The following is a 72,089-nucleotide window of genomic DNA, read 5'->3' on the forward strand; positions in this document are numbered from 1 at the left end:
ATTTCTCAAAATACTTCCTAAGGCTTCCTTTCGAAAAAGAGAAAGGCTCTGGGTAGAGCACCTCCTGCCTTAGGCGTTCCTGTACCCCTTCTGACCAGAATTTTGCTAAAAACGCTTTCTCAAAATCGTCATAGGTCGAGCAAACAGACGTCATGTCCGAGGCCCAGATCGCCCCCGAACCTTGTATATACCCAGTAACGAAACTGATCTTCTGCCACTCCGACCAATTTCTGGGTAGCACTCCTTTAAAACTCCTGATAAAAACAATCGGATGGACCCCCCTTTTGTCAGTGTTAAAAATCTGAAATTGCCGATGCTTTATCATTTTTTCTTCGGCATGGCACAGGCTTTCGTAATCTCCGTCCGATAAAACTTCGCGCGAACAACTAGCTCGTGGCAATTTAATATTCGAGTTACTCACACAAGTCGGTATCGTGTGCGAATGTGCAGTTACTGGCTCTATAGTCGCTGGCAACTTCTGCTGCTGGCCGGTATTCATTTGTTCTGAGCCTTGTTGTGAAACGCGTATCGACTCTGCTATCGTTTGTTCCCATTGCTCAAAATCAGCACCTAACTGCTGTCGCACTTCCTCAAGTCCTTTCGCAAACAAATTCTCTTCCTGTTTGCCGCATAGACTCTGGAATGCTGCTTTAACATTTTGCTCAACGTTTTCACACATTAGCCTTTTGTTTTCTAATGTGATTTCGGATAGTTTACCTGTTAATACATTAATTTGGTGGTCTATAACGTCCTGACGTTCTGTCAGATTTTCCACACTTTCCTTTAAGTTCGTCTGCGTACGTGCCAATTCAGGAAGTTGCGAAATTGCACATGACATGGCATCTTGCTTCTGTACTAATTGCGGAACCATTTCCACCTGTTCCCGTACGGTGTCTATCTTAATAGCCACATACTCCTTCATTTCTACACGTACGCGGTGAGTAGATTCCTCACATTGAGCCTTAACCAATTCTATTTGTGCAGTTAATTTTCGTTCCGTCTCTTCGGCCTGATCTTTAAGTTCCTTTGTCTTCGCCTCTATCCGCTGCTCTAATTCGGAAAAACTGTCGTGTAACTGCTGCTTAATCTCAGCTTTCAGATTTTCCTGTCCCTCATTAACTGAGGCGAACTTCGCGTTAATGTCGATTTTCAGATTCTCTTGCCCCTCAGTAACTGAGGCTAGTTTCGTATTCATATTATTCATGGTCTCAGTTAACATTTGCATCTGCCTCATGATAATGACTAATGGATCTAATCCCTGTTGCTGACTTCCTGTTACATCTCCAGCCGTGTCTACCGGGCGTTCTATTACGCTATCTGTAGCGATCGGTTCTACCACACTTCTTACTACCTCACTATCATCCGTGCTCACAGCTGAAGGCTGTTGCGTGTTGCTCTGCTCTGCTTGACTCATCTTAAACATTGCCCTAGTTAAAACCATATAAATATTCTACAGTCAATATGTATATATCTCCTTTCACACAATAATACTTCTGTGTGGCTACTTTCTTATAGTACTTATTCAGGTAAATGCAACTAGGGCAGTTCAACCAATCTACATGTAGCATGCACACAATTCGTAAATGTTCAAATCTACGTCTACTTCCTCAATATTAGCAAGCTTTAATACAAAACTATAGATCTGGCCCTTTTTACTGCGCCCAGCGTGCTGCTTTTCTTTGAAGATCCAACTAATTCGCCTGCGAGTATCTCTTCTCTTTTCCAAGTTAAGTTGTCTCGTCGTAGTTCACATGAAACAGAGAACAAAATTATTTAACAACGTCCAAAAACGTGTCCTGTCACGGATTGGCCATTATAATTGAATTCTTTGTTTACTACTTTTGTAAATGATGAAAGTCTATATGTGGTGAATGCAGCTTGCCGCTAACTTGGTGTAATGTTTTGTCTGTACAGAAGTGTATCTGTCGCCTTTATCGCTCTTTCACTCTCACACAGAAATGTTCTTTATCTGTATACAGTTTAAACTATATTAATTACTTGAAATCAGCCTAGTAGAATCTCCGGTGGAGCCCTTCGTCTTAATATTCAGCGGCTGGCTTGCTAGAAAAGATCTTTGCATTGGTTATTATTATTAAGCGCTGCATTCAGTTGGGAAAATCGATCGTTTGAACCATTCGTTCAGTTTACGACAGATCTAAAATTTAAGATGTGGACGAAGCCTTTTTGGACGATTTCTAAACTCAGAGATTGCAGGCTCTCTTCGTCACAGCTGAAACTTCCCAATTAATTACAGGGCCCAGACAATCATTAATGATTCAGACAGAGAACTCATTCGTCATTCACTCTAGAATAAAATGGTCACAAACCTTATTTCAGAGGCTAAATTATATTGATTCATTTCCATACATGTTCCGTTTGGTGTTGGTTCCAAGTCTCTTGCAATTAGTTTGTACAGGATTATTTTTCTCTTTACTATCACGCTACGGCACAAACTATACTCTTTCCTAGTTCGCTTTAGCGCGAAGAAGAATAAATAAAACTCTTTTAGCAATCCGCTAATCTTCAAACGAATACTTCCAAAGCTGTTCCTCCCTCTCTCTATAACTACAATAACCATGGAGCATACATTTTCGTACCTCTGTTGTTCCAAGGAATAAACGTACTAGAAAAATACCTTGGCGTCGACGAGCTGTCGGCGCACATATTACTAGGAAATCTGATCAGATACTTTTCAAACGTAAATAAATGTGGATGATTTGATTGACCATTATTAATTATTGCGTGATAGAGGGTAATTTTTCAGTGGGTAGATTACATCATCCACATGGGTACTAAAAGAAATCCGATAAATTTTGGGTATACGATAAATCGCGCAAATCTAAGGGCTGTCAATTCGACTAAATGCCTAGGAAGTACAATTACGAGCAACCTAAATTGGAAAGACCACATAGATAATATTGTGGGGAAGGCGAAACAAAGACTGCGCTTTGTTGGCAGAACACTTAGAAGATGCGACAAACCAACTAAAGAGACAGCCTACGTTACACTTGTCCGTCCTCTGCTTGAATATTGCTGCGCGGTATGGGATCCTTACCAGGTAGGATTGTCGGAGGACATGGAAAAAGTGCAAAGAAGGGCAGCCCGTTTCGTGTTATCGCGCGATGGGGATGAGAGTGTCACTGATATGATATGCGAGTTGGGGTGGCAGTCACTGAACAAAGGCGGTTTTCTTTGCGGCGAGATCTATTTACGAAAATTTCAATCACCTACTTTCTCTTCCGAATGCGAAAATATGTTGTTGACACCCATCTACGTAGGGAGAAATGATCATCATAATAAAATAAGTGAAATCAGAGCTCGAACGGAAAGATTTGAGAGTGGAATGGTAGAGAAGTAGTATGAAAATGGTTCGATGAATCCTCTGCCAGGCACTTAAGTGTGAATTGCAGAGTAACCATGTAGATATAGATGTAGATGTAGCATGCGTTGCCATCCGTGATGATCATGCACCATATTAAGAACCATGTTCTGCATTTTGTAATATCCAGCGGCGACTTCAGTGTATTGTCTTTGAACAAAAATTTCCTTTTTGTCCATCTCACTGCGTAATTCTTGCAATTACCTTCTGTACTATACTGCAGCGGTCCTTGTTATGTACGGTCAAAGCTTCATCGAGCGACGTTACTTGGCAAGACACATCGTTCGAAAGTTACTTTCTTCCTTACGCTTTGGACACCAGTGTATTATATCTTTGTTATGTATACAATTTTTTCCGTTGATAAAAATTTTAAATATCTGTTCCGCTCCTGAGGAAAGACTGTTGTAAAGTCAGAAGCTTCCTTTCCAACCACACACTTATGGGGACGACAACGTCAACAACAGATACTGTATATCAAACATTGTTCAAAATGGTAGACAATGTGATGTGATTTGCCTACTCATCTAATACTAGAGACGAAGATACTGTGAAAGTGAATCTTCACAATACTTACAATTGCAATGCGCTGAAATTCGGATTTCTGTCATTTAAATTTACATTCGAAATTGTTACAGAAGAGACAGGCATGTTGTGGAGAGTATGGTGATGTCTTTGAAAAACACAGTAATCATTATGCAGTATCCTGTCTTATCTTCATTGAAAAGTTCATTGTGTTTCACTTTTCATCAATAATTTTCCGGAACAGTTCACAAACTAAGAAGTCTCGTGAGTTAAAGTTTTCTTATAATGTTCTTGTCTGTCTGAACATGCTGATCTACAAAGCTACTAGACGGGTTTTTATACGATTTACACTGGTAACTTCATCGTACAGGCTATATTTCATAGAATACGGATCACAAAAAAGGTATTCATACGTATCATAAAAGTGTATGTATTTTTGTTCCACATGTCCTCCGAAAGTACTGGACAAGTTTCAACAATACTTGGTATATATATCACTTACTGCTTGTAAAGAATCTCTGTGGATGCAGTAATCACCTAACCATGAAAGTGGTGGGGGTGAAAAATGAGAGTGGGCCACGAAGCGCGTATAACCAGATTTTATTCATCCAGAATTTTGAGAGCGAGAGCACTTACTGAGTTGCAACAAACTTTACGCACTGTTTCAGACCTTCACCAAACTTTTTCTCGCTGACAACCGCCTCAAAATACGACAAAAGTGGTTTGTTTCCTCCTACGTTTTCGCCATACATATAGTAGAAGATGCGCCAAGCGTGAACCAAGACCTTTAAATTTATCACTTTTTTGCTACTAACTCTATTCGTAACACCTTTAGCAGGCAGTAAACGCATATGCCGCTGAATGTACTTGCAGAATGATATCATCGTATGACATATAGCTCAGGAGGCATGGGAAAAGAGAGGGAGGAGGACAAGGACAGAGAAAGGGAAGAAGAGGAAATGGACATAGAAAGGAAAGAGGAAGAGCTGGACAAAGACAGGGGCAGGGCAGGGAGGGCGGAGTGGGGGGCGGGTTGAGGAGATGGAGCAGTGGGAGAAAGAGGACAGAAGGTGGCTGAGTAGATGGACAAATGTAACTGAAATAAATACATAGCAGGGCAACGCTGGGTACTCAGCTAGTTCAGTAATATGTACGGATAGTTGGTCACAGTAAATAATAGTCTTGAATACCTTACTGATTTCACTTCATTTGTTTCTGATAGGGCTCGTATCACAATTTTAACCTAGTGGTCTATAGCTCCTATATGAGGGACCCTTACACGTGGCGTTAATTCTCATGAAACGCTGTGTGGAAAAATGACAGTTACGGAAGGCGTACCACCTGGTTCCAACGAAAGTTGGATCGCAAGGAAATCTTTGATCAGACCGAACACAGGAGTGGGCAGACCGATAGAGGGAAACAGTTTTACAGATATAAAAACTAGCCTTTTTACCATTCCTTTCAGGAGAGACTTCCGCCAAGGCGTCTGGCTGACATTTTAGAAAGTGAGATGCTCCACCAGCCATCCGTCTTTGAGCGTCCAGTGGGGTGGGAGGTGGGGGTGGGGGGCGTTGATGGACGCTTTTCTGCCTCCTGCCTGAAAGCTTTCACAGAGATGAAACTTCCTCACTGTCTGCTTTAAGATGCGCCTGCCTTAAAAATGTAAAGCAAAGGCTACCAAGGAGACAGTATGTCTCCTGTTTCTTAGGCGTGAGTTAGACTTCTGAGGAATCATATAGCTAATAATTACTACAAAACAACTTCTGATAGCCTGTATACCAAGACTGCATTCTGCGTTAATCTCACTATGCCTAACTGTATTAACCTGTAACAAATTAAATTGGGTCCGCGTTTTTCCAGTAACAACAATTTTGTTATATTTAATCGCCAAACGTGTTTCAGCACAGTTGTGGAATCTTTAGTGTTTTTATTTTCTTTTATTGTTTCTGAAATGTATACAGACAAATACAGGATGTTTGAAAACGAATATCGGGGTTTTAACACTTTATAATATTTATTGTATTAAACTTACAGTTATAAATGATATGTCAAATGAAAGAGCAACTCAAACAGTTTTACCAAGAACCTTATAAATGTTCAATGTGAGCACCATTGGTCACACGGTACACATCAAGTCTATAGCCGAGTTCTTCCCAAACGCTGATAAGTGTGTCTTTCATGATTGTAGCAACAGCTGTTTCAATCTGCCATGCGATTTTTTCCTTTGGGGCTTCATCAAGGATCGTGTGTACGTGCCTCTGCTACCGCCAGACCTCCCTGAATTAAGAAACCGGATTGAAGCAGCTGTTGCTACAATCACTAAAGACAAACTTAACGTTTGGGAAGAACTCGGCTATAGACTTGATGTGTGCCATGTGACAAATGGTGCTCACATTGAACATTTGTAAGGTTCTTGGTAAAACTGTTTAAGTTGCTCTTTCAAAAGTGGTTCAAATGGCTCTGAGCACTATGGGACATAACTCTGGCTCGACCACCGCGGCCGGCAGTTGCTGTTTTATTTGACGTATCATTTATAACTGTAAGTTTAATGTAATAAATATTATAAAGCGTTAAAACCCCGATATTCATTTATAAACAACCTGTATTATAAACGTTAGGAATATGTTGACATTAGATTTTGTTGTTTTTTAGATTACATGTGTGTTTCACCTTTTTTACACTACACTCAGGTGAGAAAAAAGTGGGATAATGATATGCACACATACAGGTGGCTGTAGCATCGTGTGCAAAAGATATCAAAGGCAGTTGTACTCAGGTGAATCATGTTTCCGACGTGATTATGGTCGCATCACGAGAATTAACGGACTTTGAAAGTTGAATGGTAGTCGGATCTAGACGCATAGGACACTGCATTTCGGAAATCGTTAGCGAATTCAATACTCCGAGAACCAGAGCGACAAAAGTGTGCCGAGAACATCAGATTTCGGGCATTACCTCGCACCACGAGCTAAGCAGTGACCGACAGCCTTCACTTAACGAACGAGAGCAGCGACGTTTGCGTAGAGTTGTCAGTGCAAACAGACAAACGACAGTGCGTGAAATAACCGCGGAAACCAGTGTGGGACGTATGACGGATCTATCCGTTAGGACATTGCGGCGAAATTTGGCATTAATAGGCTGTGGAAATGAGCGTTTGGCGTCATTGGCCGGGAGGCCCCTTACGGGGCAGGACCGGCAGCCTTGGTGCAGGTTTTATTACATTCGACGCCACATTGGGCGACCTGTGCGGTGGGGATGAAATTTGATGAAGACAACACAACACCCAGTCCCTGAGCGGACAAAATCCCCGATCCAGCAGGGAATCGATTCCGGACCGCTTAGGAAGGCAGTCCGTCACGCTGATCATTCAGCTATCGAGTCTGTGTCAGCAGACGAGCAACGCGAGCGCTATTGCTAAGAGGACCACATCAACTGGAGCGCCTCTCCTGGGTTCGTGACCATATCGGTTGGACGCTAGACGACTGGAAAACCGTAGCCTGGCCGGGTGACTTCCGATTTCAGTTCATAAGATCTGATGGTAAGGTTCGGGCTTAGCGCAGACCTCAAGAAGGCAGTGTGCAACCTGTTGGTGGCTCCAAAATGGTGTGGACTGTGTTTACACGGAATGGACTGGGTCCTCTGTCCCAGCGGAACCGATCACTGACTGCCGATGGTATTGTTCGGCTTCCCGGAGATCGCTTGCAGCCTTTCATGGACTCCATATTCCCAAACAATGATGGGATTTTTATGGATGAAAATGCACCATGTCAGCGCCACAACTGTTCGCGATTGGTTTGAAGAATATGCTGGACAATTAGAGAGAACGATTTGGCAACCCAGATCGCCCGACATGAATCTAATAGAATCTTTCGCATTTATGTAGAGGTAGCGAGGCTGAGTGTTTCTGCAGGAGAGTTTCAAAGGCCTGTTGAGTCCATGCCGCGTCGAGTTGCTGCACTACGTCTAGCAAAAGCAAGGCCGAAACGATATTAGAAGATATCCCATGGCTTTTTTCACCTCAGTGTATATGTGCTCTATGGCTGCCAGCAGAAATTAGCCACAAGTCTACAGGGTGTAAATTTTAAGTTGACAAACCAGAATAACTCTAAAAATAAGCTTCACACGAAAAAATGTGTCTAATCCAAAGTTGGTTATTTTCGAGGGGCACATCTGCTGGTGTTAAAATTAGCCCGCCACCCCAGCCCCCTGAGGATGGGGCGGGAGCCAACTTTAAAATTCCAAATGGGAACCCCCATTTTTTATTGCAGAATCAGATTCTACATTAAAAAACTACAGACATTTTGTCTTAAACATTTGTTTTGATTCTTTATAGTAAGTGCTGTAATTCAAGAAAATCCATGTTCTCATTTTTGAGTGGAAAATGGTTACAGATAAATAAAAAAACTTATTTACTTCGTAAATTTTGATTCGCTTAAAGTAAAACTCTCCCTCTCTCCCAATAGGATGGGGTTTGAGAGAGAGGAATTAGAGTTCTTCAAATGTTGACTCAAATCAAGAAAGCACCCCAGTTGTGAGACTTCTCAACAAACAAGAGTGATTACTCCGAATCTAATAAAAAAATTAGGTTCGTGAGTCAGTTTTTTAGTTAATGAGCTCACTCGTCAGTAAGTAGGATGTTTGGTTAGTTAATTAGCTAGTCAGATGACTTGTTTGATAATTAAAAGTTGTGTGGCCTCATGACCACGAAACAATCAAAACTTATCCGTATCTGCGGAAAATACACTCCTGGAAATGGAAAAAAGAACACATTGACACCGGTGTGTCAGACCCACCATACTTGCTCCAGACACTGCGAGAGGGCTGTACAAGCAATGATCACACGCACGGCACAGCGGACACACCAGGAACCGCGGTGTTGGCCGTCGAATGGCGCTAGCTGCGCAGCATTTGTGCACCGCCGCCGTCAGTGTCAGCCAGTTTGCCGTGGCATACGGAGCTCCATCGCAGTCTTTAACACTGGTAACATGCCGCGACAGCGTGGACGTGAACCGTATGTGCAGTTGACGGACTTTGAGCGAGGGCGTATAGTGGGCATGCGGGAGGCCGGGTGGACGTACCGCCGAATTGCTCAACACGTGGGGCGTGAGGTCTCCACAGTACATCGATGTTGTCGCCAGTGGTCGGCGGAAGGTGCACGTGCCCGTCGACCTGGGACCGGACCGCAGCGACGCACGGATGCACGCCAAGACCGTAGGATCCTACGCAGTGCCGTAGGGGACCGCACCGCCACTTCCCAGCAAATTGGGGACACTGTTGCTCCTGGGGTATCGGCGAGGACCATTCGCAACCGTCTCCATGAAGCTGGGCTACGGTCCCGCACACCGTTAGGCCGTCTTCCACTCATGCCCCAACATCGTGCAGCCCGCCTCCAGTGGTGTCGCGACAGGCGTGAATGGAGGGACGAATGGAGACGTGTCGTCTTCAGCGATGAGAGTCGCTTCTGCCTTGGTGCCAATGATGGTCGTATGCGTGTTTGGCGCCGTGCAGGTGAGTGCCACAATCAGGACTGCATACGACCGAGGCACACAGGGCCAACACCCGGCATCATGGTGTGGGGGAGCGATCTCCTACACTGGCCGTACACCACTGGTGATCGTCGAGGGGACACTGAATAGTGCACGGTACATCCAAACCGTCATCGAACCCATCGTTCTACCATTCCTAGACCGGCGAGGGAACTTGCTGTTCCAACAGGACAATGCACGTCCGCATGTATCCCGTGCCACCCAACGTGCTCTAGAAGGTGTAAGTCAACTACCCTGGCCAGCAAGATCTCCGGATCTGTCCCCCATTGAGCATGTTTGGGACTGGATGAAGCGTCGTCTCACGCGGTCTGCACGTCCAGCACGAACGCTGGTCCAACTGAGGCGCCAGGTGGAAATGGCTTGGCAAGCCGTTCCACAGGACTACATCCAGCATCTCTACGATCGTCTCCATGGGAGAATAGCAGCCTGCATTGCTGCGAAAGGTGGATATACACTGTACTAGTGCCGACATTGTGCATGCTCTGTTGCCTGTGTCTATGTGCCTGTGGTTCTGTCAGTGTGATCATGTGATGTATCTGACCCCAGGAATGTGTCAATAAAGTTTCCCCTTCCTGGGACAATGAATTCACGGTGTTCTTATTTCAATTTCCAGGAGTGTATTAATATTTGGGTCAACATTTGTAGAACACTAATTCCTCTCTCTCAGACATGGACTGTGCGGCTGGTCCTGGCGGAGGTTCGAGTCCTCCCTCGGGCATGGGTGTTTGTGCTTGTCCTTAGGATAATTTAGGTTAAGTAGTGTGTAAGCTTAGGGACTGATGACCTTAGCAGTTAAGTCCCATAAGATTTCACACACATCTGAACATCATCCTCTCTCTCAGACCCCACCCTATGGGGAGAGAGGGAGAGTTTTACGAGGTGCATTCAAGTTCTAAGGCCTCCGATTTTTTTTCTAATTAACTACTCACCCGAAATCGACGAAACTGGCGTTACTTCTCGACGTAATCGCCCTGCAGACGTACACATTTTTCACAACGCTGACGCCATGATTCAATGGCAGCGGCGAAGGCTTCTTTAGGAGTCTGTTTTGACCACTGGAAAATCGCTGAGACAATAGCAGCACGGCTGGTGAATGTGCGGCCACGGAGAGTGTCTTTCATTGTTGGAAAAAGCCAAAAGTCACTAGGAGCCAGGTCAGGTGAGTAGGGAGCATCAGGAATCACTTCAAAGTTGTTATCATGAAAAACTGTTGCGTAACGTTAGCTCGATGTGCGGGTGCGTTGTCTTAGTGAAACAGCACACGCACAGCCCTTCCCGGACGTTTTTGTTGCAGTGCAGGAAGGAATGTGTTCTTCAAAACATTTTCGTAGGATGCACCTGTTACCGTAGTGCCCTTTGGAACGCAATGTGTAAGAATTACGCGCTGGCTGTCCCAGAACATGGACACCATCATTTTTTCAGCACTGGCGGATACCCGAAATATTTTTGGTGGCGGTGAATTTGTGTGCTTCCATTGAGCTGACTGGCGCTTTGTTTCTGGATTGAAAAATGGCATCCACGTCTCATCCATTGTTACAACCGACGAAAAGAAAGTCTCATTCATGCTGTCGTTGCGCGTCAACATTGCTTGGCAACATGCCACACAGGCAGCCATGTGGTCGTCCATCAGCATTCGTGGCACCCACCTGGATGACATTTTTCGCATTTTAAGGTCGTCATGCAGGATTGTGTGCACAGAACCCACAGAAATGCCAACTCTGGAGGCGATCCGTTCAACAGTCATTCGGCGATCCCCCAAAACAATTCTCTCCACTTTCTCGATCATGTCGTCAGACCGGCTTGTGCGAGCCCGAGGTTGTTTTGGTTTGTTGTCACACGATGTTCTGCCTTCATTGAACTGTCGCACCCACGAACGCAGTTTCGACCCATCCATAACTCCATCACCACGTGTCTCCTTCAACTGTCGATGAATTTCAATTGGTTTCACACCACGCAAATTCAGAAAACGAATGATTGCACGCTGTTCAAGTAAGAAAAACGTCGCCATTTTAAGTATTTAAAACAGTTCTCATTTTCGCTGCTGGCGGTAAAATTCCATCTGCCGTACGGTGCTGCCATCTCTGGGACGTATTGACAATGAATGCGGCCTCATTTTAAAACAATGCGCATGTTTCTATCTCTTTCCAGTCCGGAGGAAAAAAATCGGAGGCCTTAGAGCTTGAATGCACCTCGTACTTTTAGCGAATCAAAATTTACGAAGTAAATAAGTATTTTTTATTTATCCATTACTATTTTCCACGCAAAAATGAGAACATGGATTTTCTTGAATTACAGCGCCAACTACCAAGAATCGAAACAAATGTTTGACACAAAATGTACGTAGTTTTCTTTTGTGTAGAAACTGATTCTGCAATAAAACATTGGGTGTTCCCATTTGAAATTTTAAAGTTGCCTCCCGACCCACCCCTAGGGGGTTGGGGTGGCGGGTTAATTTTAGCACCAGCAGATGTTCCCCTCGAAAATAATCAACTTTGGATTCGACAAATTTTTTCGTGTGGAGCTTATTTTTCGAGTTATTCTGGTTTTTCAACTTATATTTACACCCTGTTTACTGATGTAGTATGTCAAATGGTTCAAATGGCTCTGAGCACTATGGGACTTAACTTCTGAGGTCATCAGTCCCCTAGAACTTAGAACTACTTAAACCTAACTAACCTAAGGACATCACACACATCCATGCCCGAGGCAGGATTCGAACCTGCGACCGTAGCGGTCGCGTGGTTCCAGACTGTAGCGCCTAGAACCGCTCGGCCACACCGGCCGGCTAGTATGTCACTTGCAACTCGGAGAAGTTAGGGAAACGTCTGAGTCAAACTTTTATTCAGAATACAACCTTCAACAGTTCATTCCGTTAAAACAGTGGCACGCACATCGTAACAAAATGAAAGTCCATCTGATCAGATTCAAAGTTCGAGCGGCTGCCAATCGAAAACAAAATAGTAAAATGAACGACAGTCAACAACGCATCTGAAACCAGCGATCTCTATACTAAACTGGAAAGTCTACTCCAAGATGTCATTGCATAGACAACCATGGCGGTGTTTCGCGGGTACGTCATTTTGGTGAGGTACATTCGGGATAGTACTGCTAGGGACTTTCAAGCGGTTCTTTTATTGAACTGTAAACTAAAACTTGACACTACCACGTAGTATCAGTAAAGAGTAATTTAATTTCTCATTTTTAGTCGAACGATTTGATAGCATGCCTCAACCTGTCGTAGCCGCTGTGACGTGTCACGTCACGACTCAGCTCCAAGGGATAGTCTCGGCAGTTTAGTAGTGAGCTTACTTTCTGAGATCTAGACTAAATGTGCGGTGAAAGTGCGTGTTAAGTCACCGCAACATAGAAATATCCAGAATTCGCAGTCAGCACGAGAAAAAGTAAATAAGCATTGTTATAAATACGCAACACTATCTGCGAATAACAAACCGCGTCCGACAGTTTTAGAAACTATTATGCCGATATCCACAGGTAATTCTGAACATAAAAACAATAACAACAATACATTTAACAGGCAAATAATAACAAAGTACAGTTCAGGGATGATCAACTATGGCAATGGTAAGTGTCAAAGAGGCGCTTGTGTCGCAATTTTACCGGAATATATATTTCAGAGATTATATTATAAACAAAATTTCAGTTCAGACTTTACCCTGAGATCAATGTGTTGCAGATAGCATACTATTTTAGTATAGATTTGTGGTTGATTTCTGTTGACAGCTACAAGGCACGCGCAAAGTAAAAGAAAAATTAAAAAGAAAGTAAATTACGTGTGTAAACTAAACAACAAGAAAATCTAATGTCGAAATATTCCTAACGTCAATATCTGTATGCACATATTTCAGAAACAATAAAAGAAAACAGTGTACTGAAGATGCCGAAACAATGATGAAACGTCTTTGAGGATTAAACGAAAAAGAAGCTGTGTTCGTGTAAGAAGGTGGAACCTCTTTAATACATTGTCATTTTGTAAATTATTATTTTGTGTAAGCTTGGCAACTGACCGTAAAATTCCGTCATGTATTCAGCCAATCTATACAGATACGAGCGACTACGTATCCATCTTCGCTGTGGTGGCACAGGACATTACAGTCGACCGTTAGAAACAAAAAAATATTGGCAGCAGCACTTCGCAGCCATGGCAGGAATTCATTGCGCACCGTTTCTGAGCAACACAGTGCGCCACCGCCCTTCTTCAAACTAGTGTGCGTGTGTATACCAGCTGCACTTTCATCTGATTTGTTCTGAAGTATTGCTCATTAGTTATATGTGGACGAAAAGAAAAAAAGAAAAGTCTTTCGTAGTTTCCAACATTTCGTAACTAAAACGGGATCCTTATAGGATCGCTTTGTTGCCCGTGTCCGTCTTATCTCTCTGTCAGACAGTTCAGAACACTTTGCCTCAGGAAAAGTTCAAATTTATGTCACATATTAAGGCCTAAGGTCTCTTGGAGGTTTAAAAATGTTAAGCTTCTAAGTCACTTCGCGCAAAAGATATGGCCTTTTATGTGACGTATTTTCATACTCGCAACCAATGGCGTGCTTTCCATTGACAAAAAAAAATCAGGAAATTTAGCAACAAGCAAGACTTCAAAGTAGAAATAAAGGGAAAAATCCGAAAATTATTAATTTATAATTATATCTCACGAAAAAATATTTTTTGTCTTATTTTTTATCCAACCATCTGACTTTTCGTCTGGAACAGTTCGGCATGTCAAGTCCAATGTTATGTAACATACTAAGGTCTACTGCCACTTGGCGGCGCTAAAAATTGTAATGTTCAAGTTAATGTAATGTCACATTTTGACATTCGAAAATTCACGCATAAAAACTTACAATATACTTTCCGCTGACTTATATTCATAAAATTCGGCAAGAAGCAAGGTTTCACAGTATAAGTACAGCACAAAATATGAAACTTGTTAAACTGTAATTACATGACATAAAAATATCGTTTGCCGTATGAACATTCATTGCGTTCATCATCCGTCAGAAGCATAATAGACGAACATTACTGCATGCAAACATAAAATGTAAATTGTAGTCATGTTTTAGTGAGTAAATATAAAAATATTTTCTCTCTACATATGTAAACTGAAGTCTCCTGCTTGCTTCTTTTTGTATGTTCGGGCTTTTCTGAGGAACAACTGTATAGATATTGATACGGTCTTGGAATTCCCAGGACCAATATCCCGCCAGTATTCATTCGGCAACAGACAAAAATCGTTGAGATTCTTGATTCTCAGGATGGATGGACCATGTATATACATAAATAAGTTTCTGCGGAACATTCAGTTCGCGGGTCTTCCTCGTACTTGGCCAATTATTTTGTAAATAATGGACATTAGATTCTGAAGTTTTGCTTTATTGCATTGGCATATTTTACATCTACAAGTGTTTGGCAGAGGGTGCATACTGCTATTTCTCAGACTACGTGTCTTCCATGTCAGTCTCGGATGTCCACCTCCGAAGCTGTGTTCAGCGGATGTGACTGTCATTCGGAGGACTCGGGTTCTGTTCCCGCTACTTCCAGGGATTTTTCCTTGGTGGGAAGACTGGAACAGAGTCCACTGAGCCACTTGATGCCAACTGAGAAGCTACTTGAATGAGAAGTAGCGGCTGCCCCGTCTGTAAAGCCGATAATGGCGGGAACAGCAGTGTGCTGCTCACATGCCCCTGCAGACCGCATCCACATGACGCCGTATGGCAGAGCATGTCACGGCGACCGGTTGGCAGGGCGCTGTCCTCTGGGCCTGTTCTCTGAGTTCCCTTTATCTAGTCCCGACTAGTACGGAGAAAAATGAACATTCAGAGTTTCAGTTCTGTTTTCCCTTATTTCATCACGATGGCTATTTCTTCTTAGGTAGGTGAGAGTTAAAAGAAATATTTTGTCATTCTGAGAAGATAGGTAGTGGTTGGAATTCGTAATAAGTTTTCCCTGCAACTAAAAATGCCTTCGCTTTAATGACTGCCTCCTCAACTCGCTTATCATACTCGTGGCATTGCCCCCCCCCCCCCCCCAATTTCGTGGTAATACAAAACAAGCTGCCCTTATTTGCAATTTTTCTAATTCGTCCCTCAAGCCTACCTGGTAAGGATCCTACAAAGCACAACAATATTCAGAAGACGGACAAGCATAATGGCTGTTGCTTCTTCTAAGTGTTCTACAAATAAAACGGAGTCTTTGATCCACCTTCCCCACAACATTGCTTACGTGTTGGTTCCAGTTACAGTTGTTCTTAATTGTAATCGCTAACAAGGAACTCCTTGACAGCGAGGTCGCAAGTTCAATCTTTATGAAGACTCCTTTGAAAGTGTTGTGTTAACAGTTACGACAGGAAAAATATTAGCTGATAATGAGTCACCATGTTTATCAGACGGGCTACATAAAATGTCTGTCCGGGGACATCGTCAACATTCAAGAAACATTCAAAACTTCCGCCATAACGCCGAATGAAAAATGTCGCGCGACAGTGGTAACAAAGGTGCGCGCCATCAAGATAGAAGGCGAACTCTCCTTCGGAGTTACATACTGTGCAGAACGTTCAGCTAGGAATTCTTTCTAGAAAAATGCATATAGAATCAAGTTGTTGTAACGGTGTGACGAGAACTGGCTAAAATGGCTCTGAGCACTATGGGACTCAACTGCTGAGGTCATTAGTCCCCTAGAACTTAGAACTAGTTAAACCTAACTAACCTAAGGACATCACGAACATCCATGCCCGAGGCAGGATTCGAACCTGCGACCGTAGCGGTCTTGCGGTTCCAGACTGCAGCGCCTTTAACCGCACGGCCACTTCGGCCGGCTGTGACGAGAACTGATGGAACGTGATGCAACTGAACGCAAAACAGCCTGTTGTGAAGCTCATCGTGAAACTTGCAGTCGTTCAACACATAGCTGCAGACAGTGAGATAACATGTCACATAGGCAAGGAAAAAGACATGCATCCAGAGGCTGAATTGGTTTAGTGGTTCCAGGTGGTATGAACTGTAGTGTCACACAATTTTCAGGAGGGATAGTTTGCTGTGAAGCAGCATAATTTTTATTCGCGACCAGGAATCAAGAAAACTTAAGTTTTCTTGGCCAAACGCAGTACTCATACCATATGTGTAGTTCACTTAAGCCCATTTTCCCACTCTTCCTTGCTGTTGTGGCGTTGTGGCCGAGCGGTTCTAGGCGCTTCAGTCCGGCCGCAGGTTCGAATCCTGCCTCGGGCATGGATGTAAGTGATAAGTGATGTTCTTAGGTTAGTTAGGTTTAACTACTTTTAAGTCTATGGGCTGATGACCTCAGATGTTAAGACTCATAGTGCTCAGAGCTATTTGAACCATATATATATACTCCTGGAAATGGAAAAAAGAACACATTGACACCGGTGTGTCAGACCCACCATACTTGCTCCGGACGCTGCGAGAAGGCTGTACAAGCAATGATCACACGCACGGCACAGCGGACACACCAGGAACCGCGGTGTTGGCCGTCGAATGGCGCTAGCTGCGCAGCATTTGTGCACCGCCGCCGTCAGTGTCAGCCAGTTTGCCGTGGCATACGGAGCTCCATCGCAGTCTTTAACACTGGTAGCATGCCGCGACAGCGTGGACGTGAACCGTATGTGCAGTTGACGGACTTTGAGCGAGGGCGTATAGTGGGCATACGGGAGGCCGGGTGGACGTACCGCCGAATTGCTCAACACGTGGGGCGTGAGGTCTCCACAGTACATCGATGTTGTCGCCAGTGGTCGGCGGAAGGTGCACGTGCCCGTCGACCTGGGACCGGACCGCAGCGACGCACGGATGCACGCCAAGACCGTAGGATCCTACGCAGTGCCGTAGGGGACCGCACCGCCACTTCCCAGCAAATTAGGGACACTGTTGCTCCTGGGGTATCGGCGAGGACCATTCGCAACCGTGTCCATGAAGCTGGGCTACGGTGCCGCACACCGTTAGGCCGTCTTCCGCTCACGCCCCAACATCGTGCAGCCCGCCTCCAGTGGTGTCGCGACAGGCGTGAATGGAGGGACGAATGGAGACGTGTCGTCTTCAGCGATGAGAGTCGCTTCTGCCTTGGTGCCAATGATGGTCGTATGCGTGTTTGGCGCCGTGCAGGTAAGCGCCACAATCAGGACTGCATACGACCGAGGCACACAGGGCCAACATCCGGCATCATGGTGTGGGGAGCGATCTCCTGCACTGGCCGTACACCACTGGTGATCGTCGAGGGGACACTGAATAGTGCACGGTACATCCAAACCGTCATCGAACCCATCGTTCTACCATTCCTAGACCGGCAAGGGAACTTGCTGTTCCAACAGGACAATGCACGTCCGCATGTATCCCGTGCCACACAACGTGCTCTAGAAGGTGTAAGTCAACTACCCTGGCCAGCAAGATCTCCGGATCTGTCCCCCATTGAGCATGTTTGGGACTGGATGAAGCGTCGTCTCACGCGGTCTGCACGTCCAGCATGAACGCTGGTCCAACTGAGGCGCCAGGTGGAAATGGCATGGCAAGCCGTTCCACAGGACTACATCCAGCATCTCTACGATCGTCTCCATGGGAGAATAGCAGCCTGCATTGCTGCGAAAGGTGGATATACACTGTACTAGTGCCGACATTGTCCATGCTCTGTTGCCTGTGTCTATGTGCCTGTGGTTCTGTCAGTGTGATCATGTGATGTATCTGACCCCAGGAATGTGTCAATAAAGTTTCCCCTTCCTGGGACAATGAATTCACGGTGTTCTTATTTCAATTTCCAGGAGTATATATATATATATATATATATATATATATATATATATATATATATATATATATATATAGACCGAACTTCTACTTATGGCATGTATCGGTTAGAAAAATGCACCGATGCTGACATATCAGTCGAAATCGATTTGCAACAAGATAAACAAATAATGTTTCCTCGACTGGTTGCTACATTCTTTATAATGTTTGCTTTGTTTATCGTTGCCATTGCTCTACTTTGTATTAGCACCACTAGCACTGTAGCACTGTTATGTTTACTCGATGATTAAGCAGTTCATCTGCGTTCCGTAGCCTCGTGCTGTGCTCACCATTGGGGACTCCTAGCCGCGCGGGGTAACCGTGCGGCCTATAGCGCCTTCCCATGGTTCGCGCGGCTCCCCCTTCAGGAACTGGGTTCTTAGCTGCATGAAACTCATGAAACTCCTGATTCTCCAAAAGAGTGTGTGTGTGTGTGTGTGTGTGTGTGTGTGTGTGTGTGTGTGTGTGTGTAGGAGAGAGAGAGAGAGAGAGAGAGAGAGAGAGAGAATTGCCTGTATGTTTGCAAGCTGCAAATGGGTGGCATCAAAAGTTCGCCTCTAGTATCTCATTTGTTTCTTTGGCGCGCAGGTATTGACGGCTGAGGCGTAACAATAGTATATTAGATCCCCTGACACAGAGTAATGGTGGCTTGCACGTTAATCAGAGGAAGGTGTAGGAAGTGAAGTTAGAAAAAGTGGTAAAACATAGTTATTGATGGTGCTTGTATGTATGTGTGTGCCATGTGTGGTGCAGATGATACGTTTACTGCACAAATTAATTCGAATCATACAGCGTGGATTGAACCAGGAAGATCGTATTTATGTTCACAAATAAACGGTCAGTAGACTTGAGTGGTTTGGGTGTGCAAGTGACTCAGATTTATTTTTAAAGAAGTGTGTGAGCAATGCAACCCAGAGAAATAATCGATTCACAGTAGATTTGAATTTTACCTCAGCTGTGTTACCTTACTCACTATAGTAATAGCATCCATTCACTTCCTCGTTTCGGGACTGCAGGGTGGTCCATTGATAGTGACCGGGCCAAATATCTCACGAAATAAGCATCAAACGAAAAAACTACAAAGAACGAAACTCGTCTAGCTTGAATGGGGAAACCAGATGGCGCTATGGTTGGCCTGCTAGATGGCGCTGCCATAGGTCAAATGGATATCAACTGCGTTTTTTAAAAATAGGAACCCCCATTTTTATTACATATTCGTGTAGTACGTAAAGAAATATGAATGTTTTAGTTGGACCACTTTTTTCGCTTTGTGATAGATGGCGCTGTAATTGTCACTAACATATAAGTACGTGTTATCACGTAACATTCCACCAGTGCGGACGGTATTAGCTTCGTGTTACATTACCCGTGTTAAAATGGACCTTTTACCAATTGCGGAAAGCGTCGATATCTTGTTGATGTATTGCTAGCGTGATCAAAATGCCCAACGGGCGTGTGCTATGTATGCTGCTCGGTATCCTGGACGACATCATCCAAATAGCCGGCCGGGGTGGCCGAGCGGTTCTAGGCGCTACAGTCTGGAACCGTGCGACCGCTGCGGTCGCAGGTTCGAATCCTGCCTCGGGCTTGGATGTGTGTGATATGCTTAGGTTAGTTAGGTTTAAGTAGTTCTAAGTTCTAGCGGACTGATGACCTCAGAAGTAAAGTCCCATAGTGTCCGGACTGATCGCCGGATAATTACATTATTTAAGGAAACAGGTTCAGCCAGATGTGAAACGTCAACCACGACCCGCAACAAATGATGATGACAAAGTAGGTGTTTTAGCTGCTGTCGCAGCTAATCCGCACATCAGTAGCAGACAAATTGCACGAGAATCGGGAATCTCAAAAACGTCGGTGTTGAGAATGCCACAGCAACATCGATTGCACCCGTACCATATTTCTATGCACCAGGAATTCCATGGCGACGACTTTGAACGTCGTGTACAGTTCTGCCACTGGACACAAGAGAAATTACGGGACGATGAAAGATTTTTTACACACGTTCTATTTAGCGACGAAGCGTCATTCACCAACAGCGGTAACGTAAACCGGCATAATATGCACTGTTGGGCAACGGAAAATCTACGATGGCTGCTACAAGTGGAACATCAGCGACCTTGGCGGGTTAATGTATGGTGCGGCATTATGGGAGGAAGGATAATTGGCTCCCATTTTATCGATGGCAATCTAAATGGTACAATGTATGCTGATTTCCTTCGTAATGTTCTACCGATGTTACTACCAGATGTTTCACTGCATAACAGAATGGCGATGTACTTCCAACATGATGGATGTCCGGCACATAGCTCGCGTGCGGTTGAAGTGGTATTGAATAGCATATTTCATTACAGGTGGATTGGTCGTCGAAGCACCATACCATGGCCCGCAAGTTCACCGGATCTGACGTCCCCGGATTTCTCTCTGTGGGGAAAGTTGAAGGATATTTGCTGTCGTGATCCACCGACAACGCCTGACAACATGCGTCAGCGCATTGGCAATGGATGTGCGAACATTACGGATGGCGAACTACTCGCTGTTGAAAGGAATGTCGTTACACGTATTGCCAATTGCATTGAGGTTGACGGACATCATTTTGAGCATTTGTTGCATTAATGTGGTATTTACAGGTAATCACGCTGTAACAGCATGCGTTCTCAGAAATGATAAGTTCACAAAGGTACGTGTATCACATTGGAACAACCGAAATAAAATGTTCAGACGTACCTACGTTCTGTATTTTAATTTAAAAAACCCACCTGTTACCATCTGTTCGTCTAAAATTGTGTGCCATTTGTTTGTGACTATCGCAGCTCCATCTATCACAAAGCGAAAAAAGTGGTCCAACTAAAACATTCATATTTCTTTACGTACTACACGAATATGTAATAAAACATGTTGGTTCATATTTTAAAAAACGCAGTTGATATCCGTTTGACTTATGGCAGCGCCATCTAGTGGGCCAACCATAGCGCCATCTGGTTTCCCCTTTTAAGCTAGACAAGTTTCGTTCTTTGTAGCTTTTTCCTTTGACGCTTATTTCGTGAGATATTTGGCCCGGTCGCAATCGATGGACCAGCCTGTACATTGTGTGTTGAAACATTTCAGCGCAGATACAGTGATAGTGCAGTGGAGGAAAGAGCACTCCGTGCTGGGAGCTTCAGGTAGTCAAACATTAACTTCCCTATTATTCCAGTTGAGCTCTTTACATGCGCTATAATTGTGCATGCAACTCGTTCCACGTGACAGAAAGCGACTACAGTAACTAAACTTGGCACAGTGTTTTTTTAACACTTTTCGTATTTCGCCACGTTCTGCCAATACGTGGTGTACATGAAGTACACCTAAGTGGAGTCCCTTCTGGAGATACGTCCGTTTATGACGATTTTCAGCCAAAGCATAGTGATCTGTCAGTCGAGACATCTTAGAAATACTTAAATTTCCCTTGTAGATGCTTCAAACTAACGGACAATAAAGAACTACTACGCTGAATTTCATTGGAAGTGACACCTTCACTTGACCTGTCTCACTAAGCCGCAAGAACACATCGAACATTTGGTTGGTGTAATCTACACCATTCTTCATTATGATCATATTTTCGATTGTAGAGGGTGAAATGCTGCCATTTTTGATGAACACACTTTTGTTTCTTGACAAAACTGCTCTTTTTCTACTACAGTCATCAACGAACTGGTATTGCAAGGCGATGTTATTATATTATCGCCAATCAGGACACTCCAAACACCAACCGTCTGTTTACTTCTCTCATTAGTGGCGATATCAGAAATTGCCTATCTGTAAAATTTAAACCTCCGTAATACATATTGCGTTCGACTGTAATTTAAAATGCTGTTATGACATAACGCATACCACTGTAATTCAAAATATCGTTATTTCCAGCTGCTGCGCAGTTTTATTTATTTTGCCGGTCAATAAACACGCATTCACACTCAGTGAGCTGTTTAGAACGACAATCAGTCTCAATTGAAATGAATGGATAATTGTGTATGAGAAAATAATCGGGGACATAATCAATAAACATCGACAATTGTCATACGGAGTAGGCAGGAGCAAAGCACAACAGTCTTCGAAAACGCGGGATAACTGAATACCGCAGTAACTTAACACACTGCGGTCCCAGAATTTTATATCAAAAGTTTTTGGGAACTAATGTGCGTAACTTGAGACCAGTAACGTAAAATTTGGTCGTGAAGTATCACAACCTTGCCACAAGGTAAATAATCCCTATGTAGAAACGAGAATGGAATTCGGAAGAACTGGTGCTATGAAATGTGGCTTATTGTTTTTAATCTCGCAAGCCTACAAATCTCCAAAAATTTGAGCTCAGACGGACATATGGTTTTGCCTCTTTAGCAATATGATCACTTCAGTATAATAATCACAGTTGTGACTATCTATAAATCCAGACGCGGATCACTATTTAGGTCAAACTCAGTGGGATATGTCAAATGAAAATAGTTGCATATTTCCTCATTATTTATAATTCCAATTATGTATTTATGTATGCAATTAACTTTTCAAGGTTGGGGCCTTTTAGTCCTTTCTAACATCTTAATTTGAGGAATCGTGTTTACAAATAAAATTAGATTGTTTGTAGAAAATACTACCTTATTGTGAGTAGTGTAGACATAGAAACCATCAGACACTGTATAAAATCATGTTATTACTTACACTGAACATTGTAGAGGAACAACTCATTTAATTTTGCGTGTTATTCTACCTGAAATTAGTCACTTGACCTGGGTCCTAATCATTACAACTCTGCTAAAAATTGAATTATGGACCTGTGATTCTTGAGTTTCTCCCGGCGTATTTGATAATCAAAATATCCACGGGTGTACTGCCGGTCTACAGTGTCCAACGGGCACAATATTTCGGCGAGCATACATGTCGCCATCATCAGGTGAACTGACGGACTGAACTCCTGTGAACGTGCCGGCACGGAGATCCGTACACTATGGCTGCTCAGGGGGAACTGGGTTCGGTCGCGGCGGCGGCCGATTTAAATACCCTCCGCCCGCGGCGCGCTCACTCCGCCGTCCGCGCCCCGCGCCACAGTCGTGCGGTGGAACAGATTGCGACGGCGTCTGAGATGACGTCGGTGTGATGGCTCTGTCCGACGTGGTCGTCACAACTATACATTTGCTCGATTTGCTCTTGTTTCTTCACACAGGGTCGGAACTGTGTTTTGTGCTCCGAATAAAACTCGTGCACTGGTGGGGAGCGCCAAAGATGACCTCGGTTTGAGGAAGGCCGGCGTGTACAAGATTCCGTGTTAATGTGGCAATTCGTATATTGGTCAGACGATGCGTACCGTCGAGGATCGATGCCGTGAACACCAGAGGCACACTCGACTGATGTATCCGAGCAAGTCGGCGGTCGCTGAACATTGTTTGTCGGAAAATCACGCTATGGAGTATGAACGCACGAGGATTCTGGTACAGACGTCGAGATACTGGGACAGCGTTGTTAGAGAGGCCATCGAAATTCGCACCAATGACGACCTCATAAACCGTGACTGTGGCTATAATCTTAGCAAGGCTTGGGAACCAGCGATTGGGTTAATCAAGAGCAAATCGAGCTAATGTATAGTTGTGACGACCACGGAGGACAGAGCCATCACACCGACGTCATCTCAGACGCCGTCGCAATCTGTTCCACCGCGCGACTGTGGCGCGGGGCGCGGACGGCGGAGTGAGCGCGCCGCGGGCGGAGGGTATTTAAATCGGCTGCCGCCGCGACCGAACCCAGTTCCCCCTGAGCAGCCATAGTGTACGGATCTCCGTGCCGGCACGTTCACAGGAGCTCAGTCCGTCAGTTCACCTGATGATGGCGACATGTATGATCGCCGAAATATTGTGCCCGTTGGACACTGTAGACCGGCAGTACACCCGTGGATATTTTGAATTATGAACCTAATCAGCGCCGGTGAAATTAACTTCAACGAGTGGTGGTGCCATGTTACAATTTTTCTTTAGACACGCAAGTGTGTTGTACTTGTCAGTCATCGATTACATATTACGATAACCTGGTCTACAGGTACCATATAAAAGGTAAATGTTATTTTCCTAAAGTGAAGTGATTTTAGTACGGTTAGGCCAGGTTCAAAAGCGTGAGTAGCACTGATCCAACATTAACGATAAACGCGTTCAATATCACGTAAAGAATAAACTGCAAAAGTATTAATGTGCTTTTCTGAGATTTGTGAGAACTGTTTTCTTCTTACTTGGGAGAACGACACATCAAATCATCCAGATCTAACTATTATGTGGTTTCCCTAAGTGACTGGAGGCGAATGCAGTGGTAGTTTCTTTGAAAAGGCACAGTCACATTCCTTCCCTAACCTTCCGCATTCTGCAATTGAGCTGCGTCTCTAATGATCTAGTCTTCGGCGGGTGGTGACTGATCCTCATTTCTTAATCCCTTAGTCTGTGTATTTAGGATTAATCTTCGCTTGGAGAAGGTGTGCCGCACTTACCGGCTCTGATAACCTATTAGTCGACTGCGGTAGGTGTGCCGGCCCGGCAAACGATTTGACCTCCAACCCAAAGTTTGAACACTATACCGAGAAAGATGACACACTTCATATTCATCGACATAAGTCTAAAGAGCCGGGAGCGCTGAACTACTGTCGTCTACAATCACACTAACATCGTGTTAGTCGCAATTGTAAGACGAGCCTCTCATCGTAATGTGTTTTAATATATTGACTTGTTGAGAGACACTCATTCTACAAATAACCTAAGAAGACTGAGTGGCTGTAAGAAGATAAACATATTACCATTACATCCAATGCAACGCTAGAAACGCAGTCATACTCTTATTGATATAAACGTAAGATTTTTAAAATACAGATCGTGAAGCTCTAACATCGTACTGCTCAAAAACCCACCGGCATCAAATAATCAATGACCCCGCAACTCTTACTGATTAACAGGTATCACGTCAGAGGTATGCGCCTATTTTTACGTAACTTTCTATAATTATTGAAACACGTATGTATTCAGTGTATTCATTAACAGCGATGGCGAGGCATGACAGAATCTCTGACCAGAGAGTTATTTATCTTTGCTAGTCTGCGCTTGATCGCGCGAGTGTTCAGTTGCGAGTTGGACCCAGTCAGTTGCGTATAGCGAGTCGTCAGTAACAATAGTTGTGTGTGAGGAGTCGGCGGGCGTCGACATGGGTCTCTGGTCACAGTTCTGGACGAGGTATATTGTTATCGAAGGTAATGAAACAGCATTGCGCTCAGCTAATAACACATGTTAATTGTAATTAATTTGTTCAAGAATTGCCCCAATAATAATTTTCTTTTAAAGGAACTGTTTCAAACAAAAAGATTCATTTCAAGTTAAATAATATTTCCTATGCATTCCCTCCAAGAATCAAAATTAAACATGGGCCAGCATTGAACGGAGCTGTGCCGAAAAATAAGAGCAGATATAGATGCAGTTTACTGAGGTAAGAATTTTGTTTTTTTTTTTGTGTTCAGGTTTAATTATTGGACAGGGCCGAAGGTCAGCCCAGCTGCCCTTCTAAAATTTATCAGGTTCATCTTAACGTTAATTTTGTGGGGACCTAACATTTTTGCACATTTTTATTGTCATTGAGTTTTATTACTGTGGGAAGCTAACATTTGGCACTATTTGCATTTTTTAATTTTGCAAGTAGGTTACGCTTAGCTCATTTTTATTATTCAGTTTTGTGGGAAGACAACATTTCACCTAACATTGACTTTCTTATTCTTGCTGGGAGGTTACGATTTCACTAATATTGACAATTAAAAAAATATTGCGGGGAGGTTACACTTTAACCCAATGACCACGGAGTTAATTCCAGTACACGAAGTGATGGTAATGTTTCTGGAACTGTACCTACACATGTTACTATCTTTAGGTTTTGCTTTATTTCTGTCATTTGTAAACGTCTTTCGACATTTGTAAGTTTAGGTTTTATTGTTTTATATGTATTGTATGTTAAGCGGGAGCCTAGAAACGACGGAGAGGCTCCGTCCCCGCCCCAGCCGCAGTGGTCCACAACCCCACGATGACTACCGCAGTCCACTTCAACCCTCCGCCGCCCCACACCGAACCCAGGGTTATTGGGCGGTTCGGCCCCCGGTGGACCCCCCAGGGAACGTCTCACACCAGACGAGTGTAACCCCTATGTCTGCGTGTTAGAGTAATGGTAGTGTACGCGTGCGTGGAGAACTTGTTTGCGCAGTAAGCGCCGACATAGTGTAGCTGAGGCGGAATAAGGGGAACCATCCCGCATTCGCCGAGGCAGATGGAAAACCGCCTAAAACCATTCACAGACTGGCCGGCTAACCAGACCTCGACACCAAGTCCGCCGGGTGGATTCGTGCCAGGGACCAGGCGCTCTTCCCAGTCCGGAAAGCCGTGTGTTATAGCGCACGGCTAACCGGGCGGGCTAAGTTTAGGTTACTTGGCTACTCATGTATGAAAAAATATTTCCTGAACCTCTGTTTTACAGAGGTGATTAATGTATGTGTCTTTTAATACATCTATTTTAATTGTTAGTGTCTTGTAATAAAAAGCTTTTTCGTCGTGCCGACCCATGGATCGGGTCATTAAGCCTCTGCCTGGCAACCTATTGGCTCCCCTCCTCTTCAAAATGAGATTTGATTTTGTGACTAACACAGTCGTTGTTTCATAGTTTTTGCTATTATGTATACTTGTTTTGTGAATATGCGCGACATCCAGGTCGTATCTTCGTCATTATTCAAGGGATTATAATAATTGCGTTAAATCTTTAATGCTCACCAGGACTGCCACCTCGTGGCTTACTTGTCATCCTGAACGGCGCATCTACCATAATAATTCAGATTCGCACTGTCTTGTGGATAAGGTAGATGACTCCATACCTATTTATGACGTGTTCAGCAAAACCTTGGTATGATTTCACATTGTGCTTTGATGTATTTCTTGCTTGTTTTTAGTAAATAAAATGTAAATGTCGTGTGGGTAGGGCCTCCCGTCGGGTAGACCGTTCGCCGGGTGCAAGTCTTTCGATTTGACGCCACTTCGGCGGCTTGCGCGTCGATGGGGATGAAATCAGGATGATTAGGACGACACCATTCCCTGAGCGGAGAAAATCTCTTACCCAGCCAGTAATCGAACCCGGGCCATTAGGACTGACATTCTGTCGCGCTGACCACTCAGCTACCGGGGGGCGGAAGGAGAAAGTTTCACCACACAGTCTGTAACTTGCATTTATTTTTATAGCGTCCGTAGCACTATAACGACTTTCAAATTACTTACTAACAGGCTGACGACTGTCTACGAAAAACATGCTTCTAGAAGTACAATACGGCTGATAAACTGGAGTCCAAAATTAAAAAAACGGAAATTTTGCAAGTTTGTGTTTATATTAACATAAAACAGTATAAACTGTTGACAGTAAAATAGAAACAATGTGAAGAATATTGAACGAAAACAACAGCAATATGCATAACGATACACAAAAATGATGGTTTTTTTTTTAACTTAACGGATTTGCACACATATTCCGCCAACTGGTTAATGTGCTCAGTATGGGGTGTTACAACCTCTGGCAGCCATACAGGTCTGAGAATGACGGGACATCCTGTAAATAATGTCATCAGTTTCATGTTGAGGCAATAACGCCCATTCTTCCTGCGGAGCTGCCCGAAATTCTTGCAAAGTGATTGTTCGGTCCTGACGTGACGCATTCTGTCTCCCCAGTGCATCCTAGACGTGCTTTACCGGATTCAAATCGGGAGAGCAAGCAGCCCACGCAATGCGTGTAATATCCGCGGTTTCCAAGAAAACATCAACCACCCGTGCTCTATGAGGTTGAGCGTTGTCGTCCATAGTCCCATAGTGCTTGGTTTGTGGGGCGCTCAACTGCGTAGTCATCAGCGGTCGATTCGAAATCTGGCCCCACAGCACCTTGCAACAACCGCACATGAGGTCCCAAGACCTCGTCACGATACCTAAAAGCTGTTTAAACTTGCCGATTCACCAGTACGATTTCATAAAGAGGTGTTCGAGTGGTCAACATTATCCCTGCCCACACTATCAGGGCTTGGTTCAAATGGTTCAAATGGCTCTGAGCACTATGGGACGTAACATCTGTGGTCATTAGTCCCCTAGAACTTAGAACTACTTAAACCTAACTAACCTAAGGACATCACACACATCCATGCCCGTGGTAGGATTCGAACCTGCGACCGTAGCGGTCGCGCGGCTCCGGACTGAGCGCCTAGAACCGCTAGACCACCGCGGCCGGCCACACTATCTTCCTCGATATCACTCTCTTTCTACATTGTTTGGGTCCCGAAATCGTCTTCCACGTTCCCTCCAGATGCTAATCTGTCGAGAATCACTCTTCACACAATATTGAAACTCATGAAAATAACGTTGGCTAACTGTTCGACCGTCCAGGTAGCATGTTGACGACTCCATTCTAGTCGTTGCCGGCCGCTGTGGAAGAGCGGTTCTAGGCGCTTCAGTCCTGAACCGCTCTGCTGCTACGGTCACAAGTTCGAATCCTGCCTCGGGCATGAATGTGTGTGATGTCCTTAGGTTAGTTAGGTTTAAGCAGTTCTAAGTCTAGGGGACTGATGACCTCAGATGTTTAGTCCCATAGTGCTTAGAGCCATTTGAACCATTTTTCTAGTCGTTCCCTTCTGTGAAGACGCGTCGGAGGTACACACACAGCACGTCTCCGACAATAAAGGCCGCTCTGACGAAGCCTTCAGTACACTGTTTGTCTCGACACAACACATTCAGTGGATGCTGCGAGGTGCATGCCACTTGCTGTGCAGTACTAAGGCGATACCGTCGTAGCCAAATAACGATCCTCTCTTTCTGATGCCACATGTGGCCGGCGCAGCCCTGGTCTTTGGGTACAGTTTCAGTCTCTATAACCTGTCGCCACATCCAAAAAACAACAGAACGATTCACATTGAGCCAGCGAGCCACACCATTTTGTGACTGTCCTGCTTCCATTCTTCCTATGGCACTCCACCGCGTAGTGCCTGGTAGGTGTTTTCTGTATGCCACACTCCACCGTCTGTGACTGTGTACACAATGACTGCGGATGTAGGACTACTCGGCATAGGTGCCCAGACGTCATTGTTGGTGTGATTGTCCGTGCAGAACACGATCGTACTGACATCTGTTGACAGTTTGTATTATAATATAGTGAATTATACACAGGACTGGGAAATAGTGATTTGTTGCTTGTATTCTGGACACCGGTGTAAAAACTCCTTGACCTGCGAATCTGTGGGAGAGTCTCCGTAGATTGAATGAAGGAAAGATAAAATCAGAAACTGACGAAGTGAATAAATTTCTTCAGCAAAACACAGTCCCTCTGCCGCAGAGAACTATCACCCTCAAAAAACCAGGACTATGTATCTAAACTTCACACTTCTCACTTTAAACAATGAACTGATGGGCAACTTCGATACCAGCATTACCATCATCAAAATGTTGCGTATAACTCGCACTATTACAAAACTATATACAACGGTATATACAACCATAACTGCTGCAAAAGTAATCATCATGGCACATCGGAAACAACTAAAGATACCACGATGAATAACAGGTGACTTATTTCACCACCCTTGAACAAGAAACGAACACGGAATAACGCTTCTGACTGCGTGGAATCGCCCCCTAATTCTGCTTTAATAGTTCCATACCTAACCATGTATGAAACCTTTTAGCACCAATGTCGATGAAGGGGGCGCTTTTCCACTTTACAGTACTTTGTTAGTAGAGCATCCTTCGCTAGATCAGGAGCCAGAAAAATAGTAGGCTAGTGTGCGATACTTTCTAATAAATGAGCGTGCTGTTAAGAAGCTCCCTCAGGATCACATGTGCCACACGCCGGAACGTAGACAACCAGCGACAAAGAGAATTCTCAAGGTGGAAATCAGTTCGTGAAATAACTTTTTGGTAATGTATTGGTATTCCAAAATACCACTGAAACAATATAAACAGGATACACTAGGGATGGCTAAATCATACTAACACTTTAGCCATTCATAATACTGATAACGGAAGTATCCCAGCCTGACCGGCTAGAAGCGAGTGCGGTTGCGTTTGCAATACGAAATTGTGCCTGTAATATGACCCATCCATCAGAGTTATTTATCTGTAAAACTCCACATTCGTGTACAATCGACATTTGAGGAATGACGAAACTAAACACTAGAGAAGCACAAGTCACAGATGAAATAATACCATGTAACAAACAGTTATGAACAGCAGATCCACAAAAGGCAGAAAGGAGGTATTATCTGGCGAAAGCTAGACGACATTTGCTGTAAATGGGGTAATATATTGACAGATGCAGTTCGTACCTAACCGTATTTTCCAAACTATAATAGGCTGTGTTCTTCCTTCAAAAAAATGGTTCAAGTGGCTCTGAGCACTACGGGACTTAACTTCTTAGGTCATCAGTCACCCAAAACTTAGAACTACTTAAACCTAACTAACCTAAGGACATCACACACATCCATGTCCGAGGCAGCGGTCGTTCTTCCTTCATTCATCATCAAAACGCAAATGTCGAGTTTCAATGAAGTGATTAAAATACAACGGAATGAAGCAGTATGCACTCTTCACAACATCTACATCTACATAAATACTCCTCTAGCCACCAAGCGGTGTGTGGCGGAGGGCACAATTCACGCCAAAGTCATATTCCCCCTCCCCCACCTCCCACCCCCGGTCGTTCCACTAGCGGATCGCGCGAGGGAAAAACCGACTGTCTGAACGCCTCAGTACGAGCTCTAATTTCTCTTATCTTTGAATGGTGATCACTGCGCGATTTGAAAGTTGGCGGTAATAATATATGCTCTTCGTCCTCGGCGAAGATCGGATTTCGGATTTTAAATCAGCAGCCCCTTCCGTTTAGCGCGCCATCTATCTGCAAGTGTGTCCCACTTCAAACTTTCAATGAGATCTGTAACGCTCCCGCGATGGCTAAATGTATTAGTCACGAATCTTGCCTCTCTTCTTTGGACCTTTGCAGTCTCTTGAATCAGACCCAACTGGTAAGGGTCCCATACAAACGAACAATACTCCAAGACTGGGCGAACTAACTTATTGTATGCAAATTCCTTTGCTGAAGGACTGCTTCGCTTCAGGATTCTACCAATAAACCACAATCTAGAGTTCGCCTTGCCCGTTGCTTGTGTAATCTGATCATTCCATTTGAGATCATTTGGAATAGTCACACTCAGATACTTGACCCAAAGACTGGGTATTTATTTTGTACTCGTACATCAGTGGGGATCTTCGCCTTGTACGCAGTAGGTTACACTTAAAATGACTGCCAGTCATTGCACCACGTATTTATTTTCTGCAAAGCCTCATTGATTTGTTCACAACTTTCGTGTGATACTACTTCCCTGTAGATTACAACATCATCGGAAAAAGTCTAATGCCGCTGTCAATGCCATCAACCAGATCGTTTATGTAAATCGTAAAAAGCAGCGGACCTATTACGCTGCCCTGGGACACACCTGAAGTTGACGCTTGTTTCTGTTGAAGTCACCCCATTCAGGGCGACATACTGCTCTCTGTCTGTTAGAAAACCTTCTATCCAACCGCATATGTCATCGGATAGACCGTAAGCGCGCACTTTTTGGAGCAAGTGACAGTGCGGCACTGAGTCGAACGCCTTTCGAAAGTCGAGAAATATGCCATCAACTTGGAAGCCGGTATCTAGAGCCTGTTGTATATCATGCACAAAGAGGGCCATTTGTGTCTCGCATGACCGCTGTTTCCTAAAACAGTGCTGGTTTCTGCAGATGAGCTTCTTAGTGTGTAGAAAGGTCATTATGTCTGAACACAAAATATGTTCCATGATTCTACAACAAATCGACGTCTGTGAAATTGGCCGGTAATTATGTGCATCCGATTTTCTACCATTTTTATAGATTGCTATGACCTGGGCATTATTCCAGTCCCGTGGTACTTTCCTCTGTTCCAATGATCTCTGATAGAAGATGGATAAGAATGGTGCTATATTTTTAGCACAGTCAACATATAATCTTGAAACGTCCTCTTTGAACAATTATACATGACTGTGCTTATACTGACACACAATATTTTTTAGCGCAACGCAATCTGACTTTCAGAATTCCCTACAAAAGAATGGCCCTGACTAACATTAACCTATACCTTTCACAAATCACTTACCTCACAAAAATCTTCGTTACTGGAACTACTGCAATACAGCGAGCGCCACTACTGCCAGCTAAATAAAAGATTCAAACTACGGAAGGCACTAACTACTGATAGGCACAGTTAGCAAATGAAAGATTTTAATAGAGAACAAACAATGTATTTACCTTAATAATGTTGAAAACTCATAATATGCATAGCAGTTCGTGACATACAGTTTTAAAAATTTCACAACTCCGCCATCTCTCTCCCCACATCCACCACTGCTGGCGGCTCACCTCCAACTGCGCAACGCTACGCGCTGTTAACATCCAGCTGCCGCTGCCAAACACTACAATGGCAGACAACAATGCAAACTAGCCACAGACTGCACACAGCACAGCCAGTGATTTTCGTACAGAGCGCTACGTAACGTTGCCAATAAGAAAACATAAACAGCCTACTTACACAGCCCCCATGCTCCCCACAAAAAAATTTTACAAATTGTTTTGGGCAGTGGCCAATACAGAATTGAAAAATTTTTCATAATTACAGTAGAAAGATATCAAATGCACACACTTCTTGATACAATGTTGGTCAAAAGCTAAAATTTTCTCACAGTCCATAAAGACAGTCCTGATCATTCATCACAGTAACATTGCAGTGTTTTTCTCAAAGTCTATGCAGTAAAAGAAAATGCACACGGAAGTAGTGGATTTCCATGCAATCTTGAAGAAGTAGTGTTGTCCTTCCAACGGAAAGACAGTGCTGACTCTTGACATGCAGACAGGTATTGGTCCACAACAGAGCAAACCCACAGCAGAGTCAGTCGAAATTTTGAAGAGTATTGCTAGGTAGGTCATCACAGAGCAGACCCACTGTAGTCCTGGCAGAGATTACGGTATTGGTGGGCCACCAGAGGCACAGACCCACTGCAGTCCTTGTAGAAATAATGGTACTGGTGAGTCAACAAAGACGCAGACCCACTGTAGTCCTTGTAGAAATAATGGTATTGGTGGGCCATCAAAGATGCAGACCCACTGTAGTCCTTGTAGAAATAATTGTATTGGTGGGCCATCAAAGATGCAGACCCACTGTAGTCCTTGTAGAGACGGCCAGCAACCATCTGCTGCGACTGTGCAGGTGCACAATCACCATCGAAGAGTCTTGCGGACAATATAGCAAGTCCATAAACCACCACTTGTGCACTCACAAATTTTTTTTTTAATGTCCTTAGAACCAGCAATGCTGTTATCCAGTCCCTTGCTGAATTATTAACACACGTGCAAACACTAACAGTCCCAACTGCTCACATATTGTGCATATATTATGACCAACAAAAACGTGTGCAGTGAAATGATACCTAATTTGAAGAACTGGTGTCTATACAATTATAAATTTACAACATAAGAATACAATTACAAAGGTACAAAATACATTATTAAAGAACATAACAATATAGATAACATTTGTAATAATAGGGGCTTTACAAAAGAATAGAAATAAACACATACATCAGTGTTACAGGAATTATGACAAGTAAATATATAAAATAATGAGAACAGTTTTCGAAACATTAGTTTCACACATGAGCATTAAAACAGAACAGAATTAATAATGTCTAACATCTTTACAAAGCAAATAACATATTATTAATGCAAATTATATTTGAGGATAACAGTATTCCTCATCATCGTTCATGTAGCTGAGTATTAGAAAAATTCTACAACATAAGTCTTATCAGATAAACATATAAAGACAGGAAGAACATAAATACACAAGGGTACACAAACACATAGTGGGATAACACAAGGAAAGCACAGGGTTTGTTTTACTGCAGTATTTTGCAAACAAAACTTTCTTTACTTCTCGGAGATCTCCCTTCGTTCTTCATTATTTCCAAAAGTCCTATCTATACCTGCTTTCTGTACTTTTCTCGTATAGCCTCTCAGTGCATTTCATCAAATTCATCGCAACTCATTCTCTTATAGGGTACCCCCTCTTAAGCTAACTTAAATCTACTGAGCTCAGATGCTAAACTAAGGGACGAGGCAATGCAGCAGCACAAAACAATTGACACAAACAGCAATGACAAAAAAAATGGAAAATTGCAAAGGAAGCAGCATAAATTAGCAAAGAAAATGGAATATTACAACTAATATAAGGCAATGCGCAGCAAACAAGAAAAATAAATCAGTAGTAAAACTAGATTAACAGAGTAATACAAAGGGAAATTTAATAACACTATGCCTGGCAAACAGCAGAAGCAAATGCAATAAATTATATCTAAACATGACAAAGCTCAAGCAAAAAAAATATTACATTAAAGACAAAAATGCAGACAATGGAAATGTATAGTCACATCTTAATGTCTATGTAATTAAAGTGGTGCACCACAACAACTTATTGTAAAAAAAATATTACCATGTACTTGAAAAGAAAATTATGTGTGCAGTTACTGTTACTAGTCCCTTCTTATTGTTCTTTCCTTTCCAAGTGCTCCTTTTTTTAAGAATGTGGATTACAAAATTATTATTTAATAGATCGGTTGACAGAAAGTGTTCACATTAGCAAATGCATTTTATTTTATAAATGCAATGCTGCAACACAGCTGGAAACTAGATATCAAATGAAATAAGCAACTATGAAAAGCAAAGCATAAAAATATCATTCAACAGTCATTTGACATTTCGTAAGTTAGTAGAAATTCTCTCAGCTCTCGTAGAAAGACGCTTGTCATAAACAGGTGTTCAGATGTATCTTTCCAAGTAATGAGCGTGTCGTATTTGCAATGCTTTCTCTAAAGGAATGTCAATGGCGAGGATAATGGCCTCTTTTTTTTTCACCTAATGGCTTTCTTTTGTCAGACAACTACCTCTCAGCTGGGCGCCAAAACCGCATTACGTCAAGGTCACTTACCTTTTTTTAACGAAATATTTACGACAGCAGTTTCCGCTACAGTGGCAGTCTCATATAAAAAATTTCACAGGTCAAGAATTTGCGTTACAAATCTGTGGAAACAAAATCTTATTGATATAACAGTGTCCAAAAAAAATTTTCGTCGGCATTGTGATACATTCATGCATTTACACACATTTCATAACTCTTAAAGTACGATTCTTGGTTTCCAACATCCTTTTCCACAAATCAGAGTCCCTAACCACTACTCATTATTCATATACGTATTCGTCGACACTTCTTCAATATTTCATCATAATAAATACGTAGCATAATCAAATTCCTCATATATGGTAGCATCATCTTATTGATCATAAACATACCTCAACAGCATAATACACATCGTCGTCGTAAAAATAACATCATAACACCTCAGTCAAATCTCAAAAACGTCGTAGCTTTCTGCAATAATGTCAAAACCTAAAAAAAAATTCTCTGCTCATTTCAATAGTGTCATCTACCTCAAACGTACTTTAAAATCATGCTCCCTTACCAAATACATCATTCAAAGCTCTCATAGTATCACAATGGTTCCGAAAAAATATGAATAGTTCACAAAGTACAGACAAAATACAATTTCATAAGTGTGAAGTTACCCAACGGTGAAATTGCGTAAACATGTGTCACTGATGTAGTAAAAAAAAAATGTTTATCTCTCAGTTAAATGATCAGATAGCTGTGTAATTTGTGTGTTAGAGAAATATGGTACCGATGTGTAAATTTGTATAAGCAAATACCATATTAGCTAGGGCTCCTTGTGCTTGCCAAACACATGGTACACAAAGTAAGCGTGCACCCCCCTGAGGATTAATGTAATTATACCCTCAGGTGTTACAGATTATTGCAATGGAATTAAATGTATCACGGAAAAACTTTGTATCATTGTACTTCAAATACCTTTAACAATAAATGTTTTAAGTATAAAATGAATCACTCAAATATGTGTACTGTAGCGCTAAACTGTGCGTCTTGTTGTAAGATAATCTCTGTGGAAGTGTCGTAGTTATCATCCTCCGAAAGCTAAGTTATGCAGAAGTCAATGTACTTACCTCACGATAAACAAAAGTGAAATGCTTTGCGTATAGATATCTTAGTTATTACGCTTATTGCTGTGATGAAGATAGTACTGTGCTGTAACATATTGTTGTGCTATGGAAAAGGCTGTCTCATTGTAGCTATACCACAAAAGTTACTACTAAAACATGTTTTACTTTCCAGAATAATTCAGAAAAACTGTGCAGATATAAAACAGATACACCGCAAAAGCAACATTGTAAATTGTCACTCATTAGTAGCGTCGTGATAAAATCATGTAACTGTCACATAAACTAACCACTGTGTCATCTGGTATTTCACAGAAAGTACTGTAAATCCTGAATGTATTTTCAAGTAAACCAAAATGTTACATGTTAACAGTTTCTAAGTCTGACAAAGCATACTAGAAATGTGAAGTGAAAAGTTTTATGGCAAAGACTAAGTTAAACAGCAGATTATCATTCAATAAACGGTTTTACATGTGAAATGTGGTGTAAACCTTTACTCTTCCTAGTACGCAGACTTTCAACTGAAAAGTAATTGTCATGTTTTATACGTCGGTAAGGAATGCTAAATCTTTTCTAAAGGTTAGCGTCTGTGTTATTTTTCTCTGAGCCAGCCGGCGCAGGTGGCTGCCTGCGGTGCGAGTCATTGTCTGTTCCTTTATTGGCGCACGTCGTTATTGGGATTAGGAGACCTAGCTTCTACAAATTCACGTTGTCGAAAGTGCCCTGCTCTGTTTGAATCCCGCCAGTTCTGATGAAATTCAGGTCTGTCGTTATGATTATCTCGTCTGTCGTCATGTCGGTAGATTTCATAATTTCTTTCTTGTCGGTCATGTGGTGGAGAATTTCTTCCTGAATCGTAACTGCATGCTGAACTGTTGCGTCTGAAGTTATTCTGTCTCCCTTGATAATAATTGTTTTGGTTCCCATATTGTCTGTTTCTAAGGTAATCTCTGTCATATTCATTACTACGGAAATGCGATCTTTCTCTGTAACTATTGTTACTCTGCCAGTGGTTGTCATATGGGTGGTGTCGGTTTTGTTCACGCTTTGCGTTGTAAGAATAGCCTTGTTGTGTCCAGTTATTATTTCTGTCGTCACGAAATCGTGACGGATGTGACCTGCAGTGATTGTTTTCCTGTTTTCGCATTCCCCGATTGTCAGTGTCAATTTCCAGTTCTTGTAACAGTCCCTGAAAAGCTTCAATGTCGTCTTTGTAACGTCCTGCCAAAATAATAAGTCGTAAATGTTCAGGTAATTTGATTAAGCAAATGCGGATGAGTTCTGAGGGGCTGTATGGGTTTGACAGGTACTGATTCTTGTGCAACATGTCTTCAAAATATTTCACAAGACTGGAGAATTCAGATTGTTCGAAATGTTTCATCATTATGATGCTATGTTTTACTGGGTCTTGTGTGGCTTGAGACCAATATGCTGAGAGGAAGGCATGATAAAATTCTCCTTCACTGTGACAATCGTGAATGACCGATCGCATTCTTACAGCTGGTTCATTCTCTAAGTAGCCACACATAAATTCTAATCTGTGTTCTAACGACCAGCTGGGAGGAAAACAATGAGAGAATTGATGGAGCCATGCTTGTGGATGAATGTCGTTGCCAGAATTCTTAAATGTTTTGAATTTACGTGTAGTAATGAGCAGCTTATAGTCAAAGTCATCATGTCGGCCAGTCGCATATCGGTCATTGTTACGTCGTTTCGGCGGTTCCATTTCAAAATTCGGTGCACCTTGCCAATTTCTTTCATAATTTCCGAAGTGCCCTGTGTTATTATTTTGTGGCTGTTCAGTATTTCTATGTCCCTCTTCCCGTATTGGAGCGCGAGTGTCCTCTGAAATACGTAATTCTTGTATTACCTGTGTCAGCTGGTCTTGTACTTCCCGGATTTCTCTTTGGTGTTGCGTATTAATTTGATTCTGATTTTGTTTGAATTTCCTAATTTGTTCGCACTCTTCTGTGTCATTAAAAACTACCGGTCTTGTGTCATTCAGATCATCATCTACCTTTGTAGATAAGTTAGTGAACTGATCCGAAAGTTCGGCTACTTTCTCCGATAGTGTACTTATTTCCTCAGTGTGTTTTTCTGAACCAAGTTTCAGTGTATTTACTGTGTCCTTTAAATTTTCCTGAGTTTTTGCAAGTTGCGTAACCGAATCGGTAGATGCAACTGAGTCAATTTTAGCTTGCAAGGTGTCGTGATTTTCATGAACAATGGTTTGCAGTTCTTTTATGGCTGCTTCGTGATTCTGTAATGCATTTTCATGCCGCGAAAAAATAGGTTGGAAATGCTCACAAATTTGTGTTTTTACGTCATTACAGACTTTTTGACATTTCGATCCGATGTTATGTAACTCAGTAGTTAAGTCTTCACGTGTTTGTTCAAGCGTATGTTCCACTGAGTCTAACTTTTGAAGCTTTTGTTCCATTGCGTCTAACTGTTGCTGCATTTGTCTCTGGTGTTGTTCCATTGTGTCTAATTTTTGAAGCTTTTGCTGTGTTTGTCTTTGATTTTGTTCCATTGTGTCTAACTTTTGTAGCTTTTGTCCCATTTGTTGCATTAACTGTAATAACAATGCACTGGTGTCTGAAACATGTTCCACTGTGCTATTCGGCAGTGAATTTGCACCGGCAATATTGACATTTTGACAAGCAGAAAATGTGTCTTGACTTATTTGAGAAAACGGTGAGGACCCAAAACCTGAATCTGCAGTATTTGCAAGATTGTGTCCTGTCATTCCCAATTCCTGAGGCGAGCTGTTGCCGACCGATCGATCGATAATGCTTCCCTGTTCACTACTTATTTCACTGTCTACACCTTTATTTGACGCCCGCTCCATTTCCCTATGCACAGTTACCAAATTACTACTTTGAACATTAGTAAATTCATTACTCGGCGGCGCTGATAAGCTACGCTCATCGTCACTATTATTTTTCAGTTTACTTTGGAGCCTAGTGTTACGTTTTTCACACCCATTATTGTCACAATATTTCACACGATAACACAGAAAAGCACAATTTGAAGAGCAAAAATAAGAAAACACATTAACATAGCACTGAAAATAATATCTAGTTAATTGCAAGCGCAGCTGCAAAATACTTGCTGCAAATCTACATGCATGCCACAACTGTTTTACTGTACAACAATGAAAAACTACAACTATAAAGGAAATTCTCTCTATAATTATGTGCTAGTAATAAACAAAAGCTACACTAATTACACAAACTACAAGAAAAAATCAGAAGATTCCAGTGAGGTATCCTGGCAGGGTCGCCATATGAAATGTCCCCTTTGAACAATTATACATCACTGTGCTTATACTGACACACAATATTTTTTAGCGCAACGCAATCTGACTTTCAGAATTCCCTACAAAAGAATGGCCCTGACTAACATTAACCTATACCTTTCACAAATCACTTACCTCACAAAAATCTTCGTTACTGGAACTACTGCAATACAGCGAGCGCCACTACTGCCAGCTAAATAAAAGATTCAAACTACGGAAGGCACTAACGACTGATAGGCATAGTTAGCAAATGAAAGATTTTAATAGAGAACAAACAATTTATTTACCTTAATAATGTTGAAAATTCATAATATGTATAGCAGTTCATGTCATACAGTTTTAAAAATTTCACAACTCCGCCATCTCTCTCCCCACATCCACCACTGCTGGCGGCTCACCTCCTACTGCGCAACGCTACGCGCTGTTAACATCCAGCTGCCGCTGCCAAACACTACAATGGCAGACAACAATGCAAACTAGCCACAGACTGCACACAGCACAGCCAGTGATTTTCGTACAGAGCGCTACGTAACGTTGCCAATAAGAAAACATAAACAGTCTACTTACAATCTTACGGGGATACCGTCTGGGCCAGATGCCTTCCTGGCGTCTAAGGATCTTAACTGTTCTACAATCCCAGATACGCTAACCACTATGTCAGCCCTCCTTGCGTTTGTTCGATAATTGAAAAGGAGAATGGTGCTGCAGTTCTCTACCGTAAACGAGTTTTTGAAAGCTAGGTTTAGAATTTCGGCCTTCTGTTCATCATTAGCCGTTACATTACCCGTACTGTCAACAAGAGAAGGCATTGAATTATTTGTAGCTTTCATAGATTTTATGTACGACCAAAATTTTTTGAGTTTATGTTTAGAATCTGCAGATAAAATATTGCTTAAAAATTCGTTAAAAGAATCTCTCAATGACCATTTGACAGCTGCTTTCATTTCGCATAATTTCTGTTTGTCAGCGGGGCAGTGTTTACGCTTAAAACGGCTGTGCAAAATTCTCTGCTTTGTCAGTAACTTCCTAATATGTTTGTTGTACCAAGGTGGATCCTTTCCCTATCCTATATTTTTGCTAGGCACATACTTCTCTAGCACGTGGTGGGCAATATCTTTAAATTCCGACCAAAGATGCTCAATATCTTTGTGTCCTGCGTTGAATGCTTGGAGCTGACTAGGAAGATATTCATTCATGATACTTTTATTTGCTCTCCCAAACAAGAAAACTCTACGCTGTTTTTTTTTCTTTTTTTTTGCAACTTCCACTGACATAGAAGCCACAACGACATTATGGTCGCAAATACCTTCTTCTAGATTAACTTACTCAAAAAGATCAGGTCTGTTTGTCGCCAAGATATCTAATATGTTCCCATCTCGAGTTGGTTTTCTAACCAATTGCTGAAGGTTGTATGTTGAGGGCGGTCCTAGAATAACTTCACACGAGTCTTTGCTTCTGCCCCCTGTGATAAACGTGTAATTTGTCCAGTCAGTGGATGCCAGATTAAAGCCTCCACCTATAACTAATGGATAATTTGGATATTTATTTCCTATGTACTCAAAGCTTTCCCTGAAACTTTCTGCGACATTTGTTGCGGATGCTGGTGGTCTCTAAAAACATCCTAATACAATGGTCAATCCTTGTCTGATTGACAGCTTTATCCAGGCTATTTCACAGTCCGACCCAGTACCGACCTCAACTACGTTTAAACACCTTTTAATTGCAATGAGCACACCACCTCCCATAGCACAGTCCTATCCTTCCTAAACATTGTCCAGTCCGAGTTCAAGATTTCACTGCTATTTATGTCTGGTTTTAACCACCTTTCTGTACCTAATACAATATTGGCATTGCTACTGTTTATTTCGGAGCGTAACTCGGGGATCTTGCTGCAGACACTTCGACAATTTACTAACATGGCCAAATATGGACATTCTACATTGTCTTCGGTATATGTGCACTGCGGTAGCCCACCATCAAAAGCCACTGTGACCACACTATCAAATGATGCTACAGGAACATCCGCATTTTTGCAACACAAATGTTAACATAGAGTTTATACCCCGGTGCAGGAAGTTGGTTGCAGATCACGGAATGAAGGCGGATGAAGAAATACTGATCATGTTATGTGACCTGTTGTTTGACAATTTGCAAGCGTACAAAACGAACAAGACTTCTGCAATAGAGTTTATATCGTCTAAAGGAATATACATGCAGTGGTTGGCAGTACTTGGTTGTCTTCGGTGGCAGTGTGTGTAACATAGTAATCTTCTTTTGAAAAAATTCTTCTGTCAGTCCGTAATCCTTGTGTCCTGTCCATGAATCACAAAGTAGTAATCCTTGTGTCCTGGCCATGAATCACAATGTAGTAGACCATTCTCACCAACCTGTTCACAAAGAACCGAACTGAAAAAGCTTTTCATGTGCTCTGTGGTTGTATTTCCTTTCTTACTCCCTTCAGTATGGATGTTCCGACACATTGCTGCCAGTTTCTTTACAACCTGTGGACCAAACGTCCCGTGTATTTTCTGCAAACAAGTGTGCAGCTTGTTCGCTAATCTACCATGCATCAACACAGCCACAACTATTGTGTAACTCTGCGTGGCACTACGAACAGACTGTACCACGCACACCACCTCTTGATTTTTCACCTCTATGTGATAGTGTTGAAGAAGGCGATAGCTCATAAAATAATTCGCTCTGATCACTTTTCCACACGTAAGCCTTAACGATGTCTTTACCTCTAATTAACATGTTTACATCTGTCCCAAATGTTTCTGCTCTTTTTCTAAGAATATATTCTTCTTCAGTTCCTTTACTCGCCAATGCCGTACGTGGACATACGTGGACAAAATGCTGTATTCTTCTTTGAATCCACTGACGAAATGGAAAGATGCTTTAAAATTGTCCGGAGCAACTGCCCTAACAGCTTTCAGAGCCCACACTTGAAAGTGCCGGTAGTGGGTTACCGATCTTCAAAAATGTTTATGAGCACTATGGGGCTTAACATCTATCATCATCAGTCCCCTGGAACTAAGAACTACTTAAACCTAACTAACCTAAGGACATCACACAACACCCAGTCATAACGAGGCAGAGAAAATCCCTGACCCCGCCGAGAATCGAACCCGGGAACCCGGGCGCGGGAAGCGAGAACGCTACCGCACGACCACGAGCTGTGGACTACTGATCCTCACTCACTGGCGTTGTCAAACTGTGCTCTGACATATTCTTTTACAGATTTCAGTTTTGATGTTTCGTTTCCCTTAAAGCGTCATGGGCTTTGCCTTTTCGCCTCACATAATATAAAGTTTTCTTGCAGTTGGATTTTGAACGGATGTAGTTATAAGATTTCATAATACTGTAAGATTGGTAGTCGGCCTTAGTGTAAACTTCAGTGTGACAAATCCATTATAACTGTCGCTCCCCTGTGTAATATCCCCCGTTGTCATATTGATAACCAAATTTCCTATCCCATTACATTATAATGACGCAGTGTGTAATTTCGATGTACCTCTCGACGTTCACAGAATTAATTGGCTTAAGCCTACTAATGGTCTAAGTCAGTACGTGCACTTGCCTAGCACACACTGCGGCGGTCACGCTCGCAGTGCATGGACAGCTACGGCGCAGCGCGTCTAGTACGCTGACATTCAGACACACAATAGCCGCACTTACAAGCCGTGAATACAGCGGGAACACTTAATGGATAAGGTACATACATCGCAGTAATTACAGGGGGATAAGTTTACTGGACTCAGCATAAAAGATATATGCTAAGATTTTAAATACTAGACTTAAAAACATAGCAGAAGCAGTACTGCAAGAGGAAAAAATGGTTTTAGGTAGGAAAGGACGCTCCACAATAGATGCAGTTTTTATTCTGCAGCAAATAATAGAAAAACGGAGAGAGTATAATAAAGAAACACACATTGCTTTTCTTGACTTTAAAAAAGCTTTTGACAATGTCAATAGACAGGAACATTGGGAAATAATGACGAATCGTGGATATCCAAAGTGTCTAGTAAATGCGATAAAAATATTATATCGAGACACAAATGTCACTCTAGATCTCAATGGTAAAGTAACTAATGAGGTACCAACTAAGAAAGGGGTACGACAAGGCTGCAGCATCTCTCCAACTTTGTTCAACATCTACATTAATGAAATAATACACATATGGAAATCAGAATTTCAGAAAGTCATCTTCCTAGATAGGAACATACTTTTAAATAACTTACTATATGCTGATGATGCAGTGATCCTATCAGATAAGGAAGATGACCTTCAGAAAGGAATCTACTTGCTAAAACAAATAAGTGCAAAATTTAACATGGAAATTTCAAAAGAAAAAACTAAGACAATGGCCTTCATGGGGAAAGAACCAATCAGAATAAAAATAGTGATAGATCAGAAGATTTTAGAGCAAGTAAACTATTTCAGTTACCTCGGATGTTGAAATGACAATGGCTACAGCAGATATATTGAAATTAAGCTTAGTAAATTCAGTCGGGTATGTGGAACAATCAAAAGGAGCCTAAAAACAAAGACACTCAAATTAAATTTTACGAAAATGTTGCAGTTCCCACACTGCTCTATGGAAGTGAGACATGGGCGATTACCAAGAAGCATGAAAGCCGGATTCAGGCACAAGAAATGAAATTCCTTAGAGGTGTTAAAGGTTGCACAACAGAAGACAGGCTAATAAATCAAGATATTAGAGAAGAACTGCAAATCTTTAGCCTCAATGATAAAAGTCGTGATTACAGAAGAAATTGGAATGAACATCTGCAAAGAATGTAGAGTGAGAGACTTCCCTTAAAGGCAAGAAATTATAAGTGCCATGGAAGAAGAGACAAAGGAAGACCGCAACAGAGATGGGTACTGTAACAGGCAATTCCTGCCTAATACCTGAAGAGAAGATGAAGATGATGGTACATAGATACACAAGCTTGACGTCAAGCATATAAGTGAGAAAAGGTTTTAATATCAAGTTTAGAGTTTGCTGGAGGTAACTAGCTGCTTTCTTTAAGAATTGCTAGACGAGTATAATCTGGATAATTTGCAATCCGTTTGAAGAAAAAGCTACTTTTCCACGCATTTCCGTGTTTGTGACGGCATAGCTCCTGAACTGCGTATCGTACAATGACATAATTTCACAGGTACACGTTTAGTTGTAGATACTGTCTGCAAAATAGGTTTCTAATAGAATTAGTAGTAAAGATTAAAATGTCATGTCAGATGCTGGAGTTTTGCTGCAGGAACGGCGAAAATGGTGTAAACGATAAATTTTTCCTCCCATCAGTTTGCGGGAGAGCAGGCAGGGAGGATGGGGGGGGGGGAGGGGAGGGAATGGGGAGTATCAGAGCCAGAAGTTTTCTTGAATGTCTCAAATTGTGTGTAAGGTTTGTTGGAAGTTGGTAAGTGCTCTCATCCTCAAATACCGGATGAATACAAGAGGTCTGTTCAAAAAATTCCGGAATTTCGTAATTTCGCGCCAGTGGTGTGTTGGAGCGAAATGCTGTTGGCCTGCACACGCCTTTGGTTAATGTGTAACTACCGGAAGCTTCGTTGTTGTGGTGTTCAGTGCTGTATCGAGTAGAACGTTGTGTCGCACGGTTTGCGCATTTCGTGACGGCTTGTTAGAGGAGCAATGAGTCAGCAATTTTGCGTGAAAGTCAAGAAAATCTTTACAGAAACACACGAAATGATAAAGGCAGCCTGCAGTGATGAGTGCTTAAGCCGTACTCGGCGTTACGAATGGCTCGGCTCACACAGTTTAAAAATGTCCAGACGCAAGTTAAAGAGTGCCCTCGCTCAGGACGCCTGTCGACGCCTACCGACGACGCTCATGTCAGGAACTTCAAAGAAAATGTACGTATCAATTGAAGACTGACTGCCCGAGAGATTGTAGAAGAATGTAACGTTTCAGTTGGATCATGTTATGAAATCCTAACACAGCATCTTGGAATGTATCGGTTGCCGTCAAGTTCGTCTCACAGCTCATCAGTCAAGACTAGAATGACCTTTGCCTCGCAATATGTGAAGAGCTTTTGGAGCGCTCAAATGGGTACGGAATGTTCCTAAAGAGAATCATAGCTGGTGATGAGACGTGGGTTTACGGTTATGATGTTGAGACGAAGGTTCAATCTTCACAATGGGTCAGGAAAGCTTCTCGAAGACCAAAAATAGCTAGTCAGGTCAGGTCAAATGTCAAAGCCATGCTGATAGTTTTCTTTGACTTTGAAGGATGCAGCGCCCCCTTGGGCATGTTTGTATGGGCGTGAAGCGGCCATTACACAGAAACAGAGCGTCATAAGGTTTTATTGGTGAAAAAAATGCTGAGCAAGACCATAATTTGGTGACCACGAATCCTTGCGATGACCATAGAACCCTTGTCAAGTGTTTGCTACGCCAGTTAAAACCGCATTTACGCCTCAGACCAGATATTACATGCATAATTATTGTAACCTTGAACCAGTGGATCTTTGTGACTAATTTTGCAATAAGAAACAGGTTCATTGTTCTCCAACAATATCATCCTAAGACATGGTAAAAATATCCACGATTTGCCACGAATATAAATTATAGAAGTGGCCATCACCACAATTCGTACTTCTGACAGCCAAAAAAATCATGATTTTTTGGGTGTGTATCTTGATAACGGATGCAGATTTTCGAAAGGGGAAATGCGGTTTCTAGATGAATATCTAAGGAATGTGCATTTTAAATTTGAGCAATTTGTTGTGTTTAGTTATTTAGATAATTGCGAGTAACTCCGCAAAGACGTCTAAAGCCCGGGTTTTGCTATTTTCTGGCTAAATACTATAATTTTGAAGCTCTGGATCTCTGTAAGGAACAATATAATTAAAAAAGTTTCGAATTTCCCCAAGAGTATTACCTTAAGAACAGATGGTAAAAGTTTCGACTATCTGCCATGAATATAAATTATAGAAGTGCCCATCCCCACAATTTGTGCTCTTTGTACCCTTTTCTCGGGAACCACCAATCAGCAAGTAGTGCTTTTACAAGGCACCTAAGGTCGACCCTAGACCACATAATACGAAAGAACCAAGTGCTGTGCTCAATTTGTCTGCGCTGGAGGAAGTACGTAATGTTTAAATTTTGCCCCTCTACTTCTGACAGCCACAGCATGCCCGTTCATCCGATAGTATCCAGTTGGTCGCTAGGCGAAGGGCTAACCAAAACACTTGATGCTTTATCTCTGTGATCAATAGAATCCGAGAAATGACCCACTTAAAAACTGCATCTAACGCGCGCTGCTGATACCGTGCACGGACCAATTTCAGCTAAATCAATACGTAATCGTTTGCGCAAAGCATAGCGGTAATGCGGTGCCGGTAAGGCCACATGCACTTACACCAAGGAATAATGCAAGAAGCTCCAGTCAGTGACAACATCGACATGATAACTCTACTCACAAAACATAATTTCTGAAAGTTCGTTTAAAATAATTCTGTTCGCCAGAGCGTTTATACAAGGAATAAGAAAAAGAATGTGAATCAAACAATCTGGCTGAAGGACACAAGGAGGCGGAAGAAGCGCCACAGAGATAATAGGCGGTGATGATTAATTGTTTACAAATTTGCTGGCAAACATTACGTTTACCTGAAAGAAGACTGCTAACAGCACATTAAATCAGAAGTTAAAATCTTCTGAGTTATTAGGCCGCGTCATATTTCTACTAAAATGATCGACGTTTCGACCCCTCTCTCGGGATCTTCCTCAGGATCTTCTGGAGTCCACTACCGCTAGAACTACTGTTCTAGCAGTAGTGGACACCAGAAGATCCTGAGGAAGATCCCAGAAGAGGGGTCGAAACGTCGATCATTTTAGTAGATACATGACACGGTCTAATAACCCAAAAGGTTTTAACTACAGTGACAGCGCCCACGAAAGCCTGCAGAATTACATTCTGTCAGCCATGTAGTGTTAGCAAAGTGCCGATATCACAAAAACCTGGACACCGCATGAAGTCGCCGACTGCACGCTGCCGCAAATGCAATACAAGATGGCCGCGAACCTTTTTTCAAATTACTCTCATTAAGTGCTTAAGCTCTCTAAGACGTATCCCTCTCAGCTCATGCTCATAGAACATTCTCAGCCGATCTTTCCTTTTTTCATTTTATCCCCATCGCCCCATATAGGCAGTGTGTGTGTGTGTGTGTGTGTGTGTGTGTGTGTGTGTGTGTGTGTGTAAGGGGGGAGGTGGGTTGCGGTGGTCTGTCAGCAGTTCAAGATTCCGTTCTTCAGCCAAGACCTCCAAAAAGTATAAACAAAGACTAAGTGAATATTACACTGTCCAGTCACATTAGTGTGGGCACCTGTCAGTAGACTGAACAACCACCTTTCACAGCGTGGACCCCTGCCGGACGTGCAGGGAGTTGTGGAAGGTACCGACAGGACGTGAAGCCATGTCGATTCCAGGGCCGTGCAAGCTGCGCTAAGTGTCTCGGTTGAGCATACATGGCGCGAGTAAACCCGTTGAGATTGTTCCACAGATTCTCGTTTGGGTTTACATCCGGGGAGCTTGGTGGCCATAGGAGTACGGTAAGCTCTTCCTGGTGCTCTTCGAACCACATACGTACAGTACGAAGTGTGTAACACGTTGCATTGTCCTGGTGGTAGACGCCATCATACCAAGGAACAAAAACGGCATGTAGAGGTGGACAGAATCCCAGGGATAAATGCATACTTGTGTTGACCCAGTGTGCCTTACAGAATGACATCACTCAGGGAATGCCACGGGAACGCTACCTCCTACGGCCTTGACCCTTCCGACAATCGTTCCCGGGCGTTTGCTTTCAGGCGTTTAACACCGCCTACGCCAACGGCCACCTGTCCAATGAAGCATAAAACGTGATTCATCAGAAAAAGTCGCCTATCGGTACTTACTGGACGTCCAGTTGCGGTACTGGCTGGAAAGTTCCAGCCTTCGTCGCTGATGAATAGCAGTCAGCGTAAGTGCACGCCTGCTGTGGAGACGCATACGCTGAACGGTCGTTGAGGGTACACAGTTGGTAGCCTCTTGGTTCATCTGGGCTGTCAGTTGCTCATAGTTGCACGTCTATTCGACAGTACAGGTTGTTGTGACTTGACAATTCGCAATGTTTCACAGACACAACATTTATTGATGTAAGTTCACAAGGTAGATGACTGTACAAGAAACGAAAGGTAACAATAACGATGCCATTAAAAGTCTCCTAATTGAAATTACAATGAAATTGACACCCCTAGCTGCTTACAGGCATTGACATACGTCAACGGGGACAGATGAAAATGTGTGCCCCGACCGGGACTCGAACCCGGAATCTCCTGCTTACATGGCAGACGCTCTATCCATCTGCGCCACATAGGACACAGAGGATAGCACGACTGCAGGGATTTATCTCTGGCACGCCTCCCGCGAAACCCACATTCTCAACGTATTGTCCCGCACTACATTCGTAGTGCCCCCGCCCATTGACGTATGTCAACGCCTGTAAGCAGTTAAGGGCGTCAATTTCATTGTAATTTCATTCTAACGAGCTGCATGGTCACCGACGGTATCTGTTCTTTCGGACATGTCCGAAAGAACAGATACCATCTTAGTATATCTCCTAATTGAGGCAAACAAAGTTCACTTCTAATTTTCCACAAAAATTCGTGGTAACACACACGCACACTAGTAAGAGTCAAATTCAGAGACGAAGACGTAATCTTCAGCGGTCAAAGTACACTAGGTCGGCATCCGGAGTGAACTGAACTTCGGAGCTGGTTCTAGCCCCTAAATAGCTGTCTCAGCAGGTTCTGGCGTAGTGATACTTCCTGCAGGCCGTGACTCGAGCTCCCCCCGCAGGAAGTAATGCTCGGAATGTCTGTTTCCATTATCTTGTATGTAAATAGCCGGTGTTTACCAAGGTGCTTTTGGTACACCTTGGACCTCTTTGGTGTAACATGAGTTGCCGACCCTCGGGGGCTACCTTGGTTCCGGCATAACACAGGCCTTCGCAGCAGTTATTCTTCCCTGTCGTAAGTGGCCCCTGGTGCACCACAGTCGCCTCAGCACTGGTTTCGAATAACGCCATTTTACCATGCACGCTATACTTTAACCACGGTGCTATGCGAACAATTTACATAGTCAGCCGTTTCGAAAATGCTTCCACCCTTGGCCCAAAAGCCAATCAGCATACCTTTTAGGACGTCAAATAAATCACTCCGTTTCTGCATTACAATAACGAATTCTCTATTTTTCGCGTTCACCTGACACACTTTATATACAATTGCTAGTGCTGCAGCCTACCGCCTGTGAGCGGTTATTGCAAATTGACTTCGATCACAAGCGGTGATCACATTAATGTGACTGGACCGTATGTTAAAAGATGAAAAATTTACAGATGGTTTTGAAAACTATAAAAAGGATTAATTTTGTTAGCATGTACGTGAATGCTAGGACTGTAGATTTTCTTTTCCTTTTAAATTAAAATCGAAGAACTAAAAAATAAAAACATTAGTATGTACACTTAAACACATTTGAGAAAAATGAAGTTCTTCTAAAAAACAACACAGCGCATTCACTTAAAACCTGACATCCCTGCACTAGGAGAAGAGTATTTGGGGCGAGAAAAAATGTATTGTAGGGCTGAAGAGTGTGGTTGGGAACGATAGTGGTCTGTTGAATAGGAGCTGTCGAAAGACAGGCGTTTGGGTGGATGTGGAAAGACAAGTGAGGTGGTGTCTTGGAGGTGGAGAGGGTCGTGGTATCAAGAGGAGAAGGGATAGGGAGAGATGGAAGAGGGAAGGGGGATACCTGATGAGGAGTGGTGAAGATGGGGAGGAGCCATAGTTGGTATGACGGATAAATGTCAGGACGGATTTCATTGTCCTTGAGCCAGAGTGGGTTGAAATTGTACTGGGATTGGTTGTGAAATATATGAGTGTAGGGATGTTGGGATGTGTTTGTAAATGCGCGGCAACATACGAGGATTGATGATCAGAGGGGAAACAAAGCGGTTTATGGAATCAAGTTTGCGAACAATGTCGGATATGCGGATGGGTTGGATGTGGATGAGGACGGGTTGGAATTTGATGAGGTTGTAGGGGATCCACGTGGGGGAAGATAAACAATCGGAAATCAAGGCGGAGTGCATGGCGCTCAAGGATTTGGATGGACTGATCGATGTAGCCAATATCTATGCAAGATTTGAATATATGAGGATAGGTCGGATTAGGTACGGCAATAGTACTGTCTTTAGCTAAAAAGACTGTTAGTATACGTATGGGACGTCAAAGTTCTTTATGTAAAATGGAATTTTTTCTGTTTGTGAATGTCAATTAGAAACGCATGTTATGAAATAGATGAAACGCCCTGCTAAACCCGCAGGACAGGACAGATAGTTTAAATTGTGGAAAGGGGCCAAAATAAGCGGCTGTCAGTTACACTCGAACATATAACTTTATTTATTTGACCAAACATTACAAGAGCCAAGAAAATAAAAAAAAAACAGCATTAATTTACCGGCTGAATGCGCCATTCAATCTCATGCCTTAACAGCAAGACCACTTTAATTTAAAATCGTCTGAAAGCCAATAACTTAAGACTCAAACCAAAATCAGAAATTTAAAAGGCAGGAGGCCTTATCTTAAATCAGTTCTTTCAGTTAGGCTGAAGGCCCAAATAATCTCACTCTTTAAGAACAAAACAACTTTAATTTTTTAAAAAATCGGCTGATGGCCCATCTCTTAAGACTCAAACCAAAATTAAATTTTTAAAAGGCCTTATCTTAAAACAGTTCTTTAATTAGGCTGACACCTTAACAGCAAAATAACTTTAATCTAAAAATCGGCTGAAGGCCCATCACTTAAGAAACTAACCAAAATAAATTTTTAAAAGGTCAAGGCCTTACCTTAAAACCGTTCTTTAAATTAGGCTGAAGGCCCAAACAATCTAACGCCTCAAGAGCAAAACAACCTTAATTTAAAAATCGGCTAGAAGCATTTCAAATACAAACAACAGAACAAATCAGAAAAGGCAGTACACCCAACGGCTCTCAGAAATTTCCGAGGGTCGGCCTGGAATTCAAACATTAACGCTCGCTTAGGTGAGACAGGCAGTCGGCCCGACCATTCTCGATCCGACGACAACCCAACCGACAGACAGTCAAGGGACCCACCGGCAAGATAACTTCCGCTCCACCCGACCAGCACACAACAGGGAGTTCAATAGAACAACATAGAAGGTATTGGTTCAGATGGTTCAGATGGCTCTGAGCACTATGGGACTTAACATCTATGGTCATCAGTCCCCTAGAACTCAGAACTACTTAAACCTAACTAACCTAAGGACAGCACACAACACCCAGCCATCACGAGGTAGAGAAAATCCCTGACCCCGCCGGGAATCGAACCCGGGAACCCGGGCGTGGGAAGTGAGAACGCTACCGCACGACCACGAGATGCGGGCGAAGGTATTGCTGCCCACAACCGATTATACATTGAGCTGTCAAACTACACACCGTGCTGGACAGCGAAAATACGATGGGGAAAATACACTGACTGAGTTTACGTCAACAGCCAGGGCAGGTAACCGGAACGTTAACGGCCACAAGACAGAAGATTCCCCTGGTGCACTTCAATTCAAAATAACCAAGTACAGTTAAACTCCACCGGAGGCTGGCTAAAATTTGCCAACTTGAAAACACACGTTGTTGCTCGCGGGAATGTCCCAACAGCCGACAAGGAAATCCAAGCGACAATGTGAACAGTCGTGACTTGCAGGTAAATTAAGTCAAAACTCAACTTTCGGGCCCAGGATCGGTGAGCCACGGACCTCGTAGCAATGGGAACAGCACCACACACTCCGACCGCGCGTGGACGCCACCAACGGCCTCGGCCAAACTACGTACCGCGGAGATTTCCCCGCTGCTCCACGCCAACCAACCAATTGCCCAGGCCCGGAAACGGTGAAAGGCCCAAATATACTTCGGCCGATGAGACGACCAACCGAACGACTAACTAACGGTCGTTCCGCTCCAATCTCCCTCCGTCGAACAGTTCATGTGTGTCGCCAGCGGTCGGCGACCAGTGGCTGTCGGCGCCTCACCGGCACTGCGTCCCGACTGCACTGCTGGTCCGCCTCCAACTGACTGCCAGACACACAACGACCCGGAAATACTATTGATCGCTCCAGAGATAGTACGACAGTGCACTTATCGATACGCGCTGCTGCTGCCACTCACGTTCAAGTGAGGCAGGAAGTTAGTGACGCAAGTAAATGGAATAAGAAAACGAGGTGGCAGTATGGTAATAGAAGATGACAAACAATAACTTGCATGAACACGAACTGTGCACGGCTCAATAGGCACAAATGATAATACCATTTACGAAAATAGCTCAATTTTATGCAGTAATTAAGTCAATCTCTCGCTGTAGGTACATTTGTCATCGGGAACTGATTAGCTAACTATAACCGAAACAATGCCATGTAAACAGACGGTTTATTTCAAGCAAGTTTATGTTAGATCCGAAAGTATCTATTAGATCACAACCAACTTTTATTGATTACAAACTTGTGTAATGAGAAGGAAAGAGCCTTCGATTAATGTAAATCTATCACTGATCGACGAAAAAAGAAGACCCACCATGAAGGAATTATCGAATGGGACGTAAACCGGTAGATGTGATGTACCGCAACCACCTGCATAAAAGAAATTTAATTTCTTTACCGGTTTCGGGCACTTAGTGCCATTATGTTAGAGTGTCAGCAATAGGATGCATACAGCAAAATTCTGTGGTCATGTGGTTCATAGTATCTGTACAATAATAGTACAGACAATATGAATCACATGATCACGCTATTTTGCTGTAAGCATCCTATTGCTGACAATCCTAAATAGTGTGACAAGTTATAACCTTCTAAAGAAAGGTACCAAGTGCCCGAAACATTTCAGAAATTAAATTGCTTTTATGCAACTGGTTGATTATTATTTCATTATATACGACTACAGTTGCTGAGGATGGATAAAATACTAAAATGATGTACATGTACAGACAAAGAAATGATTTAAATTTCAGGAAAGACATTGAGCTAGCCAATAACGTGGTCCAGGGCGTCTCCATACAAGTCTTCAGCCTGGAATCTCATCGACTGGAATAGAATTGTCTTCAGTGTTGAGTTCCGCTTCTATCTGTGCCCCGATGACCAGCAAAGGCGTGTCTGGAGAGCGTTGGGGTACCAAATTGACTGTCGCCCGCCCAAGGGCCCAACAACCATGACTGATGGTCTGGGGTGCCATTTCTCTTCGCAGCAGGACGGCAAGTCGACCACATTCTGCGCTCCATTTTGTTGCCCTTCATGGCACGACATCTTGCGCTCACGCTTCAGCATTATAATCCTCTCCTGCATTCGGTAAGAGTTTCCACAGCTTGTCCCCATGCTTGCAAAAACCGCACCTTGCCCACAAAGGTCACCGGATCTTTCCCCAATTGAGAATGTTTGGGGCCTATGTGGCAAGACCCTCCACCCATATCGAGATCTTTTCGATCCAACGAGCCAATTGGACGGAATTTGTCACGATATCCCTCAGGAGTACATCCAATCCATCAATCAATATCAAACCGAATATCTGCTTGCATAAAGGCCAGAAGTAGACCAACGCATTATTGCTCAGTCTGTGGAGCTCTTTCTGGAATGGTTATCATATGTTTGTTCGCACATGCACATCACACCTACCGATTTCTGTCCCTTTATCTCTCTCTCTCTCTCGTTTAGAGTGAATAACACAGTACATGTAACGCATTGTTATTTACGTTCTCATCTTTGTTACAGTCAGAAGTTGTGGATTGCTTATTGAATTTGCACGAATAACTAGTCCGCTCTAACACAACAAGTGAAAGTATATTTTTATGTGCAGCTTTGGGTGCTTATATGAACCCTTCGCTTCATTTACTTTGAGGTTTTCAGCTAACGGAGCTAAAACATTCTGCGCAAGAAAGGATGAAAGCGACGTGAATTAGACATTAACCGTACATTAACTCGCAAAAAGGGAGACGAGCTTCAGGATGGCAGAAGAACAAGGCTAATTATGCAGCGTCTTAAGTGCTCGCTTGGCTGAATGTCACTCCGCCGTATTTCGGGGCCCTGTAGGACTTCTTCCGGAAGGAATACAGTCACAAAGGTCCCCCTTGTCTTGTTAGCGGCGGGCCGTGGTGCTCGCCAAGGGTACAAAGGGAACGCTGGAGTGATTTTTCAAGTGGGCGGCTTCGCGGGAGCAGTTATTGCTCTGAGACATCTGTCGCGCCGTCGAGAAATTCCTGCTACAGCGAACGCTGCTCACCGCTGGATCCGTATCGGCGGGAACCCTTGCGTGTAACACGGCGCTGCTTCGTCTGCCAATACCAGGCTGTGCCGCTGGCGCAGCTTCTGGACGAGGCCTCTAAAGTGACTGTGCAGGCACCGACAAAGACATTGGACGTGACACACCCTCAGTAGTCAGACATTTTCTCGTAAATTGGTTTAATCACAAACAAACAATAGCATATTGCACCGAGAAGAACATCATACTTAAACGTTTATTTTACAATAGTTAATGTCAGGAATCGTTTCAGCAGCATGTTGCCGTCATCTGCGGTCCAATTATTAATTACACCTTCACATTAAGTTTTAGAGTATTTTTGCTGTGTGTATTAGCGGGGTTCCGAAATGTTACTGGTTTATCCAGTAAGATTTATCTCCGTTAGTTTGCCATGTTATGTGTGCAGTACGTACATGTAAATAATCTTTACGTACATGTGTAAATCCACATGTGGCATACAAGGTAACAAGACAAACACAACACAATCACCTCACAATTTCACATACTTGTTTACATGCCAAAGACTCTTCAGCTGCTAACATGATAGGTGGCATGACCCCCCTCTCATATTTATATCTTACTTGGAGTTATTCGATTTTCCTCTCTAATTGCATGCGGTGAAAAGTTGCTATTCCTCACACGCAGACTTCCCACGCAGTGTCTCTCGTCACCCGGGTAGTGCAGTGACAGGCGGGTTCTGCTGATCTTGAAAGGGTTAACCCGACGGGTGTGAGGGAGTGGAGTGGATGCCTTCCAGACGCCGACATTGCCATAAGAGCTGGGGCGACACGCCCACAGGGGCCTGACGAAGCGGCTGGGCTGGAGATTTCGTTACTTCGCAGAAACTTAGTGAAAACACTTTCTGGCGGGCTACCAGCGAGGCGGGGGAATGACTTGTGTTCCCAGGCAGTCTTGGTGGGCAAATTGTTGCGGTTTCTGCATAATCATAACTGTGATTGGCTTGCTCAGGGGATAGCTCCATGACGTAGCAAAATCGGCGCAGAAATTGGCGCCAAGTATCTACATTGGTGGAATAGTAGTGGGTCGGCAATAGAGTGGAATTTTCCGCCGGTTTTCGAGTAGCTGATTGGAACGTTTAACCACGGCAACTGTCGTGGGGGCGGGAATATTCTGTGTTTGGCTTGTACGGGTGCTCTTGAGAGGGTCGGCTCTCGCCTTTTCGGTGGGAGTAGGTTACAAGACTGAGCTCTCGCTGCACTGGACAGCCTGCCTTCCGTTGGCTGTCTAATATATTTTCATTTAATTGTAACTCTTTGACGAAGTTGTTGAAGTTTCGACTTCAACGTAACTTTCCGAGTACAGTTGGCAATTGAGCGTTCTGTTTACAAGCGGCTTATATTGTCCGTCTTGAGCAGTTTCGGCTAATGTTGACTGTATCGGAGTCACTGTGTGACTTTGATTGTTAAAATCAACCACTGTACCCTCAGCGAGTGTGTGGCGAGCCTTCTTCGTCTCCCTCAGAGGCCCATTTGTATTGATAGGAAGTCTTTAGTCTGGAACAACCAGACCAGGATAATTTGTTTCGGGCTATACTCGCGACATTATCATCACCACGACCGGACGTCGAAGCAACCAGCCATCGCCTCCGGTACGCCAGATCGTGTCCTTGTAGTTAAGAATACAGCTTCGTTATGTATGTCCGCTGCATCGGCAGATTAGGGAATTTTGCTAGGTGATAATCAGAGCTCAGCAGTGCGCGCCTGTTCGTCTTTTCTAACTTTGTTCTGTCTTCGGTGTTCATTGACTGAGTTCTCACTACTGTAGCAGCAGTAATGTTGGGTTGGCTGGGTTGAGTTGCAAGGAATTGGCTCCACATACCACTTGGTCATGAATGTCACAATCTGGTTTATGGACAACTTCACCTTCACAGCATTTATTGAGTATCCAATTTGACTGTAAATGTTTCATGTGTTTTGTTTATTTTTTTGAGTTTAGTCATAATAAAACAAATTGTTATTTTGGACAGAACTTTCATTTTTTGATTGGTAGAGCAACCCTTTCATTTCTCACTACATTAATAAAACTTTCCTTTATCAAATTAATTTCTATAAAATTAAATTGTTGAGGGGCCAAACTCTTTTCTACTCCACTTGCAGGGTCGATTACAGTCAGTTCGCGTTTCTTCTTAATCCATGTGCAACCGCAAAAGTCGCAGTTAGAAAAGGGGTGGCTTAGAGCATCATTTCCATATGAAGATTCTAGAAGCCTTTAGTGTTAAATACACTGCTAGCCCCAGCATCTCGCAAAGATAACACACAATTCAACTGCTAAGATGATAAGTATATTAAAAACACGGCATTTTTACGTCATGGCCCATCCTATAATTGTGAATATTCATTTTTTGTCAAATTATTCAGTATTATGCAGATTTTATTTTAGATATTTTTATGGACCAAAGACTCACTAGTTACCTAAGGTATTATTGAATAAACATTCCCAAAATCGCTTTACTATTAATGGAACAAGCATTCAATATCAGAGAAGTTTTTAAAGAAATTTGCGTTATTTGTTTTACTAACCGGCTAAAATCATACAATACCAATTGCGGGTTGCCTAACTAACAGCTTCCAGGGACAACGAAAATTTTATTTTCTCTAATTCATATAATTATTGAATGAATTCAAAAATTTAAAATGCTCTCATAAGTTATAACCTTGCCTAAAAATACAGCACAGTTGTCAAATATTTAATTTAGAAACTGTAAATATATATTGAGGCAACTGTAAAGGGCTTTGGGCAGATTACTCAGACTGTATTCATCCAGTATTTGAGAATCAGAGCACTTAGCGGCTTCCAGCAAACATTACACATAATTTCAGAGTTTTTTCGAAACTTTTTATTACTGAAACCCCCCACAAAATGCAGAGAGGAGAAAATTTTATCGTTTTCTACATTTGCGCTGTCATTGCCAGACGTAACGTTCTAGTTATTATTTCTTTACAACTAACTTCATTAGAAAAAAATGTTTGAGCCAGTAACCACATAGTGGTAGACGACTGAATTTACCTGCAAGATTATATCATTGTAAGCCAAATAGTTCAAGAAATATGAAGTCATAAAAAATTTAGATGCTTTCAAATAGTATGCTTCTGCGACTCAACCATGAAGGTTTTACAAGCTTAACATCAAATATTCAAAACATTATCTCATTTATAAAGTAACCAGACGTTTGAAACTGTATTATACAGTCTTTAAGGAACCGGGTGTGGGGAGGGGGGGTTCTTTTTACTCTTAAACCTGTGATTGAGCATCTTGTTATCATGTCCCTTGTCCAATTTATGTAATACTAGCTGTCACCCACTGCTTCGCTCACATATGAGTGGCTTTGTTGTGATGAGTGATGGCGAGTAAGTAAGCTAGTGATTTTACGAGATGGGCATGTATGTGGTGGTGTAGAGACGTATGTATAAAAAAAATGTATGCAGTGCTAGTATGTAGGCACATAGTGAATGTGTTTCTATTGTTTTCCTGTATGTCGAATCTGAAAGCATCAATTATATTTTCTAATTATATTTTAAAAATGCCAAGCTTCATTAGATTCGTGCAGAAGTAAAGCGTTTTGGGTTTTCTCTGGCTCACATAGCACTGGATGTGACATTTTGCCACCAGAGCAAAACATACCAACCGTTTCTCCCCTCCATTTTAAAGCATTGTGGTGCCTACACTTTTGATCCATCCCCTATGAGGACTAATTTATGATGAGCATAGTCAGTTAATGGAACATAATCAAATGCTGCCTTACCAAAAGCCTCCCATATTCGACATATGAAGGTACGAACCTGTGTTTGACGTACAGTCTGTAAACGACGCCGTCGCTGTGAGTGTTCAAACGTATTGGAAGCTGTAATCTACATCTGCATATATACTATATACTCCGCTAGCCACCAAGTGGTGTGTGGCAGAGGGCACAATTCACACCAAAGGACGAGGGAAAAACGACTGTCTGAACGCCTCAGTGCGAGCTCTAATTTCCCTTATCTTTGAACTGTGATCATTGCGAGATTTGAAAGTTGGTTGTAAAAATATATGCTCTACATCCTCGGCGAAGATCGGATTTCGGAATTTAGTGAGCAGCCCCTTCCGTTTAGCGCGTGGTTTATCTGCAAGTGTGTCCCACTTCAAACTTTCTTTGAGATTTGTAACGCCCTCGCGATGGTTGAATGTACCAGTCACGAATCTTGCCGCTCTTCTTTGGACCTTCTCAATCTCTTGAATCAGACCCAACTGCTAAGGGTCCCATACAGACGAACAATACTCTAAGAACTTTTAACACTGCAGCGCGTCAGCAATCGTGAATAATTTAATGATTATAAAGAATGCGCCTCGATTGCAAATTGAAACCAGATGTCGACCTAGGTTTCGGCGCGGACAACCACGTCTTCTTCGGAACACATTAAAACTACAAAGTGCCTAAAGAGGCATGGTTCAACGTGAATACAGAACGCCCAAAAGGGCAAAAGACTCGTGTTCTCTTTAGGCAGTTTGTAGTTTTAGTGTGTTCCGAAGAAGGCGTGGTTATCCGCGCCGAAACCTAGGTCAACATCCGTTTTCAATTAGCAATCGAGGCGGATTCTCTATAATCATTAAATACTCTAAGACTGGACGAACTAACGTATTGTCAGCAATTTCCTTTGTTGAAGGACTGCATCGCTTCAGGATTCTACCAATAAACCGCAATCTAGAGTTCGCCTTACCCGTTACTTGTGTAATCTAATCATTCCATTTGAGATCATTTCGAATAGTCACAGGCAGATACTTGACGGATGTTACCGCTTCCAAAGACTGGGCATTTATTTTGTACTCGTACATTAATGGGGATTTTCGCCTTGTTATACGCAGTAGGTTACACTTACTGATATTGAGAGATAACTGCCAGTCATAACATTTTCTGCAAATCCTCATTGAATTGTTCACAACTTTCGTGTGATACTACTTTCCTGTAGACTACAACATCATCGGCAAACAGTCTAATGTCGCTGTGAATGCAATCAACGAGATCGTTTATGTAAATCGTGAAAAGCAGCGGACCTGTTACGCTGGCCTGGGGCACAACTGAAGTTACGCTTGTTTCTGTTGAAGTCACCCCATTCAGAACGACATACTGCTCTTTGTATGTTAGAAAACTTTCTATCCAACCGCATACGTCATCGGATAGACGCGTTACGCTCTGCTTCCAAAACTGCCAGAAGTACGAAAAAGAGTGGAAGTCCCTCTCGAAGAAAATTTACGATTACTTACAATATCTTGGTTGAAGGGCAAAAAGTAGAAGTATGTAAATCTGCTTTCCTCAACATCCACGGACTGCAAAAAAGTAGGAGGAGAGTTGAAATTTTGGTTTAAAAAAACCAATAGCGCTCATATTCCACCATCAGATAAAAGAGGTGCACATGGGCAACACAAGAAAAAGTATTCAGAAGACGATATAAAAAATGTGCCTACTTTCGTATCAAAACTTCCCAAATACGAAAGTCCCTACACCAGGCGCAAAAATCCTTATAAGATGTTTATGTCTATGGAATACACAGTTAAACGTTGTTTTGAAGAATATACTCAGTTTTGTTCAGAAAGTGGTAGCAGTCCTGTATCTTCAGACAAGTTCAGAAGAATATTTACGGAATAATTTAATATTGGATTCAAGTCTCCTAAGACAGACACACGTAAGGACTACGACTCAATGAGAATTGAACTGCAACAAGCCGAAAACGATAAAAATGTCGTTAAAGTCCAAGAAATTGGACACAAAATCGAGAGACGCCACCTACATGCTGCTGTCGGCCAAAAATTTTTGCAAGTTACCCCAGAGGATAAACAAGCCCTTGTTCTAACATTTGATCTCCAACAGTCGTTGCCCATTCCAAAATTATCCACTGGACCTGCATTTTACAAAAGAAAATAGTTTTACTACAGCCTCAGCATTCATGATTGCTCCAATAACGTAGGGTACTTTTATTACTGGGACGAGGCTACTGCTAGGAGAGGAAGTGATGAAATTGCAAGTTGCGTATTGAAACACTTCACCGTGAATGACATACAGTGCAAGAAACTGATAGTAATATCAGATAACTGCTGTGGTCAAAATAAAAACTGGACAATAGTCGCTCTCTGGCTTAAATTATTGGCAAGTGGCCGTGTAAAATGTGTTGAACATATTTTTTTGGTAGTTGGACACACTATGTTGCCATCAGACAGAGATTTCGGCCGAGTAGAGCAGTATGTGAGGGATCATATTCAGTATGTGTACTGCCTGGAGGAATGGGGACAGATCTTGAAAATCGCCCAACGCTCACCTCCCTTTAATGTGTACAGAATGCAGCAGGGAGATTTCTTTCAAGATTCTTCACTGAAGGCATTGTTTAGAGCACCCAAGAACGTAATTGCTGCGTCTTTCAAACTTCTGTTGATCCGCGAAGAACCAGATTCTCTGACTGTTTACAAATCATATTTCGGATCTGGTGAAGAAATATCATTGAAGCTGAAAGGTCGTCCTCTTACAGAAGATTTTCTGGGGAAATTTAACGCACCTCTTCCACTGCTGTATAATACACCAATACCAGTCAATAAGGAAAAATTGCGCAATGTCCTCAGCCTGTTCAAGTATATTCCAAAGGCATATCAAGGATATTACATGAGCTTAGTTCCTGAGCATTAAATGTAAAATTAAACATGGTAACTCTAGTAGATACCGCGGTCAGCTTCGCACATAATAAAACAATTGGTAATGCAACTTTTGGCTACTGTATTTTATTTCCAATGTGATTATAATGTTACACCACTGCACTGTAAACTTCCTGGTAAGATTCCAACTATGTGGTAACTGCCACGTACCAGAAGCGATATTTAACGTCAGTTGTTGTGAAACATGGTATCTGCCAGATAACAAGGTAGCAATGTCTCATACGTGAATGAAAAATATGGTATCTACGGACATCTTTTCTCTGATTTTAGTTCTTATATTCGCAAACAAAATGTTACGAGGAGCAGCTAAGACGAATTTTACTTTTCAGTACACATAGAATATCTGCGCAACATAATCATGTGAGTTTTGTTAGAGCAAACTATTTGATATTTTCCTCAAAACTTAACAGCCGATTTCCCGTAAGTTTTCATTTCGTTGGTTACCATGTTTTACGACCGAACGCCTCATTTGTTGGATTCGAATAACTTTCGTAGCTTGAGATCTCTTAGAACTGTGTGCTAAATCAGACTTACGTTTGCGAGACTTATAGTAATAGTTGTAGATATGGTTATTAGAATTATCGTACGATCTTCACCAAAACTTTCCAGCTATGCCAGGTGGTGTAGGAACTCGTTACCATAAATCATGCGCACAATAACATTGGACTTGCACTGATAATTTCACACGAGTTCCTGCAAACGTGACGTCATTGTGACATCACACACAATATCGACGACCGCATGATCGGCTATCGACTTTCGTTAGAATTCAATATGGGCCTGTCACAAGATTTCATGCGCGCGTAGCAAAGATTTAGAAAAACGTCATTCTTTGAATGTACATTATAATTATTGCTGTAGTAAAATGTCACGTCACGATTTATCGACGGTTAATGCCTTCAGATAAGATCTCTTAGGAGTGAGTTATTATCATCAATAATTTACAAATTAAGAGTGAAACACACTAGTTTTATAATTTGCAGTATGCATGAAACGGAGCATTCAAAATGTATCACAACCATATAACTATTTTCATTAAATGTCTCTCAGTAACGCATCAACAATGCAAACCTTCAAGATAGAATATGATAACCAAGACCGGAGTTGAACATAGCATGATTAAGTGCTAGCGTAATGAATAACGTCGTGGTTTCTGGAGTCGAAAGTTGTTGGCTCGCATCCCATTGCATGCATTTTTTTTCATGTTAACGTTGTTAACACATTCTGTTATTTTCTTATGAATGTAATACAAGCAAGTTTTGCTTTACTGGATTTCATTTGCATTCAGTCTGATACGAGAGCGAAAGATGAAATAAATATTTAGCAATTTCCGAGTGTGTGGTTAGGCAGGAACCTAAGAGGAGAGCTTTAAAAGTTGCGACTAAAACGAGCTGCAATAAAATTTGTATTTTTTCTTCTCACAAATATTTGTCCCTTATATCGAATATGTAGCAACTTCCGAGTGTGTTGTTAGGTATGAATCTAAGAGGACAGCTTAAATTGCTGCGAATGAGACGAGGAGCAATAATATCCATATTCTTCCTCGTCACAAGGTCGATAGACGATCATGCAGTCGTCGGTATGCTAGCATGACGTCAAAATAACGTCACGTTTGTGGGGATTGTTTTGAAAAGAGGATTACCCGATCTGCACCGCCACGGAATAATCTATAGACACTAAGAGCCGCCGACCAACGAGCCAACGTCGCTCGCATACCACTCATGTTTGTCATATTTAAAAATGTTAATAATACTCAAAAGCTACAACATTCTACAGTAGCCTATGGTCTTTCTCAGGGTTCAAGCTGTCTCTATACCAAATGCCATCTAAATGGGTTCAGCGGTAGAGTCGTGAAAACGTAACAAGAGTGATGCTTTCGCAAATAATAATACTGGTACTAGTATGAAAGTATGGATTAAAGACATTGAGAATTGAATAAGTGTTGCATTGATTACGTTGACTCATATTACGTAGTACATATCAACCAATAAAAGCATTTTTACAAATATAATAAAGTTCAAAAGTGAAAGAGGTAACAGTTTTTTCAAAGAACAAATATTTTTCTTCAGTTTGAGTAATATTCTTCTAATTAATGAATATCTTGTACTATTCACTTTGTAAACTGGCCTGTGTAGATCAACAGGGTTCAAGCTACTTCACGCTAAATTTTATAGACATCGGTTCAGCGGTTTAGTCGTGAAAACGTAACAGGTACAGTTACTTTCGAATTTATGATGTTAATATGGAAATATGGATTGGTATGAATTAAACGCGTTTAGGTTTGTATGAGCATTGTATTCTAGTTGTTACCAACGGCTGCGCTCGCATATCAGGAGAACGAAATGAAATGTGCTTTATGGCTTTATTGTCCTGGAGACCCCGGTTGGAATATTCGGGAGCTTGCTGCAAGTCTCTTTATTTGACGGCACATCGGAGACTTGCACATCAGTGGTGAAAAATTATGATGAGAATAACGCACACATTCAGACACGAGCATAGAAAAACCAACCCTGGAGAACTGAACAATGGAACCCATGACCACCCGCTGCTCACGCAATTTTCTAGGCAAAAAGACCTTATAAGAGACTCGCGATGCTCAGCGGCTAAAATGTGACGGGTTTGTGAGTGATATTTGTATGGAAGTATGGATAAACATGTAGACGATTGTATAAACATTGTATTCTGTACCTTGAATCATATTATGTACAACATATCAAACAATAAAGGGATTTTCACAAATATGATTAAGTTAGAAAGTCAATGAGTATCGTTCTCAGAGAACAATAATTGTTTCATATTTCGCATTGTATTCTTCCAAACAATAAATATTTTGTACTACACACTTTCTAAAGTAGTCCATGTTCTTCCTCAGCGTTCAGGCCATCTCCATACCAAACCTTATCAAAATATGTTCAGCGGCTTAGCTGTGAAATCATAACAGAGTTAGTTTCGCGTTTATAATGTTAGTATACAGGTTACTTACTGTAATCTTCAGAACGATATCTATTCCTTCAGTCATGCATCTGCGACTAGAGGACATTATAATGAGAGGATACCAATACTACGTAAACACAGACACAGTAAAAGTCAAATCCACACAGATCACTTTTTATATCGTGGAACGGATGTAAAATGTTCTTAATGTGCACGGCTATTGCTGATTTAGGATAATTTTTTGTATGGCACGCATTTGTGTATTCACTGCACCTTTACATACTCCATTTTACAAATGAGTTCGATCTGAATGTTGTACAGTATTACATCAAGTACGTTAACATCAATAATGAATGCAATATTGAAACAAACATCATCGAACGGCGTATATATTCAGCGATTCTCTTTAACTCTATTGAAACTAAAAACTGACATTATATATCTTCTAAAATGCCACCCCTGCGTCCGTTATCTTTAACTACCCTTGTACAGTTCAATTTTCGATCTGGAAGTAAACCGTTATTCAAATGGTTCAAATGGCTCTGAGCACTATGGGACTCAACTGCTAAGGTCATTAGTCCCCTAGAACTTAGAACTAGTTAAACCTAACTAACCTAAGGACATCACAAACATCCATGCCCCAGGCAGGATTCGAACCTGCGACCGTAGCGGTCTCGCGGTTCCAGACTGCAGCGCCTTTAACCGCACGGCCACTTCGGCCGGCTAAACCGTTATTGCCGTGGTGACATTGGTAGAAATTTTCATCGCTGGAGTGTGGCTATACATGACGCTGTTGATAGTAATTACTCATTGTGTTATTCAAGACTGTTAGACTATGTCTCAACACCTAAACCTCTTTACAGTTGCATTTCGCCCATAATAACAGACATTCACGTGAGGCAGACAGCCTACACACATAACGTATTATATTGACTCCAAGAGGAATTTTACCTCGTTATTTTAATATGTTACACTAGCAGCTGTAGGAACAGGAAACAATTAACAACATGTAGCTTCGAATCAATTCTCAAAACCCGTAAAACATTGCTCAGTTTGCGCAGGAGAAACAGCTACCTTCGTAGGCGGAAACTGATAAGAAAAATATGTCACTTATTTTCATTCGCTCATGTTCTAATGCGTAATACTCTGCTACCATTCCGTTTAGGACTCAGTTACTATAAGTGCCTGACATGGTTACAAACATGCCAATTGTAGGTGCGAGATGGCATCAAGAAATTCGAGAAAATGGTTATGAAGACACTGAAATTCCACTAGGTGGTTCCCTAGACATCCTTACTGAATCAGAGTGGAAGTGACTGCCAACTGAGTCGCTTACTTAGTTGTTATAGTGAGAAAATCTCATTTTTCCTTTTCGTGAGTTCGACGGGGCTGACTTCAGAGAGTAGCAATCTTATTACGTTTTGCTTGATATCTGAAAAAACCGCTGCAAAAACGCATAAAACATTTAGGAAAAGTTTTGGAGACAACCTCTTGAAGTCAGACACAAAAATTACGATTGGTATGTCTCAAAAACAGGCGTACATCGACTATAATGACGACCGTTCCCGTCAGCCGTCAGCTGGCATCAGGCCAGAAAATGTTCAACCAGAAAGGCATCTAGTCAAGATCGCAGACGATCCAAGACCTCTGCGACACCTTTCAAATACGAGCTGGTACATATGAACGTATTCTGCAAGAAAAATTGAACATGAGAAGGACTGCAGCGAAATTTGTGTCACCACTGCTTCCAGACGAAGAGCAGCAACTTCGGATGGAAGTCTGTATGGAACTCAAAACGACTGATTCAAGAGGATACAAACTTTGTTTCAGAAGTCTTCACTGTTGCCGAAAGTCGACAAGAATAAACCAGGTAAGTCAAGATTAGCAATAATTCCTTGCCGATCTGTTGGTTTTTATTGAAGAGATCGTCCCTCCTGGCCAGGCGATCTATAACGAGATCTATCGCTAAGTTCTAACGCAGGGGCTGTCTACAATTCGGCTCGCGAGCTGTGCCCTCGCATGAGTGCCATAGAGCTCAGACTGGCTGGCACACTTCCCCCTCTCCCATGAGGCGGCACGCTGTCTGACGGCGCGGAGGGGTGAAGAAGGGGAAAACTGTGAATGCACCACATTTAAATGCCAACACAGTTGCACTGCATACAATGTGGTTTTATTCTTCACATTTCGCAACATCATACGTAAAAAACATATTTTCAGTATTGTTTTATTATTTTTGGCGTGCTGAAGACAATATAATAGCTGTCTGATACAAGCTGTCGCCATATGGAGAATTGCATATATTTTCGCGCTCAAGTTGTCACGTTATCGTGATTTACTTAGTTTCATAATCGGAAAAACGTCGTTCTCAGACATATGTTGGTCTAAATATCGTAGCACTTTTGCAACCTCATAACGGAAATGAGGAACCCTACCAGAGGAACACAATAAAGACGTTTCAGTGTTAAAGGAATTTGTGTTGCAGACGGAGACTATCTATCTTCATCATAAGAATAAACCTAATGTAAAAAAACACAAACACAATGATTGGTCATAACCAGCAGCACACGGACACTTGTGCTGCACACTCGTGGAAGGAGTCATACTTATGTACTAGATATCTTATTACTAAGTTAAGTTACATGAAACTTTAAGATATTCTAATGTGTTAACAGCCACCAACGTTTTCCTCGATCACGCTTTAGCTATGTAGTTTATATTTCAAAAATCGTGCAGTCACAGGCTTTGTACTATTGTTCTCTGATTGTCGCTCTGTTAATATGCAGTATGAAAATGGCTGAGGCTGCTTCCTGATCCATAGTGAAACACGCATGTGGAACACGGTTAAAAAGTGCCAAGAAATAGGTTGATCTTAATGTTTTCCATAAATTTACTGAAGAAAATTTTCATTGAAGTTTTCTGAGGGACTGTATTTGATATGGTTGAGGTACAAATGTAGCGTAGTAGATTAATAATCTGGGGAAGTTCATGGTTCGATCCTCGCCATGGTCATACTTTTTTTTCCTTCATTCATTTTGAAATACCTACATCTCATAACCGTAAAATTCACCATCGTTTTTTATGAATAATGCAAGTCTTCTTGATTCTAATTACATATTGCACGCGAAATTCTTGTTTTCATTTCAAATGTAAATTCTTAATTATCGATATTTTATGAAAGATCATTAATAAAGGTTGCTTAAATTGAGAAAACAATACAACTTAATGTTTAGGACACAGATGTAGTCTCACACGAACCAGACTGATAAGCGTCATAGAAACATGAAAAACCATCACCGAGCACACCATAGAAATGCTGTATTTTTACATGTGCCACTGTACCATTATGATATGAACCCAACAGAACTGATCTGGAGCCACGTTAACGGATTTGTCGCAAAAATAACAAGACTGTTAAGTTGCAGACATACTGGAAATAACGGACGCAGCTTTTTCTCACGTCGCTGCCGAACGCTGGTGGGTTATAGAAAGGCTCGTCATAAAAGAAAAGGAGAAAATGCGGCGCCTGGGTGGCTTCGTGGATTCTTTTGATGAACGACTCGTTATCAGCGTAGCACATACGACTGCTCCAGAACTGAAATGTATTTCTAAGATTCGGATAAGGAAGCAGCTAAGAGATCACCAGCTGTAATTAATGTCTTCAGTGACTTCAGTGTTCAACAGTACGTTGAAATCCCTTCAGTATGTCTTTCATGACACATAGCTCGCTCAGAAAACTTACTCTGTGTTTGAGTTAGAAATTTTCATCACTCTTGTTTGTTATTAGAAGACTATGTTAGGTGAGAACGAGAACATTTTATGCTTTCCGTGTGGTCACCTAAGAAGTATGAAGTAATGATGTAGTTTTGCGGAATACTATTTCATTCTCTTTAAAAAATAGATGACATTCGAACTTTATTGTTTTTTGCTCATCTCTTTTTACGTCTAAACTGCAACTGCTCACACCATTCCAGGTTAGTTGGACCAGCTGGCTGGGTACTGCTGTCCAAGTTAAATTGCGCCGGAAAGCTGTTGTCCGGCAATATAACTTAGCCTGCGTGCGTGTAACACGGCATAAAACGTATCCATATGATCGTACTTGACCGTGATGGAAACAGCTTGGCTTCCACTCAACATGAAAAGAAATCCAATGAGATTCCAGCAAACGCGGAAAATACATGGTGTATTGTTTACTTCAAGACGAACGCAGTACACCATGCAAATCAGTCAGTTACATCTGCACATGCACAGGGGCGCTTTCAACTGAAATGACAAACAGTCTCAAAAACAGCTCGAAAGCAGGTATGAGATTGACAATGTCCTCAAAACGTTTGGAAAGCTGTTGTTGTTGTTGTTTTTGTGGTCTTCAATCCTGAGACTGGTTTGATGCAGCTCTCCATGTTACTCTATCCTGTGCAAGCTTCTTCATCTCCCAGTACATATTGCAACCTACATCCTTCTGAATCTGCTTAGTGTATTCATTTCTTGGTCTCCCTCTACAATTTTTACCCTCCACGCTGCCCTCCAGTACTAAATTGGTGATCCTTTGATGCCTTAGAACATGTCCTACCAACCGATCCCATCTTCTGGTCAAGTTGTGCCACAAACTCCTCTTCTCCCCAATTCTGTTCAATACCTCCTCATTAGTTATATGACCTACCCATCTAATCTTCAGCATTCTTCTGTATCACCACATTTCGAAAGTTTCTATTCTCTTCTTGTCTAAACTACACTCCTGGAAATGGAAAAAAGAACACATTGACACCGGTGTGTCAGACCCACCATACTTGCTCCGGACACTGCGAGAGGGCTGCACAAGCAATGATCACACGCACGGCACAGCGGACACACCAGGACCCGCGGTGTTGGCCGTCGAATGGGGCTAGCTGCGCAGCATTTGTGCACCGCCGCCGTCAGTGTCAGCCAGTTTGCCGTGGCATACGGAGCTCCATCGCAGTCTTTAACACTGGTAGCATGCCGCAACAGCGTGGACGTGAACCGTATGTGCAGTTGACGGACTTTGAGCGAGGGCGTATAGTGGGCATGCGGGAGGCCGGGTGGACGTACCGCCGAATTGCTCAACACGTGGGGCGTGAGGTCTCCACAGTACATCGATGTTGTCGCCAGTGGTCGGCGGAAGGTGCACGTGCCCGTCTACCTGGGACCGGACCGCAGCGACGCACGGATGCACGCCAAGACCATAGGATCCTACGCAGTGCCGTAGGGGACCACACCGCCACTTCACAGCAAATTAGGGACACTGTTGCTCCTGGGGTATCGGCGAGGACCATTCGCAACCGTCTCCATGAAGCTGGGCTACGGTCCCGCACACCGTTAGGCCGTCTTCCGCTCACGCCCCAACATCGTGCAGCCCGCCTCCAGTGGTGTCGCGACAGGCGTGAATGGAGGGACGAATGTTGTTCTTGTGGTCTTCAGTCCGAAGGCTGGTATGATGCAGATATCAACGCTACTTAATACCATGCAATCCTCTTCACCTCCAAATAACTACAGCAACCTACATCCCTCTGAATCTGCTTACCGTATTCAACTCTTGGCCTCCCTGTACGATTTTTTTTAACCCCAACACTTCTCTCCCATACTAAATTGGTGATACCTTTATGTCTCAGAATGTGTCCTTTCAACCGACCCCTTCATTTAGTCAAATTGTGTCACAAATCTCTTGTCGCCCAATTCCTTTCAGTACTTCCTCATTAGTTATGCGATCTAGCAATCTAATTTTGAGCATTCCTCCGTTGCACCACATTTCAAAAGATACTATTTTCTTCTTGTCTAAACTGTTTATCGTCCATGTTTCACTTTCATAGATGACTACGCTCCAGACAAAGACTTTCAGAAAAGAGTTCATTGCACTTAAATCTCTATTCAGTGTTAACAAATTTCGCTTCTTCAGAAATGCTTTTCTGGTCATTGCCAGTTTACGTTTTATATACTCTCTGCTTCGACCATCATCAATTATTTTGATGCCCAAATAGTAAAACTGATCTACTATCTTAAGTATCTCGTTTCCTAATCTAATTCGCTCAACATCACTTGATTTAATTCTGCTACATTCCTTTATCATTGTTTTGCTTTTGTTGATGTTCAGCTTATATCCTCCTTTCAAGACATTGTCCATTCCTTTCAGCCGGTATTCCAAGTCCTTTGCTGTCTCTGGCAGTATTACAATGTTATCGACAGACTTCAAACTTTTTATATCTTTTCCCTGAACTTTAATACCAACTCTAAATTTTTCTTTGGCTCCCTTTGCTGCTTGCTCGACGTACTACACATTGAATAACATCTGGGATAGGCTACAACCTTGCATCACTCCCTTCTTAACCACTGCCACCCTTACATGTCCCTTACCTCTTATACTCGCCTTCTGGTTTCTGTACAAATTGTAAGCCTTTCGCTCCCTGTATTTCATTGGTTCAAAAATTCGAAATCAGTAGTCCAGTCAAAGTTGTCAAAAGCTTTCTTTATGTGTACAAATGCTATAAATGTAAATTTCTTTCCTTAACCTATCTTCTAAAATAAGCCGTAGGGTCAGTATCGCCTCGCGTTTTACTCCATTTCTCATAAACCCGAACTAACTTATCCCGAGGTCGGCTTCTACTAGTTTTTCCATCCTTCTGAAATAAATTTGTGTTAGCATTTTACAACCATGACTTATTAGTCGTCGTCCTATACACATAAAACATGCAGAACACTGAATTTTTTTTCAGTAGTAAAATTCAGCGTATGTCTATGCAATAACAATTATATTTAATAGTTTGTTATGTGTTTAACAAATGAAGACCTTGGCGGTAAACAGAGGTAAGAGACAAGCTGATTATTTTAAGAAATTGCGCATTATAGTTTCAATAAGACATCAAGAAACAGGATATGTCAAGTATATGCAACGTAATTCTTTTAGTTAGGTAAGTCATTGTTTTCAAATACGGTAACGACATATTTTTAAAATGCTAAATTCTGCAGAAAATGTTGTTCTTAAAAATTCATCAGTGGGTGCTTAACATTGTTTACTTTCAAACTGAGTACACTTACCACGGACTGGAACTGACTTAACACTGTTTACTTCATAGGCGAATTAATGAAGTGTTACTGCGAACATACCAATTTCAAAAGTCCGAATTGTTTCATTGTTTTATGCTAAGATGTGCGTAAACAATTTTTGCAATAATAATCTAGAACAACTTCAAAGATGATTCAGCACGATGCAAAATTAATTTTAGCTTGCAGCACGTTAATAATGCTAAGGAAAGCCCTTACCTTTTCAACTATCACCGTGTCTCGTAATTTGTAGTAAGAGACGCAACTTAACGTTGTTTACTTGCGTGATTAGTAACGTCGTCTGATGTGCATTTGCG

The sequence above is a fragment of the Schistocerca nitens genome, chromosome 9 (genome assembly GCF_023898315.1).
Source record: "Schistocerca nitens isolate TAMUIC-IGC-003100 chromosome 9, iqSchNite1.1, whole genome shotgun sequence".
Taxonomy (NCBI): Eukaryota; Metazoa; Arthropoda; class Insecta; order Orthoptera; family Acrididae; genus Schistocerca; species Schistocerca nitens.